Below are 60,948 nucleotides of genomic sequence, written 5' to 3' on the forward strand. Positions count from 1 at the left end.
CAGGCTGACACTTCTGGCTTCCGAATCACTGAAACTTTTCAGGCAGAGGGCTAAGAAGATTAGGCCTGGCAGGGCCCCCCCAGCCGGCTGGCTTTTCCCCTGGCAGGGACCCCCTGGCCTGCCGGGAGGCTTCTGGCCTGGCAGGGCCCCACAGGCCGGCCTGTAGGGTTCTGGCATGGCAGGGCCACCCTGACTGGCAGTGCAGCTTCTGGCCGGGGAGGGACCTTCTGACCGGCCAACCAGATTGTGGCTTGGCAGGGCCCCCCCAGCCGGACTGCAGGGTTCTGGCAGAGCTGGGCTACCCGGGTCAGTTGGCTGGACGGCTTTTGGGCAGGCAGGGTTCCCCACTTTGGCTGGCCAGCCAGCTATTGTCCTGGCAGGCACCCCCGTCCAGCTGGGAGGCTTCTGGCCAGGCAGGATCACCCAGGCCAGTCGGCAACTTTTAACCCTGCAGGGCCCCATGCCCGGCCAGCAGGCTTTTAAGCTGGCAGGGACCCCCAGGCCGGCTGGGATGCTTCTGGCCTGGCAGGGCTACCCGGGTCAGTCGGCTTGCCAGCTGTCTTTTGCCTTGGCAGGCCCCCCCACCAGCCAGGAGTCTTCTGGCATGGCAAAGCTACCCGGGTCAGCTGGCTGGACGGCTTTGGGCCTGGAAGAGCCATGTGGCTTTTAACTTAGCAGGGACCTCCTGTCAGGCATTTGCCCAGCTTTTGCCCTGGCAGTGCCCGCTGGTCTAGCAGGGCTAGACTGGTCAGTCTGCTTGACATCTTTTGGCCTGGCAGGAAGGGAGAGCCCCTGAAATACTGCAAGGCGGCCACAGCTGCCTCTCTGAGCTGGGAGACACTCAGGACCGGCATCCAAAGCACCGTGGCCCTGCTCTCCGGCTGCCTGCAGAATGGGGAGAACGTTGCCGTGCTCCTAAAGGACATCGGCATCCTCCTCATTGACGGACTGGCCTTCCGAGTGAAATTCTTTGACTTACTGGAGCGGCTGTCGGGGAAAGAGAAATTCAGAAGAGCTGCTTTCAAGGTGAGCAGCAGTTTCTCTGTGGCCCAGGCAGAGCCGTGAGCCTTGAGGCCAACAACAGCTTTCATAAACGATACAAGTAGATCTTCCTCAAGGGCTGAGTCCTGTCTATTCAGCCGCAAGGCAGACCATCCAGGCTCCCACTGGCATATGACTCAGTGAAACTGCATCAGCACTTGGTGTGAGACAGCCTGCCTGAGGAGTCTTCCACCAACACATCTGGATTGCTGCCACCCATAAGGAAAGAAATGGGGTCTCCCAAGTGTCGGCCTCTGAAGACCAAAGCCCCAGCCCACAGGAAGGCACATCCTACCCACGCCTTGGTCCAGCTGGCCAGCCAACTTTTGACCTGCCAGGGTCCCCACATTCATGCCGGCCAGCTTTTGTCCTGGCACAGGCCCCCAGCTGGCCAGGGGGCTTTTGGTTTGGCAGCTCTCCTTGGTTGGCCGGGAGGCTTCTGGCCAGGCAAAGCAACCCGGCTCAGTCAGCTGGATGGCTTTTGTCCTGTCAGGCCTTTCCCCCAGCTATCGGCCTGGCAGGGCACCCGCAGGCAGCTGGGATGCTCCTAACCAGGCAGGATTACCTAGAGCAGCCGGCCAACCGGCTTTTAACCCTGCAGGGCCCCCGGGCCGGCCAGCTGGCTTTTAACCTGGCAGGACCTCCCAGGCCGGCCGGGAGTCTTCTGGCCTGGCAGGGCTTCCTCGGCCAGCTGGCCAGCCTGCCAGCCAGCTATGGGCCCGGCAGGGTCTCTGGACGGCTTTTTTCCTGGTAGGTCCCCCTGGTTGGCTGCCTATTGGCCTGGCCGGGCCTCCCAGGCCGGCTGGGACGCTTCTGGCCTGGCTGGACTACCCAGCCAGGTCCCTGGCAGGTCCCCCCCAACCGGCACGGAGGCGTTGGGCCTGGCAGAGCTACCCGGGCCGGCCTGAGTCCAGGTCTGAGCCCAGCCTGCGCACGGAGCCTCAAGGCAGACCAACCAGGCTGCCACTTCTGGCACGGTAGCCACGAGGGATCTGCTCTGGCAGGGCTACCGGGGCCGGCCAGCCAGCCGGCCTTCGGCCTTTCAGTGCCTTCCTGAGCGGCCGGCCGGCTCCTAGCCTGGCAGGGCCCCCGGCCGGCCTGGAGGGCTCTGGAGATGCAGAGCTACGTGGGCCAGCCGGCCGGCCGCCTTTCGCCTGGCAGGGCTCCCCTGAACGGCCAGCCGGCTTTCGGCCTGGCCCAACTGGCCGGCCAGGAGGCTTCGGGCCTTGTAAGGGTTCCCCAGCCAGTCGGCCAGCTTTTCCAAAGACTCAGGATCTCCCTCAAGGGCTGAGTGCAGCCGCTCCACGCAGCCCCAAGGCAGAGCATCCCGGCTGCCACATCTGGCTTTGGATCGCTCCAACTTCTCAGGCAGAGGGCTCAGAAGATCAGGCCTGGCAGGGCTCACCCAACCAGCCAGTTTAGGCCCGGCAGGCCTTTAGGCCCGGCAGGCCTTATCTCATGAGACCTGGTTCTGCTGTGGAGAACAGGTGGAAGCAGTTCACTTGTCTGGCTGAGGCCTGGAGCCTGCTTCCACCCCTCCCTCACCTCACTTCAGGCCTGGCTGCCCCCTGTCAGGGCTCTCTGCATGGAGGTGTGTTCTTTTTTGGTGCTCTGTGTGCCATCCTGATCTTCAGGATGGGCTGAGCACTTTTGTCTCTGCTTTCTGGATTGAGTTCTTTTTTTCTGATTTGAGTTCTGCTGGGAAGCGGCAGATGCAGAGTGTGACCTGCTTTTCCTTTGCCCTCCAGAGCGAGTTGCCGTCTGGGATGCGGTGGCCGCCTACGTACAGGAGCAGCTCCTGGGGCAGAAGGTGTGTTGGCTGTCGGGTTCCTCCTCTCCCTGTCCAGCTCAGCCTGGACTTCCTCCCAGTCTTCCCCTCCACACAAAGCAGGAAACTCCCCCCACATTTCTCAGCTGGGCATCCCACGGCCTTCCTGCAAATGCACGATCACTTGTGCTGGGCACTGCCGTGTCTCACGGCTGATCCCGCTCTCTGGAAGCCTCTGGATCCCATGAGGCTGCTTCTGCCCCGCCTGCTGTGCTGCATCTGGGAGGCGAGGGGAAGGAGAGGACCGTGCAGCCCCCTCCCAAAGTCATTCGCGATGCCATGGCTCGTGCCTCTGAACAGGGGGAGAGGGCTCCTGAGCTCTGTCCCTACCTTGGAGCCCCTGCGGCTCTTCCTCCAGCCGTCCCATAACCCTTCCGCCCTTCCTTTCTCTTCCACTTGCAGGGGGTTTGGATTCCCACCTTCGGCTCCTTTGACACCGTCTCCAAAGACATCCGGACCGAGGATGGGACCGTGACTCTGCGGTGGCCCGTGTTTCACCTGGCCTCAAACCTCATAGCCACGCACCACCTCAAGCCCCGCAGGGAGTCCCTGCCAGGTAGGAGGGGGGATTCAACTTCTGCTGGCTTCGTGGACAGGGCAAACGGCCACCGCCTCCATTGCCAAAAGCAAACCTCCCCCGCTGAGGAGCCCGTCCAAACGTGGCGCCGTTCTGGCTGATGTCCACCAGAAGCACCTGACCTGGCAGGGCCCCCCAGCTGGCCAGCTTTTTGCTTGGCTGGGTCTCCCGGACCGGCCGGGAGGATTCTGGCCTGGCAATTCTAACCAGGTCAGACGACTGGATGGCTTTGGGCCTGTCAGGCCTTCCCCGTTTGTCTGGCCAGCCAGCTATTGGCCTGGCAGGGCCCCCCGGCTGTCTGGGATGCTTCTAACAGGCAGGATCACCCAGACCAGCCAGCAACTCAGCTTTTAACCGTGCAGGTCTTGCCTGGCTGACAAGCTGGCTTTTAACCTGGCAGAGCCCCCAGGCCGGCTGGGAGTTTTCTGGCTTGGCAGGGCTGTCCGAGTCAGTCAGCTTGCCAGCTTTTGGCCTGGCAGGGCTTCCAAGGCCGGCTGGCCAGCCAGCTATTGCCTGGCAGGGTCTCTAGCCGACCAGCTGGCTTTTTTCCTGCTAGGGTCCCCCTGGTTGGTTGGGTATTGGCATGGCCAGGGCTCCCAGGCCAGCTGGGATGCTTCTGGCTCGGCAGGGCTACCCAGGTCAGTCGGCCGGCTGGCTTTTGGCCTGTCAGGGCCCCCCCACCTAGCAGAGAATCTTCTGGCCTGGCGGGGCTTCCTTGGCAGGGTCAGTTGACTGGAAAGCTTTTGTCCTGGCAGGGCATCCTCGGCCGGCTGGCCCGCCCCCTGGCAGGGTCTTTGGCGGGCCAGCCGGCTTTTTTCCTGATAGTGTACCCACGGTTGGCCAGCTATTGGACTGGCCGGGGCTCCCAGGCCGGCTGCAAAACATGTGAGCTTCCCTGGCGAAGAACAGGGAGCAGAAAAAGCCCATCGTGAGGGGGCCATGCCCAAACTGCTGAAAGCCAAGGCCTCACCACCAACAGCTCTCAGAAGAGATTCAAGAAGATCTTCCTCAAGGCCTGAGTCTACGGAGCCTCAAGGCAGACCATCCAGGCTCCCACTGGCATGCGACTCAGTGAAACATCTCCGCAAGAGGGCAAGGAAGATTAGGCCACTGCAGGAAGCACCGGAGCAGATGGCAGCGTCACCACTTGGTGCTGAGTGCAGCCTGCCTGAGGAGTCTTCCATCAACCGCTCTGGATCGCTGCCACTCATAAAGGAAGAAACGCGGTCTCCAAGTGTCAGCCTCCAAACTCCAAAGCCCCTCCCCGCAGCAAGGGCACATCCTGCCCACGCCTTGGTCCAGCTGCCCAGAAGGCTTTTGACCTGGCAGGGTCCCCACGTGCTGGTCGGCCAACTTTTGGCCTGGTACAGCCCCCTCAGCAGCCAGGAGACTTTTGGCCTGGCAGGGCCTGAAGGGCCACCGGTTTTAAACATCACAGGGTCCCCCCGGGCTCCCAGTTGGCCAGCTTTTGGCCCGGTAGCGTCCGCTGGGCCGGCTGGCCAGCCTTTGGCCCATCACGGCCCTGCCAAGCTTATGGCCTGGCTGGGACCCTGGCTTTTGGCCTAGTATGTCCTCCCGGCCAGCCGGGAGACTTCTGGCCTGGCATGGCTACTTGGGGACGCCAGCCATAAGGCTTGTCACCCGGCAGGGGCTCCCCAACTGGCCAGCCAGCTTTTAACCTGGCAGGGCCATCTGGGCCAGCCAGCTGGCTTTTGGTCTGGCAGGGGCCCACCGACCACCTATCCAGCATTCATCAAGGCTCGGAGATCTTTCCCAGGGCTGAGTCCACGGAGTCCCAAGGCAGAACACGCAGGCTGACACTTCTGGCTTCCGAATCACTGAAACTTTTCAGGCAGAGGGCTAAGAAGATTAGGCCTGGCAGGGCCCCCCAGCCGGCTGGCTTTTCCCCTGGCAGGGACCCCCTGGCCTGCCGGGAGGCTTCTGGAATGGCAGGGCTACAAGAGCTGGCCGGCCGGCCGGCTTCTGGCCTGGCAGGGCCCCACAGCCCGGCCTGTAGGGTTCTGGCATGGCAGGGCCACCCTGACTGGCAGTGCAGCTTCTGGCCGGGGAGGGACCTTCTGACCGGCCAACCAGATTGTGGCTTGGCAGGGCCCCCCCGGCCGGACTGCAGGGTTCTGGCATAGCTGGGCTACCCTGGTCAGTTGGCTGGACGGCTTTTGGGCAGGCAGGGCTCCCCACTTTGGCTGGCCAGCCAGCTATTGTCCTGGCAGGCACCCCCGTCCAGCTGGGAGGCTTCTGGCCAGGCAGGATCACCCAGGCCAGTCGGCAACTTTTAACCCTGCAGGGCCCCATGCCCGGCCAGCAGGCTTTTAAGCTGGCAGGGACCCCCAGGCCGGCTGGGATGCTTCTGGCCTGGCAGGGCTACCCGGGTCAGTCGGCTTGCCAGCTTTTGGCCTGGCACAGCTTCCTCGGCCGGCTGCCCAGCCAGCTATTGGCCTGGCAGGGTATATCTGGCTGGCCAGCCGGCGTTTTTCCTGGTAGGGTCCCCCTGCTTGGTTGGCTGTTGGCCTGGCTGGGCCTCCCAGGCCAGCTGGGGTGCTTCTGGCCTGGCTGGACTACCCAGGCTAGCTGGCTTGCCGGCTTTTGGCCTGGCACAGTTCCCCGGGCTGGCCAGGAGACTTTTGCCCTGGTAGGGCCTCAAGGGCCAGCCGGCTTTAAATGTCATAGGGACCCCCATTCGGCCAGTTGGACAACTTCTGGCCCAGCAGCATTCCCTGGGCCGGCTGGCCAGCCTTTGGCCCGGCAGGGCCCTCCCAAGCTCCTGGCCTGCTTTTGGCCAGGCTGGGACCCTGGCTTTTGCCTAGTATGTCCTCCCGGCCAGCCGGGAGACTTCTGGCATGGCAGGGCTACCCGGGTCAGTCAACTTGCCAGCTTTTGGCCTGGCATGGCTTCGTTGGCCGGCTGGCCAGCCAGCTATTGCCTGGCAGGGTCTCTGGCTGGCCAGCTGGCTTTTTTCCTGGTAGTGTCCCCACAGTTGGCTGGCTATTGGCCTGGCCGGGCCTCCCACGCCAGCTGGGAGTCTTCTGGCTTGGCAGGGCTAGACTGGTCAGTCTGCCTGACATCTTTTGGCCTGGCAGGAAGGGAGAGCCCCTGAAATACTGCAAGGCGGCCGCAGCTGCCTCTCTGAGCTGGGAGACACTCAGGACCGGCATCCAAAGCACCGTGGCCCCGCTCTCCGGCTGCCTGCAGAATGGGGAGAACGTTGTTGTGCTCCTAAAGGACATCGGCGTCCTCCTCATTGACGGACTGACCTTCCAAGTGAAATTCTTTGACTTCCTGGAGCAGCTGTCGGGGAAAGAGAAATTCAGAAGAGCTGCTTTCAAGGTGAGCAGCAGTTTCTCCTTGGCCCAGGCAGAGCCGTGAACCTTGCTGTGCCCGCACACGGCCCACCAGGACCTGGCAGCTCCTCGGGCCGTGCAGGTTGGGTGCTGCTGTCAGCTCTCCCTGCCTTGGGCTCCTCGTGTCCCCAGTGCCTCAGCCGTGACGAGGACGTCCCACATCCTCCCCGTTTCTCCCCTGCAGGCCCCCTGGCTGCTGGACATGGTGGTGTCCCGGGTGGCACCTGTGGCCTTCCTGACACTCTCTGTATTGCTGCCACCCATAAAGGAAGAAACGGGGTCACCCAAGAGTCAGTCTCTGAAGACCAAAGCCCCATCCCACAGGAAGGGCACACCCTACCCACACTGATGTGGGCATGGGGTGCCCAGGACAGGCAGAACTCAACTGGAGGTTGCAAAACAGATGCATGAATCCCATCTGCATCATATCCAATACAAAACCAGGCTGCCCAGGGCCCCATCCAGCCTCGCTTTAAACACCTCCAGGGATGGACGGGGCATCCACAACCTCTCTGGGCAGCCGATTCCAGCATCTCACCACTCTCTCTGGAAAGAACAATCCCATCTGACATCGCATCTTCAACTCAAAACCACTTCCCTTGGCCTGACGTGAGCTACACTATCAAAGAGTTGACTCCCCTCCTGTTTGCAGGCTCCTTTTATGTACTGGAAGGCTGCAGTGAGGTCACCCCGCTGCCTTCCCTTCTCCAGGCCAAACAAGGAGATCTAGAGTGAAATGTAGAGGGGCAAAAGTGTCAATAAAGCCTTATCATGGGCCTAGCCTTTAAACATGTCCAGAATGCCTGGGACAGTGTCATTGCGTCTTGTTACGCCAGCTCTTCTGCTGGTGGAGGGAGAAAGAATTGTGAGAGGGCATCAGAGCGTCTCACGATGCTTTACTTGATGCCAAAGGAAATCCAGCGTCTCTTTTGTCTTAGCTGGATCACAAGCCCGTTGGCCTTTGACCTGGCAGGGCCCCCCAGCTGGCCGCCTTTTTGCTTGGCTGGGTCCCCCCGGCCAGCCAGCTATTGGCCTGGCAGGGTTTCTGGATGGCCATCCGGCTTTTTTCCTGCTAGTGTCCCCATGGTTGGCCAGCCGTTGGCCTGGCCGGGGCTCCCAGGCTGGCTGCAAAACGTGTGACCTTCCCTGGTGAAGCACAGGGAGCAGAAGAAGCCCATCGTGAGGGTGCCGTGCCCAAATTGCAGAAAGCCAAGGCCTCATGCTCTCAGGTCACCTTGAGGCCAACAACAGCTTTCATAAACGATACAAGTAGATCTTCCTCAAGGGCTGAGTCCTGTCTACTCAGCCGCAAGGCAGACCATCCAGGCTCCCACTGGCATATGACTCAGTGAAACTTCTCAGGCAGAGGCCAAGGAAGATGGGGCCAGTGCAGGAAGCACCGGAGCAGATGGCAGCATCAGCACTTGGTGTGAGACAGCCTGCCTGAGGAGTCTTCCGCCAACACATCTGGATTGCTGCCACCCATAAGGAAAGAAATGGGGTCTCCCAAGTGTCGGCCTCTGAAGACCAAAGCCCCAGCCCACAGGAAGGCACATCCTACCCACGCCTTGGTCCAGCTGGCCAGCCAACTTTTGACCTGCCAGGGTCCCCACATTCATGCCGGCCAGCTTTTGTCCTGGCCCAGGCCCCCAGCTAGCCAGGGGGCTTTTGGTTTGGCAGCTCTCCTTGGTTGGCCGGGAGGCTTCTGGCCAGGCAAAGCAACCCGGCTCAGTCAGCTGGATGGCTTTTGTCCTGTCAGGCCTTTCCCCCAGCTATCGGCCTGGCAGGGCACCCGCAGGCAGCTGGGATGCTCCTAACCAGGCAGGATTACCTAGACCAGCCGGCCAACCGGCTTTTAACCCTGCAGGGCCCCGGGCCGGCCAGCTGGCTTTTAACCTGGCAGGACCTCCCAGGCCGGCCAGGAGTCTTCTAGCCTGGCAGGGCTTGCTCGGCCAGCTGGCCAGCCTGCCAGCCAGCTATGGGCCCGGCAGGGTCTCTGGACGGCTTTTTTCTTGGTAGGTCCCCCTGGTTGGCTGCCTATTGGCCTGGCCGGGCCTCCCAGGCCGGCTGGGACGCTTCTGGCCTGGCTGGACTACCCAGCCAGGTCCCTGGCAGGTCCCCCCCAACCGGCACGGAGGCGTTGGGCCTGGCAGAGCTACCCGGGCCGGCCTGAGTCCAGGTCTGAGCCCAGCCTGCGCACGGAGCCTCAAGGCAGACCAACCAGGCTGCCACTTCTGGCACGGTAGCCACGAGGGATCTGCTCTGGCAGGGCTACCGGGGCCGGCCAGCCAGCCGGCCTTCGGCCTTTCAGTGCCTTCCCGACCGGCCGGCCGGCTCCTAGCCTGGCAGGGCCCCCGGCCAGCCTGGAGGGCTCTGGAGATGCAGAGCCATGTGGGCCAGCCGGCCGGCCGCCTTTCGCCTGGCAGGGCTCCCCTGAACGGCCAGCCGGCTTTCGGCCTGGCCCAACTGGCCGGCCAGGAGGCTTCGGGCCTTGTAAGGGTTCCCCAGCCAGTCGGCCAGCTTTTCCAAAGACTCAGGATCTCCCTCAAGAGCTGAGTGCAGCCGCTCCACGCAGCCCCAAGGCAGAGCATCCCGGCTGCCACATCTGGCTTTGGATCGCTCCAACTTCTCAGGCAGAGGGCTCAGAAGATCAGGCCTGGCAGGGCTCACCCAACCAGCCAGTTTAGGCCCGGCAGGCCTAAACTCATGAGACCTGGTTCTGCTGTGGAGAACAGGTGGAAGCAGTTCACTTGTCTGGCTGAGGCCTGGAGCCTGCTTCCACCCCTCCCTCACCTCACTTCAGGCCTGGCTGCCCCCTGTCAGGGCTCTCTGCATGGAGGTGTGTTCTTTTTTGGTGCTCTGTGTGCCATCCTGATCTTCAGGATGGGTTGAGCACTTTTGTCTCTGCTTTCTGGATTGAGTTCTTTTTTTCTGATTTGAGTTCTGCCGGGAAGCGGCAGATGCAGAGTGTGACCTGCTTTTCCTTTGCCCTCCAGAGCGAGTTGCCGTCTGGGATGCGGTGGCCGCCTACGTACGGGAGCAGCTCCTGGGGCAGAAGGTGTGTTGGCTGTCGGGTTCCTCCTCTCCCTGTCCAGCTCAGCCTGGACTTCCTCCCAGTCTTCCCCTCCACACAAAGCAGGAAACTCCCCCCACGTTTCTCAGCTGGGCATCCCACGGCCTTCCTGCAAATGCACGATCACTTGTGCTGGGCACTGCCGTGTCTCACGGCTGATCCCGCTCTCTGGAAGCCTCTGGATCCCATGAGGCTGCTTCTGCCCCGCCTGCTGTGCTGCATCTGGGAGGCGAGGGGAAGGAGAGGACCGTGCAGCCCCTTCCCAAAGTCATTCGCGATGCCATGGCTCGTGCCTCTGAACAGGGGGAGAGGGCTCCTGAGCTCTGTCCCTACCTTGGAGCCCCTGCGGCTCTTCCTCCAGCCGTCCCATAACCCTTCCGCCCTTCCTTTCTCTTCCACTTGCAGGGGGTTTGGATTCCCACCTTCGGCTCCTTTGACACCGTCTCCAAAGACATCCGGACTGAGGATGGGACCGTGACTCTGCGGTGGCCGTGTTTCACCTGGCCTCAAACCTCATAGCCACGCACCACCTCAAGCCCCGCAGGGAGTCCCTGCCAGGTAGGAGGGGGGATTCAACTTCTGCTGGCTTCGTGGACAGGGCAAACGGCCACCGCCTCCATTGCCAAAAGCAAACCTCCCCCGCTGAGGAGCCCGTCCAAACGTGGCGCCGTTCTGGCTGATGTCCACCAGAAGCACCTGACCTGGCAGGGCCCCCCAGCTGGCCAGCTTTTTGCTTGGCTGGGTCTCCCGGACCGGCCGGGAGGATTCTGGCCTGGCAATTCTAACCAGGTCAGACGACTGGATGGCTTTGGGCCTGTCAGGCCTTCCCCGTTTGTCTGGCCAGCCAGCTATTGGCCTGGCAGGGCCCCCCGGCTGTCTGGGATGCTTCTAACAGGCAGGATCACCCAGACCAGCCAGCAACTCAGCTTTTAACCGTGCAGGTCTTGCCTGGCTGACAAGCTGGCTTTTAACCTGGCAGAGCCCCCAGGCCGGCTGGGAGTTTTCTGGCTTGGCAGGGCTGTCCGAGTCAGTCAGCTTGCCAGCTTTTGGCCTGGCAGGGCTTCCAAGGCCGGCTGGCCAGCCAGCTATTGCCTGGCAGGGTCTCTAGCCGACCAGCTGGCTTTTTTCCTGCTAGGGTCCCCCTGGTTGGTTGGGTATTGGCATGGCCAGGGCTCCCAGGCCAGCTGGGATGCTTCTGGCTCGGCAGGGCTACCCAGGTCAGTCGGCCGGCTGGCTTTTGGCCTGTCAGGGCCCCCCCACCTAGCAGAGAATCTTCTGGCCTGGCGGGGCTTCCTTGGCAGGGTCAGTTGACTGGAAAGCTTTTGTCCTGGCAGGGCATCCTCGGCCGGCTGGCCCGCCCCCTGGCAGGGTCTTTGGCGGGCCAGCCGGCTTTTTTCCTGATAGTGTACCCACGGTTGGCCAGCTATTGGACTGGCCGGGGCTCCCAGGCCGGCTGCAAAACATGTGAGCTTCCCTGGCGAAGAACAGGGAGCAGAAAAAGCCCATCGTGAGGGGGCCATGCCCAAACTGCTGAAAGCCAAGGCCTCACCACCAACAGCTCTCAGAAGAGATTCAAGAAGATCTTCCTCAAGGGCTGAGTCTACGGAGCCTCAAGGCAGACCATCCAGGCTCCCACTGGCATGCGACTCAGTGAAACATCTCCGCAAGAGGGCAAGGAAGATTAGGCCACTGCAGGAAGCACCGGAGCAGATGGCAGCGTCACCACTTGGTGCTGAGTGCAGCCTGCCTGAGGAGTCTTCCATCAACCGCTCTGGATCGCTGCCACTCATAAAGGAAGAAACGCGGTCTCCAAGTGTCAGCCTCCAAACTCCAAAGCCCCTCCCCGCAGCAAGGGCACATCCTGCCCACGCCTTGGTCCAGCTGCCCAGAAGGCTTTTGACCTGGCAGGGTCCCCACGTGCTGGTCGGCCAACTTTTGGCCTGGTACAGCCCCCTCAGCAGCCAGGAGACTTTTGGCCTGGCAGGGCCTGAAGGGCCACCGGTTTTAAACATCACAGGGTCCCCCCGGGCTCCCAGTTGGCCAGCTTTTGGCCCGGTAGCGTCCGCTGGGCCGGCTGGCCAGCCTTTGGCCCATCACGGCCCTGCCAAGCTTATGGCCTGGCTGGGACCCTGGCTTTTGGCCTAGTATGTCCTCCCGGCCAGCCGGGAGACTTCTGGCCTGGCATGGCTACTTGGGGACGCCAGCCATAAGGCTTGTCACCCGGCAGGGGCTCCCCAACTGGCCAGCCAGCTTTTAACCTGGCAGGGCCATCTGGGCCAGCCAGCTGGCTTTTGGTCTGGCAGGGCCCACCGACCACCTATCCAGCATTCATCAAGGCTCGGAGATCTTTCCCAGGGCTGAGTCCACGGAGTCCCAAGGCAGAACACGCAGGCTGACACTTCTGGCTTCCGAATCACTGAAACTTTTCAGGCAGAGGGCTAAGAAGATTAGGCCTGGCAGGGCCCCCCCAGCCGGCTGGCTTTTCCCCTGGCAGGGACCCCCTGGCCTGCCGGGAGGCTTCTGGCCTGGCAGGGCCCCACAGCCCGGCCTGTAGGGTTCTGGCATGGCAGGGCCACCCTGACTGGCAGTGCAGCTTCTGGCCGGGGAGGGACCTTCTGACCGGCCAACCAGATTGTGGCTTGGCAGGGCCCCCCCGGCCGGACTGCAGGGTTCTGGCATAGCTGGGCTACCCTGGTCAGTTGGCTGGACGGCTTTTGGGCAGGCAGGGCTCCCCACTTTGGCTGGCCAGCCAGCTATTGTCCTGGCAGGCACCCCCGTCCAGCTGGGAGGCTTCTGGCCAGGCAGGATCACCCAGGCCAGTCGGCAACTTTTAACCCTGCAGGGCCCCATGCCCGGCCAGCAGGTTTTTTAGCTGGCAGGGACCCCCAGGCTGGCTGGGATGCTTCTGGCCTGGCAGGGCTACCCGGGTCAGTCGGCTTGCCAGCTTTTGGCCTGGCACAGCTTCCTCGGCCGGCTGCCCAGCCAGCTATTGGCCTGGCAGGGTATATCTGGCTGGCCAGCCGGCGTTTTTCCTGGTAGGGTCCCCCTGCTTGGTTGGCTGTTGGCCTGGCTGGGCCTCCCAGGCCAGCTGGGGTGCTTCTGGCCTGGCTGGACTACCCAGGCTAGCTGGCTTGCCGGCTTTTGGCCTGGCAGAGTTCCCCGGGCTGGCCAGGAGACTTTTGCCCTGGTAGGGCCTCAAGGGCCAGCCGGCTTTAAATGTCATAGGGACCCCCCATTCGGCCAGTTGGACAACTTCTGGCCCAGCAGCATTCCCTGGGCCAGCTGGCCAGCCTTTGGCCCGGCAGGGCCCTCCCAAGCTCCTGGCCTGCTTTTGGCCAGGCTGGGACCCTGGCTTTTGCCTAGTATGTCCTCCCGGCCAGCCGGGAGACTTCTGGCATGGCAGGGCTACCCGGGTCAGTCAGCTTGCCAGCTTTTGGCCTGGCATGGCTTCGTTGGCCGGCTGGCCAGCCAGCTATTGCCTAGCAGGGTCTCTGGCTGGCCAGCTGGCTTTTTTCCTGGTAGTGTCCCCACAGTTGGCTGGCTATTGGCCTGGCCGGGCCTCCCACGCCAGCTGGGAGTCTTCTGGCTTGGCAGGGCTAGACTGGTCAGTCAGCCTGACATCTTTTGGCCTGGCAGGGCCCCCCTGGCCCGCCAGCCGGCTTTTTGGATGCAGGGCCCCAAAGGCCAAACGTCCAGCTGTCTTTTGCCTTGGCAGGCCCGCCCACCAGCCGGGAGTCTTCTGGCATGGCAAAGCTACCCGGGTCAGCTGGCTGGACGGCTTTGGGCCTGGAAGAGCCATGTGGCTTTTAACTTAGCAGGGACCTCCTGTCAGGCATTTGCCCAGCTTTTGCCCTGGCAGTGCCCGCTGGTCTAGCAGGGCTAGACTGGTCAGTCTGCTTGACATCTTTTGGCCTGGCAGGAAGGGAGAGCCCCTGAAATACTGCAAGGCGGCCGCAGCTGCCTCTCTGAGCTGGGAGACACTCAGGACCGGCATCCAAAGCACCGTGGCCCCGCTCTCCGGCTGCCTGCAGAATGGGGAGAACGTTGCCGTGCTCCTAAAGGACATCGGCGTGCTCCTCATTGACGGACTGGCCTTCCAAGTGAAATTCTTTGACTTCCTGGAGCAGCTGTCGGGGAAAGAGAAATTCAGAAGAGCTGCTTTCAAGGTGAGCAGCAGTTTCTCTGTGGCCCAGGCAGAGCCGTGAGCCTTGAGGCCAACAACACCTTTCATAAACAATACAAGTAGATCTTCCTCAAGGGCTGAGTCCTGTCTACTCAGCCGCAAGGCAGACCATCCAGGCTCCCACTGGCATGTGACTCAATGAAACTTCTCAGGCAGAGGCCAAGGAAGATGGGGCCAGTGCAGGAAGCACCGGAGCAGATGGCAGCATCAGCACTTGGTGTGAGACAGCCTGCCTGAGGAGTCTTCCGCCAACACATCTGGATTGCTGCCACCCATAAGGAAAGAAATGGGGTCTCCCAAGTGTCGGCCTCTGAAGACCAAAACCCCAGCCCACAGGAAGGCACATCCTACCCACGCCTTGGTCCAGCTGGCCAGCCAACTTTTGACCTGCCAGGGTCCCCACATTCATGCCGGCCAGCTTTTGTCCTGGCACAGGCCCCCGGCTGGCCAGGAGGCTTTTGGTTTGGCAGCTCTCCTTGGTTGGCCGGGAGGCTTCTGGCCAGGCAAAGCTACCCGGCTCAGTCAGCTGGATGGCTTTTGTCCTGTCAGGCCTTTCCCCCAGCTATCGGCCTGGCAGGGCACTCGCAGGCAGCTGGGATGCTCCTAACCAGGCAGGATTACCTAGAGCAGCCGGCCAACCGGCTTTTAACCCTGCAGGGCCCCCGGGCCGGCCAGCTGGCTTTTCACCTGGCAGGACCTCCCAGGCCGGCCGGGAGTCTTCTGGCCTGGCAGGGCTTGCTCGGCCAGCTGGCCAGCTGGCCAGCCAGCTATGGGCCCGGCAGGGTCTCTGGACGGCTTTTTTCCTGGTAGGTCCCCCTGGTTGGCTGCCTATTGGCCTGGCCGGGCCTCCCAGGCCGGCTGGGACGCTTCTGGCCTGGCTGGACTACCCAGCCAGGTCCCTGGCAGGTCCCCCCCAACCGGCACGGAGGCGTTGGGCCTGGCAGGGCTACCCGGGCCGGCCTGAGTCCAGGTCTGAGCCCAGCCTGCGCACGGAGCCTCAAGGCAGACCAACCAGGCTGCCACTTCTGGCACGGTAGCCACGAGGGATCTGCTCTGGCAGGGCTACCGGGGCCGGCCAGCCAGCCGGCCTTCGGCCTTTCAGTGCCTTCCTGACCGGCCGGCCGGCTCCTAGCCTGGCAGGGCCCCCGGCCGGCCTGGAGGGCTCTGGAGATGCAGAGCCACGTGGGCCAGCCGGCCGGCCGCCTTTCGCCTGGCAGGGCTCCCCTGAACGGCCAGCCGGCTTTCGGCCTGGCCCAACTGGCCGGCCAGGAGGCTTCGGGCCTTGTAAGGGTTCCCCAGCCAGTCGGCCAGCTTTTCCAAAGACTCAGGATCTCCCTCAAGGGCTGAGTGCAGCCGCTCCACGCAGCCCCAAGGCAGAGCATCCCGGCTGCCACATCTGGCTTTGGATCGCTCCAACTTCTCAGGCAGAGGGCTCAGAAGATCAGGCCTGGCAGGGCTCACCCAACCAGCCAGTTTAGGCCCGGCAGGCCTAAACTCATGAGACCTGGTTCTGCTGTGGAGAACAGGTGGAAGCAGTTCACTTGCCTGGCTGAGGCCTGGAGCCTGCTTCCACCCCTCCCTCACCTCACTTCAGGCCTGGCTGCCCCCTGTCAGGGCTCTCTGCATGGAGGCGTGTTCTTTTTTGGTGCTCTGTGTGCCATCCTGATCTTCAGGATGGGTTGAGCACTTTTGTCTCTGCTTTCTGGATTGAGTTCTTTGCCTTTTGGGGGGAACCAGCAGAGCGTGTCTGCTGTTGCCTTTGTATCCAATCGCCGTTTGGGGTGAAGGGTTCTGCTTTAGACTTTGTGGGCTGGGTCTGAGGAGGCCCCTGAGGGTCTGTGGCTTTGAGCATCACTCAGTGGCAGTTGTTAGTTGTAGGGTGAGCTGAGCGTGTGTGTGAATGGTGGCACTGAGAGCTGTGTGCATTCCTTGGCGAGGCCAAGCAGTGTGGAGGTGCTTCTGTCCTTAGCTGTGCAAGTCAGGAGTGAAGCATGTTTCTCAGTTTCTGCGGCTGAGAGCTTTTAGTTTGCTCGTGCAGCTTTGCTGCGAGCGATGCAGAGCTGTCAGGCTGACTTGGGTTCCTTTGCCACTCTCAGCAGCAATGAAGCCAGTAATAGCTTCTGTAAGTGCATTGCAGTTGAGAAATTAGCTAGGTTTGGCAGTAGAAATGCTGTGTTGGAGGGATTGTTGGTGACCGTGAGCTGACAGCATAAGCCTTGTATTGGCAACTGGCTTCTGTGACATGGATTAATTGCAGCTCATTTTAGGGGAGGAGCCTGGGCTTTGATTGAATCGTATTGTGGAAGAGGGGAAGGGAAAGCTTCTGTGGCTAAGAACCTGTTGTGAGTTGTAGTGCTGTAGCACTGTCTTTGTAGCTAGGCTTTCTGTTTGTTCTTTCGTGGGACTTTTGTCTCTTTCCTTCTCCTACTCTTACCTGACCATCTTTGTGCTGATGATTGCCTGTGTGGAAAATGAAGGTATTGTTTCTGCACTGAAACATTGAAAAGGGCAATCGATCTAAGGAATTAAGCTGTAACACGTCCTTGGAAACAGTTGATGTGGAAAGTAAGAATACCATATACGTCTTAGTAACGTATTTGAGAAACATAGTTCCCAACTTACCTAACAAATTCTTTCTCATAAAGCTGCAATAGATGTTAAATGTTCTAAACAAGGTGGGTATAGTGTTCTGAACTAGGAGACCCATGGTAAGGTTGTTCATTAGACCGGCAGAAGCGAAATACATGTAAGAAACTTTCAAGGAGTCAGGGCTTTACACGAGGCAGAGCTGTCCCACTCTGTGGGAATGTGAGGATGCCGTGTGCAGGCTCCAAGATACTCCCCTCCATCCTCCTTCCGAGCTTATCTCCATGCTAGGACAGACGGATGACCAGAACAATGACCAGTGTAGAAGGGGCACAAGTGTTAGGGGGGTAATTAAACAATTAAGAGGCCATGTTTATGTTTCTGTTGTCAAACAGACACCCGAAAGTTACGACCAAATGTTTGTTAAGAAAGCGATGGTTAGAAGGCAATTAACCAATCAAGATATTTGGGTGTGGGCGGCAAAGATTTGTGTTTACTTGGTATTTGTATGATGAGTGAAGCGTCGTGAAAGAGTGTGAACCTGCAGTACTCAGCCAGTGAGGAACCAGGGCAGAAAGAGATCAGCGTCGGGCAATAGGGGATAAAAGATGGAGCACTGTTTTCTGAGTGCTGTCCTGCTTGCGGGAGGCCCGCCATTGCAATTGCGAATAAAATCTGCTTTATCAGAGAAACCGTCCCGGAAAAATTATTTGGATATTTCCAACACTGCCCACAATGTCCGTGTGAAATGTCTCATCCCTCTTGGAAGGCTGCGAGGAAAGCGAATCTCTGGGATCCCACAAACAAAGCACTCCCTGCCCGGCAGGGTCACGGGAGCCATGGAGTCACAACAGTGACGCAGAGGATGGATGCCGGGTCATTTATTGGGTGTTCCAACAAGGAATCAACGACTTCCAGCCAAAACGAAGCAACTTTCTGACAACGGGCTTTCAACGTTACAGGTAGAGCCCTTTGGAACAGGACTTGTTTCCGCATCACCTGCTTGAAAATCGATTCAGGCGACGGCCACTAAAGGAAAACAAGTAATAGTACATTGAGAGCAAAGAAAAGAGAAAGCAGAGAGGGGTCAGCACTCCCAGACAGGCCGGGCAGCAGGCTGCCGGTGCCAGCGTCACAATGGGCAGCAGCCAGCACCGGCCACGCTGTCATCGCGTCGCCATGGTGACGTTTGTGACACGGGCACCCGGGAGGGGTATAAAGGCAGAGCGCGGCGGTGGGTCCCGCATCCTGAAGGAGCATCTGGCAGAGAGCAGACGCATCTGAAGGATGAGCTCCGGCATGGCTGTCGCCAACAAGGAGCGACCCGCCAGCGCGAGGCGGAACAGGAGGAGCGAGGTTAGCCCCGCAGCGGGGCGTGCCTCCAGTCCCACATGCACCGACACCAAAGGTACACGGGTCCACGGCCAGCACAGGAGCGGTGCTGCAGCCAACCTTGGCACGGAGACGGCACTTTCCATCTGCCGCCTGGCTCCCGCCTGGCAGCGGTAGTGGTGCCGGGAACTGGCAGATGCAGAGTGTGACCTGCTTTTCCTTTGCCCTCCAGAGCGAGTTGCCGTCTGGGATGCGGTGGCCGCCTACGTACAGGAGCAGCTCCTGGGGCAGAAGGTGTGTTGGCTGTCGGGTTCCTCCTCTCCCTGTCCAGCTCAGCCTGGACTTCCTCCCAGTCTTCCCCTCCACACAAAGCAGGAAACTCCCCCCACGTTTCTCAGCTGGGCATCCCACGGCCTTCCTGCAAATGCACGATCACTTGTGCTGGGCACTGCCGTGTCTCACGGCTGATCCCGCTCTCTGGAAGCCTCTGGATCCCATGAGGCTGCTTCTGCCCCGCCTGCTGTGCTGCATCTGGGAGGCGAGGGGAAGAAGAGGACCGTGCAGCCCCCTCCCAAAGTCATTCGCGATGCCATGGCTCGTGCCTCTGAACAGGGGGAGAGGGCTCCTGAGCTCTGTCCCTACCTTGGAGCCCCTGCGGCTCTTCCTCCAGCCGTCCCATAACCCTTCCGCCCTTCCTTTCTCTTCCACTTGCAGGGGGTTTGGATTCCCACCTTCGGCTCCTTTGACACCGTCTCCAAAGACATCCGGACCGAGGATGGGACCGTGACTCTGCGGTGGCCCGTGTTTCACCTGGCCTCAAACCTCATAGCCACGCACCACCTCAAGCCCCGCAGGGAGTCCCTGCCAGGTAGGAGGGGGGATTCAACTTCTGCTGGCTTCGTGGACAGGGCAAACGGCCACCGCCTCCATTGCCAAAAGCAAACCTCCCCCGCTGAGGAGCCCGTCCAAACGTGGCGCCGTTCTGGCTGATGTCTACCAGAAGCACTTCTAGGGAAGCACCTGCAGAAAATCAACCGTATCATCAACTCTGTCCCTCGCATTTTTTCAGTCCTTAGGAAGATGGAGCCCATGAAATACAGCAAGGCGGCCGCAGCTGCCTCTCTGAGCTGGGCGACACTCAGGACCGGCATCCAGAGCACCGTGGCCCTGATCTCCGGCTGTCTGCAGAATGGGGAGAACGTTGCTGTTGTCCTAAAAGACATCGGCGTGCTCCTCATAGACGGACTGACCTTCCAAATGAAATTCTTCTTTGACTTCCTGGAGCAGCTGTCAGGGAAAGAGAAATTCAGAAGAGCTACTTTCAAGGTGAGCTGCAGTTTCTCCATGGCCCAGGCAGATCCGTGAGCCTTGCTGTGCCCGCACACGGCCCACCAGGACCTGGCAGCTCCTCGGGCCGTGCAGGTGCTGTGCTGCTGTTAGCTCTCCGTGCCTTGGGCTCCTCGTGTCCCCAGTGCCTCAGCCGTGACGAGGACGTCCCACATCCTCCCCGTTTCTCCCCTGCAGGCCCCCTGGCTGCTGAACGTGGTGGTGTCTCGGGTGGCACCGGTGGCCTCCCTGGTGCACTCTGGCTGCCTTGTCGTCTTTCCCACGTGAGTACGGTGGTGGCTGTGGCTGCTGCTTGATGCAGCTGCTCAGCTCTCGTTCCGGAGCGCTTGTTCCTTGTGTCCATGACTGTCCTGCCCATCAGCATATGTCATAGAATCCTAGAATGATTTGAGCTGGAAGGAACCCCAGCTGGAAGGGGCACCCAGTCCCATTCCCCTGCAGGGAACAGGGACACCTACCCCCAGATGAGGCTGCTCTGAGCCTGGTCCAGCCCGACCTCGAATGCCCGTCTGGGCACCCACCACCTCTCTGGGCAAGATGTTCCGGTGCCTCGCCACCCTTCTGTCAAAAACTTCTTCCTTATACCCAATCTCAGTCTTCCCTCCTGCCCTTTGAAACTATTTCCCCCTCACCTATCCCGACTGACCCTGCTCAAGACTTGAGAACGTAGTGTGCTTAATGCAGCATGAAAATAGGCCTGGTAGCAGTCCAGCAGAGAGAGCAACAAGGATTGCTGGAGCGCAGCATCACACCGGTCGTTGTCTTCTCCTTGCGTGCAGGTTTCAAATGGAGTTTGCACCCAGACCACCACCCGCAATACGCCGCAAGTCTTCAGGAAGCATCTCTGGTCAGGAGACGCCAAAGAAAGAAGCCACTTTGCCACCTCTTGACCAGGGCAAGAAAGGTAAAACAGCTGCCAGTTCCTTTCCGCGGCACGGGCAACATACTTGAGATGGGAAATCCCCTGCTGACCATCAGCCTTGTGAGTGAGCTAAAGGGCTGATGGTGAATCTCCTCTGCCTTCCCCATTCCAGTGAGATTTGCTGGCCGTCCAACCTTCATCAAACGGTTGAGCACAGACAGCATTGATGGAGGACACTTCAGACGGATAAGGAGCTTACTGCTGAAGGAGAGCTCCACGTCCAGGTGAGGCTGGAGGCTCCGGGCTGGGATGTGACCCAACGAGAGCCCATTCCCCAACCCCAAAGGGTCACTGTTTGTGGCCGCCCAACAGTGCAGAACGCAGCACCTACCGTGCGGGGATGGGGGACGCCAGGAGCCCCCCAGCTCACACGGCTGGCCCCTCTGTGCATCTCAGGAGAGCCACGGGGCAGCCGCTGAGCAGTCAGTGGGGAGGGCTGCGCTGCACCGAGGCTCCTGGCTCAGGCTTGCAGCATGCGGCCCCCAAGCCATCAGCCACTCACGCGGACCCCTCCCGCTCTGTCCTTTCAGTCTGCTGCCAGCGATCCAGAGAGTGCCTGTAGACCAGGAGCAGCCGGTGAGCTGCCAGCTGCAGGGGGAGGCAGGAACATCAAGCCAACAAGACCTGCGCCGAGCACCGGGAACCAAACACGTGAGCTTCCTTGATGAAGAACTGGGGGCAGAAAAAGCTCATTGTGACGGTGCGGCGCGAATATTGCAGACAGCCAAGGCCTCACCCCATCAGATCTCCTTGAGGCCAACAACACCTGTCCGAAGAGATTCAATATCTTCCTCAAGGGCTGAGTCTGCGGAGCCTCAAGGCAGACCATCCAGGCTCCCACTGGCATGCGACTCAGTGAAACTTCTCCGCAAGAGGGCAAGGAAGACCAGGCCTGTGCAGGAAACACCAGAGCACATGGCAGCGCCACCACTTCGTGGTGCGTGCAGCCTGCCTGAGGAGTCTTCCAGCAACCGCTCTGGATCGCTGCCACCCATAAACGAAGAAAACGGGGTCTCCCAGATGTCAGTCTCCGAAGACCAAAGCCCCACCCCGCAGGAAGGGCACACCCTACCCACACTGATGTGGGCATGGGGTGCCCAGGACAGGCAGAACTCAACTGGAGGCTGCAAAACAGATGCATGAATCCCATCTGCATCATATCCAATACAAAACCAGGCTGCCCAGGGCCCCATCCAGCCTCGCCTTGAACACCTCCAGGGACGGACGGGGCATCCACAACCTCTCTGGACAGCTGCTTCCAGCATCTCACCACTCTCTCTGGAAAGAACAATCCCATCTTCAATCCATCTTCAATCCCATCTTCAACTCAAAACCATTTCCCCTTGGCCTGACGTTAGCTACACTATCGAAGAATTGGCTCCCCTCCTGTTTGTAGGCTCCCTTTATGTACTGGAAGGCTGCAGTCACCCCGCTGCCTTCCCTTCTCCAGGCCAAACAAGGAGATCTAGAGTGAAATGAAGAGGGGCAAAAGTGTCAATAAAGCCTTATCATGGGCCTAGCCTTTAAACATCTCCAGAATGCCTGGGACAGTGTCATTGCGTCTTGTTACGCCAGCTCTTCTGCTGGTGGAGGGAGAAAGAATTGTGAGAGGGCATCAGAGCGTCTCACGATGCTTTACTTGATGCCAAAGGAAATCCAGCGTCTCTTTTGTCTTAGCTGGATCACAAGCCAGTTGGCTTTTGACCTGGCAGGGCTCCCCAGCTGGCCGCCTTTTTGCTATTGGCCTGGCAGGGTTTCTGGATGGCCATCCGGCTTTTTTCCTGCTAGTGTCCCCACGGTTGGCCAGCCGTTGGCCTGGCCGGGGCTCCCAGGCCGGCTGCAAAACGTGTGACCTTCCCTGGTGAAGCACAGGGAGCAGAAAAAGCCCATTGTGAGGGTGCCGTGCCCAAATTGCAGAAAGCCAAGGCCTCATGCCCTCAGGTCACCTTGAGGCCAACAACAGCTTTCATAAACGATACAAGCAGATCTTCCTCAAGGGCTGAGTCCTGTCTACTCAGCCTCAAGGCAGACCATCCAGGCTCCCACTGGCATGTGACTCAGTGAAACTTCTCAGGCAGAGGCCAAGGAAGATGGGGCCAGTGCAGGAAGCACCGGAGCAGATGGCAGCATCAGCACTTGGTGTGAGACAGCCTGCCTGAAGAGTCTTCCGCCAACACGTCTGGATTGCTGTCACCCATAAGGAAAGAAATGGGGTCTCCCAAGTGTCGGCCTCTGAAGACCAAAGCCCCAGCCCACAGGAAGGCACATCCTACCCACGCCTTGGTCCAGCTGGCCAGCCAACTTTTGACCTGCCAGGGTCCCCACATTCATGCCGGCCAGCTTTTGTCCTGGCACAGGCCCCCGGCTGGCCAGGAGGCTTTTGGTTTGGCAGCTCTCCTTGGTTGGCCGGGAGGCTTCTGGCCAGGCAAAGCTACCCGGCTCAGTCAGCTGGATGGCTTTTGTCCTGTCAGGCCTTTCCCCCAGCTATCGGCCTGGCAGGGCACCCGCAGGCAGCTGGGATGCTCCTAACCAGGCAGGATTACCTAGAGCAGCCGGCCAACCGGCTTTTAACCCTGCAGGGCCCCCGGGCCGGCCAGCTGGCTTTTAACCTGGCAGGACCTCCCAGGCCGGCCGGGAGTCTTCTGGCCTGGCAGGGCTTGCCTCGGCCAGCTGGCCAGCCTGCCAGCCAGCTATGGGCCCGGCAGGGTCTCTGGACGGCTTTTTTCCTGGTAGGTCCCCCTGGTTGGCTGCCTATTGGCCTGGCCGGGCCTCCCAGGCCGGCTGGGATGCTTCTGGCCTGGCTGGACTACCCAGCCAGGTCCCTGGCAGGTCCCCCCCAACCGGCACGGAGGCGCTTGGCCTGGCAGAGCTACCCGGGCCGGCCTGAGTCCAGGTCTGAGCCCAGCCTGCGCATGGAGCCTCAAGGCAGACCAACCAGGCTGCCACTTCTGGCACGGTAGCCACGAGGGATCTGCTCTGGCAGGGCTACCGGGGCCGGCCAGCCAGCCGGCCTTCGGCCTTTCAGTGCCTTCCCGACCGGCCGGCCGGCTCCTAGCCTGGCAGGGCCCCCGGCCGGCCTGGAGGACTCTGGAGATGCAGAGCCACGTGGGCCAGCCGGCCGGCCGCCTTTCGCCTGGCAGGGCTCCCCTGAACGGCCAGCCGGCTTTCGGCCTGGCCCAACTGGCCGGCCAGGAGGCTTCAGGCCTTGTAAGGGTTCCCCAGCCAGTCGGCCAGCTTTTCCAAAGACTCAGGATCTCCCTCAAGGGCTGAGTGCAGCCGCTCCACGCAGCCCCAAGGCAGAGCATCCCGGCTGCCACATCTGGCTTTGGATCGCTCCAACTTCTCAGGCAGAGGGCTCAGAAGATCAGGCCTGGCAGGGCTCACCCAACCAGCCAGTTTAGGCCCGGCAGGCCTAAACTCATGAGACCTGGTTCTGCTGTGGAGAACAGGTGGAAGCAGTTCACTTGTCTGGCTGAGGCCTGGAGCCTACTTCCACCCCTCCCGCACCTCACTTCAGGCCTGGCTGCCCCCTGTCAGGGCTCTCTGCATGGAGGTGTGTTCTTTTTTGGTGCTCTGTGTGCCATCCTGATCTTCAGGATGGGCTGAGCACTTTTGTCTCTGCTTTCTGGATTGAGTTCTTTTTTTCTGATTTGAGTTCTGCCGGGAAGCGGCAGATGCAGAGTGTGACCTGCTTTTCCTTTGCCCTCCAGAGCGAGTTGCCGTCTGGGATGCGGTGGCCGCCTACGTACGGGAGCAGCTCCTGGGGCAGAAGGTGTGTTGGCTGTCGGGTTCCTCCTCTCCCTGTCCAGCTCAGCCTGGACTTCCTCCCAGTCTTCCCCTCCACACAAAGCAGGAAACTCCCCCCACGTTTCTCAGCTGGGCATCCCACGGCCTTCCTGCAAATGCACGATCACTTGTGCTGGGCACTGCCGTGTCTCACGGCTGATCCCGCTCTCTGGAAGCCTCTGGATCCCATGAGGCTGCTTCTGCCCCGCCTGCTGTGCTGCATCTGGGAGGCGAGGGGAAGGAGAGGACCGTGCAGCCCCCTCCCAAAGTCATTCGCGATGCCATGGCTCGTGCCTCTGAACAGGGGGAGAGGGCTCCTGAGCTCTGTCCCTACCTTGGAGCCCCTGCGGCTCTTCCTCCAGCCGTCCCATAACCCTTCCGCCCTTCCTTTCTCTTCCACTTGCAGGGGGTTTGGATTCCCACCTTCGGCTCCTTTGACACCGTCTCCAAAGACATCCGGACCGAGGATGGGACCGTGACTCTGCGGTGGCCCGTGTTTCACCTGGCCTCAAACCTCATAGCCTCATAGCACCACCTCAAGCCCCGCAGGGAGTCCCTGCCAGGTAGGAGGGGGGATTCAGCTTTTGCTGGCTTCGTGGACAGGGCAAACGGCCACCGCCTCCATTGCCAAAAGCAAACCTCCCCCGCTGAGGAGCCCGTCCAAACGTGGCGCCGTTCTGGCTGATGTCCACCAGAAGCACCTGACCTGGCAGGGCCCCCCAGCTGGCCAGCTTTTTGCTTGGCTGGATCTCCCGGACCGGCCGGGAGGATTCTGGCCTGGCAATTCTAACCAGGTCAGACGACTGGATGGCTTTGGGCCTGTCAGGCCTTCCCCGTTTGTCTGGCCAGCCAGCTATTGGCCTGGCAGGGCCCCCCGGCTGTCTGGGATGCTTCTAACAGGCAGGATCACCCAGACCAGCCAGCAACTCAGCTTTTAACCGTGCAGGTCTTCCCTGGCTGACAATCTGGCTTTTAACCTGGCAGAGCCCCCAGGCCGGCTGGGAGTTTTCTGGCTTGGCAGGGCTGTCCGAGTCAGTCAGCTTGCCAGCTTTTGGCCTGGCAGGGCTTCCAAGGCCAGCTGGCCAGCCAGCTATTGCCTGGCAGGGTCTCTAGCCGACCAGCTGGCTTTTTTCCTGCTAGGGTCCCCCTTGTTGGTTGGGTATTGGCATGGCCAGGGCTCCCAGGCCAGCTGGGATGCTTCTGGCTCGGCAGGGCTACCCAGGTCAGTCGGCCGGCTGGCTTTTGGCCTGTCAGGGCCCCCCCACCTAGCAGAGAATCTTCTGGCCTGGCGGGGCTTCCTTGGCAGGGTCAGTTGACTGGAAAGCTTTTGTCCTGGCAGGGCATCCTCGGCCGGCTGGCCCGCCCCCTGGCAGGGTCTTTGGCGGGCCAGCCGGCTTTTTTCCTGATAGTGTACCCACGGTTGGCCAGCTATTGGACTGGCCGGGGCTCCCAGGCCGGCTGCAAAACATGTGAGCTTCCCTGGCGAAGAACAGGGAGCAGAAAAAGCCCATCGTGAGGGGGCCATGCCCAAACTGCTGAAAGCCAAGGCCTCACCAACAACAGCTCTCAGAAGAGATTCAAGAAGATCTTCCTCAAGGGCTGAGTCTACGGAGCCTCAAGGCAGACCATCCAGGCTCCCACTGGCATGCGACTCAGTGAAACATCTCCGCAAGAGGGCAAGGAAGATTAGGCCACTGCAGGAAGCACCGGAGCAGATGGCAGCGTCACCACTTGGTGCTGAGTGCAGCCTGCCTGAGGAGTCTTCCATCAACCGCTCTGGATCGCTGCCACTCATAAAGGAAGAAACGCGGTCTCCAAGTGTCAGCCTCCAAACTCCAAAGCCCCTCCCCGCAGCAAGGGCACATCCTGCCCACGCCTTGGTCCAGCTGCCCAGAAGGCTTTTGACCTGGCAGGGTCCCCACGTGCTGGTCGGCCAACTTTTGGCCTGGTACAGCCCCCTCAGCAGCCAGGAGACTTTTGGCCTGGCAGGGCCTGAAGGGCCACCGGTTTTAAACATCACAGGGTCCCCCCGGGCTCCCAGTTGGCCAGCTTTTGGCCCGGTAGCGTCCGCTGGGCCGGCTGGCCAGCCTTTGGCCCGTCACGGCCCTGCCAAGCTTATGGCCTGGCTGGGACCCTGGCTTTTGGCCTAGTATGTCCTCCCGGCCAGCCGGGAGACTTCTGGCCTGGCATGGCTACTTGGGGACGCCAGCCAGAAGGCTTGTCACCCGGCAGGGGCTCCCCAACTGGCCAGCCAGCTTTTAACCTGGCAGGGCCATCTGGGCCAGCCAGCTGGCTTTTGGTCTGGCAGGGGCCCACCGACCACCTATCCAGCATTCATCAAGGCTCAGAGATCTTTCCCAGGGCTGAGTCCACGGAGTCCCAAGGCAGAACACGCAGGCTGAAACTTCTGGCTTCCGAATCACTGAAACTTTTCAGGCAGAGGGCTAAGAAGATTAGGCCTGGCAGGGCCCCCCCAGCCGGCTGGCTTTTCCCCTGGCAGGGACTCCCTGGCCTGCCGGGAGGCTTCTGGAATGGCAGGGCTACAAGAGCTGGCCGGCCGGCCGGCTTCTGGCCTGGCAGGGCCCCACAGGCCGGCCTGTAGGGTTCTGGCATGGCAGGGCCACCCTGACTGGCAGTGCAGCTTCTGGCCGGGGAGGGACCTTCTGACCGGCCAACCAGATTGTGGCTTGGCAGGGCCACCCGGCCGGACTGCAGGGTTCTGGCATAGCTGGGCTACCCTGGTCAGTTGGCTGGACGGCTTTTGGGCAGGCAGGGCTCCCCACTTTGGCTGGCCAGCCAGCTATTGTCCTGGCAGGCACCCCCGTCCAGCTGGGAGGCTTCTGGCCAGGCAGGATCACCCAGGCCAGTCGGCAACTTTTAACCCTGCAGGGCCCCATGCCCGGCCAGCAGGCTTTTAAGCTGGCAGGGACCCCCAGGCCGGCTGGGATGCTTCTGGCCTGGCAGGGCTACCCGGGTCAGTCGGCTTGCCAGCTTTTGGCCTGGCACAGCTTCCTCGGCCGGCTGCCCAGCCAGCTATTGGCCTGGCAGGGTATACCTGGCTGGCCAGCCGGCGTTTTTCCTGGTAGGGTCCCCCTGCTTGGTTGGCTGTTGGCCTGGCCGGGCCTCCCACGCCAGCTGGGAGTCTTCTGGCTTGGCAGGGCTAGACTGGTCAGTCAGCCTGACATCTTTTGGCCTGGCAGGGTCCCCCTGGCCCGCCAGCCGGCTTTTTGGAAGCAGGGCCCCAAAGGCCAAACGTCCAGCTGTCTTTTGCCTTGGCAGGCCCGCCCACCAGCCGGGAGTCTTCTGGCATGGCAAAGCTACCCGGGTCAGCTGGCTGGACGGCTTTGGGCCTGGAAGAGCCATGTGGCTTTTAACTTAGCAGGGACCTCCTGTCAGGCATTTGCCCAGCTTTTGCCCTGGCAGTGCCCGCTGGTCTAGCAGGGCTAGACTGGTCAGTCTGCCTGACATCTTTTGGCCTGGCAGGAAGGGAGAGCCCCTGAAATACTGCAAGGCGGCCGCAGCTGCCTCTCTGAGCTGGGAGACACTCAGGACCGGCATCCAAAGCACCATGGCCCCGCTCTCCGGCTGCCTGCAGAATGGGGAGAACGTTGTTGTGCTCCTAAAGGTGTCGGGGAAAGAGAAATTCAGAAGAGCTGCTTTCAAGGTGAGCAGCAGTTTCTCCTTGGCCCAGGCAGAGCCGTGAACCTTGCTGTGCCCGCACACGGCCCACCAGGACCTGGCAGCTCCTCGGGCCGTGCAGGTGCTGTGCTGCTGTCAGCTCTCCCTGCCTTGGGCTCCTCGTGTCCCCAGTGCCTCAGCCGTGACGAGGATGTCCCACATCCTCCCCGTTTCTCCCCTGCAGGCCCCCTGGCTGCTGGACATGGTGGTGTCCCGGGTGGCACCTGTGGCCTTCCTGACACTCTCTGTATTGCTGCCACCCATAAAGGAAGAAACGGGGTCACCCAAGAGTCAGTCTCTGAAGACCAAAGCCCCATCCCACAGGAAGGGCACACCCTACCCACACTGATGTGGGCATGGGGTGCCCAGGACAGGCAGAACTCAACTGGAGGTTGCAAAACAGATGCATGAATCCCATCTGCATCATATCCAATACAAAACCAGGCTGCCCAGGGCCCCATCCAGCCTCGCTTTAAACACCTCCAGGGATGGACGGGGCATCCACAACCTCTCTGGGCAGCCGATTCCAGCATCTCACCACTCTCTCTGGAAAGAACAATCCCATCTGACATCGCATCTTCAACTCAAAACCACTTCCCTTGGCCTGACGTGAGCTACACTATCAAAGAGTTGACTCCCCTCCTGTTTGCAGGCTCCTTTTATGTACTGGAAGGCTGCAGTGAGGTCACCCCGCTGCCTTCCCTTCTCCAGGCCAAACAAGGAGATCTAGAGTGAAATGTAGAGGGGCAAAAGTGTCAATAAAGCCTTATCATGGGCCTAGCCTTTAAACATGTCCAGAATGCCTGGGACAGTGTCATTGCGTCTTGTTACGCCAGCTCTTTTGCTGGTGGAGGGAGAAAGAATTGTGAGAGGGCATCAGAGCGTCTCACGATGCTTTACTTGATGCCAAAGGAAATCCAGCGTCTCTTTTGTCTTAGCTGGATCACAAGCCCGTTGGCCTTTGACCTGGCAGGGCCCCCCAGCTGGCCGCCTTTTTGCTTGGCTGGGTCCCCCCGGCCAGCCAGCTATTGGCCTGGCAGGGTTTCTGGATGGCCATCCGGCTTTTTTCCTGCTAGTGTCCCCATGGTTGGCCAGCCGTTGGCCTGGCCGGGGCTCCCAGGCTGGCTGCAAAACGTGTGACCTTCCCTGGTGAAGCACAGGGAGCAGAAGAAGCCCATCGTGAGGGTGCCGTGCCCAAATTGCAGAAAGCCAAGGCCTCATGCTCTCAGGTCACCTTGAGGCCAACAACAGCTTTCATAAACGATACAAGTAGATCTTCCTCAAGGGCTGAGTCCTGTCTACTCAGCCGCAAGGCAGACCATCCAGGCTCCCACTGGCATATGACTCAGTGAAACTTCTCAGGCAGAGGCCAAGGAAGATGGGGCCAGTGCAGGAAGCACCGGAGCAGATGGCAGCATCAGCACTTGGTGTGAGACAGCCTGCCTGAGGAGTCTTCCGCCAACACATCTGGATTGCTGCCACCCATAAGGAAAGAAATGGGGTCTCCCAAGTGTCGGCCTCTGAAGACCAAAGCCCCAGCCCACAGGAAGGCACATCCTACCCACGCCTTGGTCCAGCTGGCCAGCCAACTTTTGACCTGCCAGGGTCCCCACATTCATGCCGGCCAGCTTTTGTCCTGGCACAGGCCCCCAGCTGGCCAGGGGCTTTTGGTTTGGCAGCTCTCCTTGGTTGGCCGGGAGGCTTCTGGCCAGGCAAAGCAACCCGGCTCAGTCAGCTGGATGGCTTTTGTCCTGTCAGGCCTTTCCCCCAGCTATCGGCCTGGCAGGGCACCCGCAGGCAGCTGGGATGCTCCTAACCAGGCAGGATTACCTAGAGCAGCCGGCCAACCGGCTTTTAACCCTGCAGGGCCCCCGGGCCGGCCAGCTGGCTTTTAACCTGGCAGGACCTCCCAAGCCGGCCGGGAGTCTTCTGGCCTGGCAGGGCATGCTCGGCCAGCTGGCCAGCCTGCCAGCCAGCTATGGGCCCGGCAGGGTCTCTGGACGGCTTTTTTCCTGGTAGGTCCCCCTGGTTGGCTGCCTATTGGCCTGGCCGGGCCTCCCAGGCCGGCTGGGATGCTTCTGGCCTGGCTGGACTACCCAGCCAGGTCCCTGGCAGGTCCCCCCCAACCGGCACGGAGGCGTTGGGCCTGGCAGGGCTACCCGGGCCGGCCTGAGTCCAGGTCTGAGCCCAGCCTGCGCACGGAGCCTCAAGGCAGACCAACCAGGCTGCCACTTCTGGCACGGTAGCCACGAGGGATCTGCTCTGGCAGGGCTACCGGGGCCGGCCAGCCAGCCGGCCTTCGGCCTTTCAGTGCCTTCCCGACCGGCCGGCCGGCTCCTAGCCTGGCAGGGCCTCCCGGCCGGCCTGGAGGGCTCTGAAGATGCAGAGCTACGTGGGCCAGCCGGCCGGCCGCCTTTCGCCTGGCAGGGCTCCCCTGAACGGCCAGCCGGCTTTCGGCCTGGCCCAACTGGCCGGCCAGGAGGCTTCGGGCCTTGTAAGGGTTCCCCAGCCAGTCGGCCAGCTTTTCCAAAGACTCAGGATCTCCCTCAAGAGCTGAGTGCAGCCGCTCCACGCAGCCCCAAGGCAGAGCATCCCGGCTGCCACATCTGGCTTTGGATCGCTCCAACTTCTCAGGCAGAGGGCTCAGAAGATCAGGCCTGGCAGGGCTCACCCAACCAGCCAGTTTAGGCCCGGCAGGCCTAAACTCATGAGACCTGATTCTGCTGTGGAGAACAGGTGGAAGCAGTTCACTTGTCTGGCTGAGGCCTGGAGCCTGCTTCCACCCCTCCCGCACCTCACTTCAGGCCTGGCTGCCCCCTGTCAGGGCTCTCTGCATGGAGGCGTGTTCTTTTTTGGTGCTCTGTGTGCCATCCTGATCTTCAGGATGGGTTGAGCACTTTTGTCTCTGCTTTCTGGATTGAGTTCTTTTTTTCTGATTTGAGTTCTGCTGGGAAGCGGCAGATGCAGAGTGTGACCTGCTTTTCCTTTGCCCTCCAGAGCGAGTTGCCGTCTGGGATGCGGTGGCCGCCTACGTACGGGAGCAGCTCCTGGGGCAGAAGGTGTGTTGGCTGTCGGGTTCCTCCTCTCCCTGTCCAGCTCAGCCTGGACTTCCTCCCAGTCTTCCCCTCCACACAAAGCAGGAAACTCCCCCCACGTTTCTCAGCTGGGCATCCCACGGCCTTCCTGCAAATGCACGATCACTTGTGCTGGGCACTGCCGTGTCTCACGGCTGATCCCGCTCTCTGGAAGCCTCTGGATCCCATGAGGCTGCTTCTGCCCCGCCTGCTGTGCTGCATCTGGGAGGCGAGGGGAAGGAGAGGACCGTGCAGCCCCCTCCCAAAGTCATTCGCGATGCCACGGCTCGTACCTCTGAACAGGGGGAGAGGGCTCCTGAGCTCTGTCCCTACCTTGGAGCCCCTGCGGCTCTTCCTCCAGCCGTCCCATAACCCTTCCGCCCTTCCTTTCTCTTCCACTTGCAGGGGGTTTGGATTCCCACCTTCGGCTCCTTTGACACCGTCTCCAAAGACATCCGGACCGAGGATGGGACCGTGACTCTGCGGTGGCCCGTGTTTCACCTGGCCTCAAACCTCATAGCCTCGCACCACCTCAAGCCCCGCAGGGAGTCCCTGCCAGGTAGGAGGGGGGATTCAGCTTTTGCTGGCTTCGTGGACAGGGCAAACGGCCACCGCCTCCATTGCCAAAAGCAAACCTCCCCCGCTGAGGAGCCCGTCCAAATGTGGCGCCGTTCTGGCTGATGTCCACCAGAAGCACCTGACCTGGCAGGGCCCCCCAGCTGGACAGCTTTTTGCTTGGCTGGGTCTCCCGGACCGGCCGGGAGGATTCTGGCCTGGCAATTCTAACCAGGTCAGACGACTGGATGGCTTTGGGCCTGTCAGGCCTTCCCCGTTTGTCTGGCCAGCCAGCTATTGCCTGGCAGGGTCTCTAGCCGACCAGCTGGCTTTTTTCCTGCTAGGGTCCCCCTGGTTGGTTGGGTATTGGCATGGCCAGGGCTCCCAGGCCAGCTGGGATGCTTCTGGCTCGGCAGGGCTACCCAGGTCAGTCGGCCGGCTGGCTTTTGGCCTGTCAGGGCCCCCCCACCTAGCAGAGAATCTTCTGGCCTGGCGGGGCTTCCTTGGCAGGGTCAGTTGACTGGAAAGCTTTTGTCCTGGCAGGGCATCCTCGGCCGGCTGGCCCGCCCCCTGGCAGGGTCTTTGGCGGGCCAGCCGGCTTTTTTCCTGATAGTGTACCCACGGTTGGCCAGCTATTGGACTGGCCGGGGCTCCCAGGCCGGCTGCAAAACATGTGAGCTTCCCTGGCGAAGAACAGGGAGCAGAAAAAGCCCATCGTGAGGGGGCCATGCCCAAACTGCTGAAAGCCAAGGCCTCACCACCAACAGCTCTCAGAAGAGATTCAAGAAGATCTTCCTCAAGGCCTGAGTCTACGGAGCCTCAAGGCAGACCATCCAGGCTCCCACTGGCATGCGACTCAGTGAAACATCTCCGCAAGAGGGCAAGGAAGATTAGGCCACTGCAGGAAGCACCGGAGCAGATGGCAGCGTCACCACTTGGTGCTGAGTGCAGCCTGCCTGAGGAGTCTTCCATCAACCGCTCTGGATCGCTGCCACTCATAAAGGAAGAAACGCGGTCTCCAAGTGTCAGCCTCCAAACTCCAAAGCCCCTCCCCGCAGCAAGGGCACATCCTGCCCACGCCTTGGTCCAGCTGCCCAGAAGGCTTTTGACCTGGCAGGGTCCCCACGTGCTGGTCGGCCAACTTTTGGCCTGGTACAGCCCCCTCAGCAGCCAGGAGAATTTTGGCCTGGCAGGGCCTGAAGGGCCACCGGTTTTAAACATCACAGGGTCCCCCCGGGCTCCCAGTTGGCCAGCTTTTGGCCCGGTAGTGTCCGCTGGGCCGGCTGGCCAGCCTTTGGCCCGTCACGGCCCTGCCAAGCTTATGGCCTGGCTGGGACCCTGGCTTTTGGCCTAGTATGTCCTCCCGGCCAGCCGGGAGACTTCTGGCCTGGCATGGCTACTTGGGGACGCCAGCCATAAGGCTTGTCACCCGGCAGGGGCTCCCCAACTGGCCAGCCAGCTTTTAACCTGGCAGGGCCATCTGGGCCAGCCAGCTGGCTTTTGGTCTGGCAGGGCCCCACCGACCACCTATCCAGCATTCATCAAGGCTCGGAGATCTTTCCCAGGGCTGAGTCCACGGAGTCCCAAGGCAGAACACGCAGGCTGACACTTCTGGCTTCCGAATCACTGAAACTTTTCAGGCAGAGGGCTAAGAAGATTAGGCCTGGCAGGGCCCCCCCAGCCGGCTGGCTTTTCCCCTGGCAGGGACCCCCTGGCCTGCCGGGAGGCTTCTGGAATGGCAGGGCTACAAGAGCTGGCCGGCCGGCCGGCTTCTGGCCTGGCAGGGCCCCACAGGCCGGCCTGTAGGGTTCTGGCATGGCAGGGCCACCCTGACTGGCAGTGCAGCTTCTGGCCGGGGAGGGACCTTCTGACCGGCCAACCAGATTGTGGCTTGGCAGGGCCCCCCCGGCCGGACTGCAGGGTTCTGGCATAGCTGGGCTACCCTGGTCAGTTGGCTGGACGGCTTTTGGGCAGGCAGGGCTCCCCACTTTGGCTGGCCAGCCAGCTATTGTCCTGGCAGGCACCCCCGTCCAGCTGGGAGGCTTCTGGCCAGGCAGGATCACCCAGGCCAGTCGGCAACTTTTAACCCTGCAGGGCCCCATGCCCGGCCAGCAGGCTTTTAAGCTGGCAGGGACCCCCAGGCCGGCTGGGATGCTTCTGGCCTGGCAGGGCTACCCGGGTCAGTCGGCTTGCCAGCTGTCTTTTGCCTTGGCAGGCCCCCCACCAGCCGGGAGTCTTCTGGCATGGCAAAGCTACCCGGGTCAGCTGGCTGGACGGCTTTGGGCCTGGAAGAGCCATGTGGCTTTTAACTTAGCAGGGACCTCCTGTCAGGCATTTGCCCAGCTTTTGCCCTGGCAGTGCCCGCTGGTCTAGCAGGGCTAGACTGGTCAGTCTGCTTGACATCTTTTGGCCTGGCAGGAAGGGAGAGCCCCTGAAATACTGCAAGGCGGCCACAGCTGCCTCTCTGAGCTGGGAGACACTCAGGACCGGCATCCAAAGCACCGTGGCCCCGCTCTCCGGCTGCCTGCAGAATGGGGAGAACGTTGCCGTGCTCCTAAAGGACATCGGCGTGCTCCTCATTGACGGACTGGCCTTCCGAGTGAAATTCTTTGACTTCCTGGAGGGGCTGTCGGGGAAAGAGAAATTCAGAAGAGCTGCTTTCAAGGTGAGCAGCAGTTTCTCTGTGGCCCAGGCAGAGCCGTGAGCCTTGAGGCCAACAACAGCTTTCATAAACAATACAAGTAGATCTTCCTCAAGGGCTGAGTCCTGTCTACTCAGCCGCAAGGCAGACCATCCAGGCTCCCACTGGCATGTGACTCAATGAAACTTCTCAGGCAGAGGCCAAGGAAGATGGGGCCAGTGCAGGAAGCACCGGAGCAGATGGCAGCATCAGCACTTGGTGTGAGACAGCCTGCCTGAGGAGTCTTCCGCCAACACATCTGGATTGCTGCCACCCATAAGGAAAGAAATGGGGTCTCCCAAGTGTCGGCCTCTGAAGACCAAAACCCCAGCCCACAGGAAGGCACATCCTACCCACGCCTTGGTCCAGCTGGCCAGCCAACTTTTGACCTGCCAGGGTCCCCACATTCATGCCGGCCAGCTTTTGTCCTGGCACAGGCCCCCAGCTGGCCAGGGGGCTTTTGGTTTGGCAGCTCTCCTTGGTTGGCCGGGAGGCTTCTGGCCAGGCAAAGCAACCCGGCTCAGTCAGCTGGATGGCTTTTGTCCTGTCAGGCCTTTCCCCCAGCTATCGGCCTGGCAGGGCACTCGCAGGCAGCTGGGATGCTCCTAACCAGGCAGGATTACCTAGAGCAGCCGGCCAACCGGCTTTTAACCCTGCAGGGCCCCCGGGCCGGCCAGCTGGCTTTTAACCTGGCAGGACCTCCCAGGCCGGCCGGGAGTCTTCTGGCCTGGCAGGGCTTGCTCGGCCAGCTGGCCAGCCTGCCAGCCAGCTATGGGCCCGGCAGGGTCTCTGGACGGCTTTTTTCCTGGTAGGTCCCCCTGGTTGGCTGCCTATTGGCCTGGCCGGGCCTCCCAGGCCGGCTGGGAGCTTCTGGCCTGGCTGGACTACCCAGCCAGGTCCCTGGCAGGTCCCCCCCAACCGGCACGGAGGCGTTGGCCTGGCAGGGCTACCGGGCCGGCCTGAGTCCAGGTCTGAGCCCAGCCTGCGCACGGAGCCTCAAGGCAGACCAACCAGGCTGCCACTTCTGGCACGGTAGCCACGAGGGATCTGCTCTGGCAGGGCTACCGGGGCCGGCCAGCCAGCCGGCCTTCGGCCTTTCAGTGCCTCCTGACCGGCCGGCCGGCTCCTAGCCTGGCAGGGCCCCCGGCCGGCCTGGAGGGCTCTGGAGATGCAGAGCCACGTGGGCCAGCCGGCCGGCCGCCTTTCGCCTGGCAGGGCTCCCCTGAACGGCCAGCCGGCTTTCGGCCTGGCCCAACTGGCCGGCCAGGAGGCTTCGGGCCTTGTAAGGGTTCCCCAGCCAGTCGGCCAGCTTTTCCAAAGACTCAGGATCTCCCTCAAGGGCTGAGTGCAGCCGCTCCACGCAGCCCCAAGGCAGAGCATCCCGGCTGCCACATCTGGCTTTGGATCGCTCCAACTTCTCAGGCAGAGGGCTCAGAAGATCAGGCCTGGCAGGGCTCACCCAACCAGCCAGTTTAGGCCCGGCAGGCCTAAACTCATGAGACCTGGTTCTGCTGTGGAGAACAGGTGGAAGCAGTTCACTTGCCTGGCTGAGGCCTGGAGCCTGCTTCCACCCCTCCCTCACCTCACTTCAGGCCTGGCTGCCCCCTGTCAGGGCTCTCTGCATGGAGGCGTGTTCTTTTTTGTGCTCTGTGTGCCATCCTGATCTTCAGGATGGGTTGAGCACTTTTGTCTCTGCTTTCTGGATTGAGTTCTTTGCCTTTTGGGGGGAACCAGCAGAGCGTGTCTGCTGTTGCCTTTGTATCCAATCGCCGTTTGGGGTGAAGGGTTCTGCTTTAGACTTTGTGGGCTGGGTCTGAGGAGGCCCCTGAGGGTCTGTGGCTTTGAGCATCACTCAGTGGCAGTTGTTAGTTGTAGGGTGAGCTGAGCGTGTGTGTGAATGGTGGCACTGAGAGCTGTGTGCATTCCTTGGCGAGGCCAAGCAGTGTGGAGGTGCTTCTGTCCTTAGCTGTGCAAGTCAGGAGTGAAGCATGTTTCTCAGTTTCTGCGGCTGAGAGCTTTTAGTTTGCTCGTGCAGCTTTGCTGCGAGCGATGCAGAGCTGTCAGGCTGACTTGGGTTCCTTTGCCACTCTCAGCAGCAATGAAGCCAGTAATAGCTTCTGTAAGTGCATTGCAGTTGAGAAATTAGCTAGGTTTGGCAGTAGAAATGCTGTGTTGGAGGGATTGTTGGTGACCGTGAGCTGACAGCATAAGCCTTGTATTGGCAACTGGCTTCTGTGACATGGATTAATTGCAGCTCATTTTAGGGGAGGAGCCTGGGCTTTGATTGAATCGTATTGTGGAAGAGGGGAAGGGAAAGCTTCTGTGGCTAAGAACCTGTTGTGAGTTGTAGTGCTGTAGCACTGTCTTTGTAGCTAGGCTTTCTGTTTGTTCTTTCGTGGGACTTTTGTCTCTTTCCTTCTCCTACTCTTACCTGACCATCTTTGTGCTGATGATTGCCTGTGTGGAAAATGAAGGTATTGTTTCTGCACTGAACATTGAAAAGGGCAATCGATCTAAGGAATTAAGCTGTAACACGTCCTTGGAAACAGTTGATGTGGAAAGTAAGAATACCATATACGTCTTAGTAACGTATTTGAGAAACATAGTTCCCAACTTACCTAACAAATTCTTTCTCACAAAGCTGCAATAGATGTTAAATGTTCTAAACAAGGTGGGTATAGTGTTCTGAACTAGGAGACCCATGGTAAGGTTGTTCATTAGACCGGCAGAAGCGAAATACATGTAAGAAACTTTCAAGGAGTCAGGGCTTTACACAAGGCAGAGCTGTCCCACTCTGTGGGAATGTGAGGATGCCGTGTGCAGGCTCCAAGATACTCCCCTCCATCCTCCTTCCGAGCTTATCTCCATGCTAGGACAGACGGATGACCAGAACAATGACCAGTGTAGAAGGGGCACAAGTGTTAGGGGGGTAATTAAACAATTAAGAGGCCATGTTTATGTTTCTGTTGTCAAACAGACACCCGAAAGTTACGACCAAATGTTTGTTAAGAAAGCGATGGTTAGAAGGCAATTAACCAATCAAGATATTTGGGTGTGGGCGGCAAAGATTTGTGTTTACTTGGTATTTGTATGATGAGCGAAGCGTCGTGAAAGAGTGTGAACCTGCAGTACTCAGCCAGTGAGGAACCAGGGCAGAAAGAGATCAGCGTCGGGCAATAGGGGATAAAAGATGGAGCACTGTTTTCTGAGTGCTGTCCTGCTTGCGGGAGGCCCGCCATTGCAATTGCGAATAAAATCTGCTTTATCAGAGAAACCATCCCGGAAAATTATTTGGATATTTCCAACACTGCCCACAATGTCCGTGTGAAATGTCTCATCCCTCTTGGAAGGCTGCGAGGAAAGCGAATCTCTGGGATCCCACAAACAAAGCACTCCCTGCCCGGCAGGGTCGCGGGAGCCATGGAGTCACAACAGTGACGCAGAGGATGGATGCCGGGTCATTTATTGGGCGTTCCAACAAGGAATCAACGACTTCCAGCCAAAACGAAGCAACTTTCTGACAACGGGCCTTCAACGTTACAGGTAGAGCCCTTTGGAACAGGACTTGTTTCCGCATCACCTGCTTGAAGATCGATTCAGGCGACGGCCACTAAAGGAAAACGAGTAATAGTACATTGAGAGCAAAGAAAAGAGAAAGCAGAGAGGGGTCAGCACTCCCAGACAGGCCGGGCAGCAGGCTGCCGGTGCCAGCGTCACAATGGGCAGCGGCCAGCACCGGCCACGCTGTCATCGCGTCGCCGTGGCGACGTTTGTGACACGGGCACCCGGGAGGGGTATAAAGGCAGAGCGCGGCGGTGGGTCCCACATCCTGAAGGAGCATCTGGCAGAGAGCAGACGCATCTGAAGGATGAGCTCCGGCATGGCTGGCGCCAACAAGGAGCGACCCGCCGGCGCGAGGCGGAACAGGAGGAGCGAGGTCAGCCCCGCAGCGGGGTGTGCCTCCAGTCCCACATGCACCGACACCAAAGGTACACGGGTCCACGGCCAGCACAGGAGCGGTGCTGCAGCCAACCTCGGCACGGAGACGGCACTTTCCATCTGCCGCCTGGCTCCCGCCTGGCCGCGGTAGCGGTGCCGGGAAGCGGCAGATGCAGAGTGTGACCTGCTTTTCCTTTGCCCTCCAGAGCGAGTTGCCGTCTGGGATGCGGTGGCTGCTTACGTACGGGAGCAGCTCCTGGGGCAGAAGGTGTGTTGGCTGTCGGGTTCCTCCTCTCCCTGTCCAGCTCAGCCTGGACTTCCTCCCAGTCTTCCCCTCCACACAAAGCAGGAAACTCCCCCCACGTTTCTCAGCTGGGCATCCCACGGCCTTCCTGCAAATGCACGATCACTTGTGCTGGGCACTGCCGTGTCTCACGGCTGATCCCGCTCTCTGGAAGCCTCTGGATCCCATGAGGCTGCTTCTGCCCCGCCTGCTGTGCTGCATCTGGGAGGGCGAGGGGAAGGAGAGGACCGTGCAGCCCCTTCCCAAAGCCATTCCCGATGCCAAGGCTCGTGCCTCTGAACGGCGGGAGAGGGCTCCTGAGCTCTGTCCCTACCTTGGAGCCCCTGCGGCTCTTCCTCCAGCCGTCCCATAACCCTTCCGCCCTTCCTTTCTCTTCCACTTGCAGGGGGTTTGGATTCCCACCTTCGGCTCCTTTGACACCGTCTCCAAAGACATCCGGACCGAGGATGGGACCGTGACTCTGCGGTGGCCTGTGTTTCACCTGGCCTCAAACCTCATAGCCATGCACCACCTCAAGCCCCGCAGGGAGTCCCTGCCAGGTAGGAGGGGGGATTCAACTTTTGCTGGCTTCGTGGACAGGGCAAACGGCCACCGCCTCCATTGCCAAAAGCAAACCTCCCCCGCTGAGGAGCCTGTCCAAACGTGGCGCCGTTCTGGCTGATGTCCACCAGAAGCACTTCTAGAGAAGCACCTGCAGAAAACCAACCGTATCATCAACTCCGTCCCTTGCATTTTTCAGTCCTTAGGAAGGTGGAGCCCATGAAATACAGCAAGGCGGCCGCAGCTGCCTCTCTGAACTGGGAGACACTCAGGACCGGCATCCAGAGCACTGTGGCCCTGCTCTCTGGCTGCCTGCAGAATGGGGAGAACGTTGCCGTTGTCCTAAAGGACATCGGCGTGCTCCTCATAGACGGACTGACCTTCCAAATGAAATTCTTCTTTGACTTCCTGGAGCAGCTGTCAGGGAAAGAGAAATTCAGAAGAGCTACTTTCAAGGTGAGCTGCAATTTCTCTGTGGCCCAGGCACTGCCGTGAGCCTTGCAGTGCCCGCACACGGCCCACCAGGACCTGGCAGCTCCTCGGGCCGTGCAGGTGCTGTGCTGCTGTCAGCTCTCCCTGCCTTGGGCTCCTGGTGTCCCCAGTGCCTCAGCCGTGACAAGGACGTCCCACATCCTCCCCATTTCTCCCCTGCAGGCCCCCTGGCTGCTGAATGTGGTGGTGTCTCGGGTGGCACCGGTGGCCTCCCTGGTGCACTCTGGCTGCCTTGTCGTCTTTCCCACGTGAGTACGGTGGTGGCTGTGGCTGCTGCTTGATGCAGCTGCTCAGCTCTCGTTCCGGAGCGCTTGTTCCTTGTGTCCATGACTGTCCTGCCCATCAGCATATGTCATAGAATCCTAGAATGATTTGAGCTGGAAGGAACCCCGAAGGGGCACCCAGTCCCACTTCCCTGCAGGGAACAGGGACACCTACCCCCAGATGAGGCTGCTCTGAGCCTGGTCCAGCCCGACCTCGAATGCCCGTCCGGGCACCCACCACTTCTCTGGGCAAGATGTCCCGGTGCCTCGCCACCCTTCTGTCAAAAACTTCTTCCTTATATCCAATCTCAGTCTTCCCTCCTGCCCTTTGAAACTATTTCCCCCTCACCTATCCCGACTGACCCTGCTCAAGACTTGAGAACGTAGTGTGCTTAATGCAGCATGAAAATAGGCCTGGTAGCAGTCCAGCAGAGAAAGCAACAAGGATTGCTGGAGCGCAGCGTCACACCGGTCGTTGTCTTCTCCTTGCGTGCAGGTTTCAAATGGAGTTTGTACCCAGACCACCACCCGCAATACGCCGCAAGTCTTCAGGAAGCATCTCTGGTCAGGAGACGCCAAAGAAAGAAGCCACTTTGCCACCTCTTGACCAGGGCAAGAAAGGTAAAACAGCTGCCAGTTCCTTTCCGCGGCACGGGCAACATACTTGAGATGGGAAATCCCCTGCTGACCATCAGCCTTGTGAGTGAGCTAAAGGGCTGATGGTGAATCTCCGCTGCCTTCCCCATTCCAGTGAGATTTGCTGGCCGTCCAACCTTCATCAAGCGGTTGAGCGCAGACAGCATTGATGGAGGACACTTCAGACGGATAAGGAGCTTACTGCTGAAGGAGAGCTCCACGTCCAGGTGAGGCTGGAGGCTCCGGGCCGGGATGTGACCCAACGAGAGCCCATTCCCCAGCCCCAAAGGGTCGCTGATTGTGGCCACCCAACAGTGCTGAACGCAGCACCTACCGTGCAGGGATGGGGACGCCAGGAGCCCCCAGCTCACACGGCTGGCCCCTCTGCGCATCTCAGGAGAGCAACGGGGCAGCCGCTGAGCAGTCAGTGGGGAGCGCTGCGCTGCACCGAGGCTCCTGGCTCAGGCTTGCAGCATGCGGCCCCCAAGCCATCAGCCACTCACGCGGACCCCTCCCGCTCTGTCCTTTCAGTCTGCTGCCAGCGATCCAGAGAGTGCCTGTAGACCAGGAGCAGCCGGTGAGCTGCCAGCTGCAGGGGGAGGCAGGAACATCAAGCCAACAAGACCTGCGCCGAGCACCGGGAACCAAACACGTGAGCTTCCTTGATGAAGAACTGGGGGCAGAAAAAGCTCATTGTGACGGTGCGGCGCGAATATTGCAGACAGCCAAGGCCTCACCCCATCAGATCTCCTTGAGGCCAACAACACCTGTCCGAAGAGATTCAATATCTTCCTCAAGGGCTGAGTCTACGGAGCCTCAAGGCAGACCATCCAGGCTCCCACTGGCATGCGACTCAGTGAAACTTCTCCGCAAGAGGGCAAGGAAGACCAGGCCCGTGCAGGAAACACCAGAGCACATGGCAGCGCCACCACTTCGTGGTGCGTGCAGCCTGCCTGAGGAGTCTTCCAGCAACCGCTCTGGATCGCTGCCACCCATAAACGAAGAAACGGGGTCTCCCAGGTGTCAGTCTCCGAAGACCAAAGCCCCACCTCGCAGGAAGGGCTCACCCTAGCCATGCTGATGCGGGCAAGGGGTGCCCGGGACAGGCAGAACTCAACTGGAGGCTGCAAAACAGATGCATGAATCCCATCTGCATCGAATCCAATACAAAACCAGGCTGCCCAGGGCCCCATCCAGCCTCGCCTTGAACACCTCCAGGGGCGGACGGGGCATCCACAACCTCTCTGGGCAGCTGCTTCCAGCATCTCACCACTCTCCAATCTGACATCCCATCTTCAACTCAAAACCATTTCCCCTTGGCCTGACGTTAGCTACACTATCGAAGAATTGGCTCCCCTCCTGTTTGTAGGCTCCCTTTATGTACTGGAAGGCTGCAGTGAGGTCACCCCGCTGCCTTCCCTTCTCCAGGCCAAACAAGGAGATCTAGAGTGAAATGTAGAGGGGCAAAAGTGTCAATAAAGCTTTAAACATCTCCAGAATGCCTGGGACAGTGTCATTGCGTCTTGTTACTCCAGCTCTTGCGCTGGTGGAGGGAGAAAGAATTGTGAGAGGGCATCAGAGCGTCTCACGATGCTTTACTTGATGCCAAAGGAAATCCAGCGTCTCTTTTGTCTTAGCTGGATCACAAGCCCGTTGGCCTTTGACCTGGCAGGGCCCCCCAGCTGGCCGCCTATTTGCTTGGCTGGGTCCCCCCGGCCAGCCAGCTATTGGCCTGGCAGGGTTTCTGGATGGCCAGCCGGCTTTTTTCCTGCTAGTGTCCCCACGGTTGGCCAGCCGTTGGCCTGGCCGGGGCTCCCAGGCCGGCTGCAAAACGTGTGACCTTCCCTGGTGAAGCACAGGGAGCAGAAAAAGCCGACATCGTGAGGGTGCCGTGCCCAAATTGCAGAAAGCCAAGGCCTCATGCTCTCAGGTCACCTTGAGGCCAACAACAGCTTTCATAAACGATACAAGTAGATCTTCCTCAAGGGCTGAGTCCTGTCTACTCAGCCGCAAGGCAGACCATCCAGGCTCCCACTGGCATGCACCGGAGCAGATGGCAGCATCAGCACTTGGTGTGAGACAGCCTGCCTGAGGAGTCTTCCGCCAACACATCTGGATTGCTGCCACCCATAAGGAAAGAAATGGGGTCTCCCAAGTGTCGGCCTCTGAAGACCAAAGCCCCAGCCCACAGGAAGGCACATCCTACCCACGCCTCGGTCCAGCTGGCCAGCCAACTTTTGACCTGCCAGGGTCCCCAGCCAGTCAGTCAGCTTTTCCAAAGACTCAGGATCTCCCTCAAGGGCTGAGTGCAGCCGCTCCACGCAGCCCCAAGGCAGAGCATCCCGGCTGCCACATCTGGCTTTGGATCGCTCCAACTTCTCAGGCAGAGGGCTCAGAAGATCAGGCCTGGCAGGGCTCACCCAACCAGCCAGTTTAGGCCCGGCAGGCCGCCCCCAGGCCGACTGGTCTTTAAACTTCATGAGACCTGGTTCTGCTGTGGAGAACAGGTGGAAGCAGTTCACTTGTCTGGCTGAGGCCTGGAGCCTGCTTCCACCCCTCCCTCACCTCACTTCAGGCCTGGCTGCCCCCTGTCAGGGCTCTCTGCATGGAGGCGTGTTCTTTTTTGGTGCTCTGTGTGCCCTGATCTTCAGGATGGGTTGAGCACTTTTGTCTCTGCTTTCTGGATTGAGTTCTTTGCCTTTTGGGGGGAACCAGAGAGCGTGTCTGCTGTTGCCTTTGTATCCAATCGCCGTTTGGGGTGAAGGGTTCTGCTTTAGACTTTGTGGGCTGGGTCTGAGGAGGCCCCTGAGGGTCTGTGGCTTTGATCATCACTCAGTGGCAGTTGTTAGTTGTAGGGTGAGCTGAGCGTGTGTGTGAATGGTGGCACTGAGAGCTGTGTGCATTCCTTGGCGAGGCCAAGCAGTGTGGAGGTGCTTCTGTCCTTAGCTGTGCAAGTCAGGAGTGAAGCATGTTTCTCAGTTTCTGCGGCTGAGAGCTTTTAGTTTGCTCGTGCAGCTTTGCTGCGAGCGATGCAGAGCTGTCAGGCTGACTTGGGTTCCTTTGCCACTCTCTCAGCAGCAATGAAGCCAGTAATAGCTTCTGTAAGTGCATTGCAGTTGAGAAATTAGCTAGGTTTGGCAGTAGAAATGCTGTGTTGGAGGGATTGTTGGTGACCGTGAGCTGACAGCACAAGCCTTGTATTGGCAACTGGCTTCTGTGACATGGATTAATTGCAGCTCATTTTAGGGGAGGAGCCTGGGCTTTGATTGAATCGTATTGTGGAAGAGGGGAAGGGAAAGCTTCTGTGGCTAAGAACCTGTTGTGAGTTGTAGTGCTGTAGCACTGTCTTTGTAGCTAGGCTTTCTGTTTGTTCTTTCGTGGGACTTTTGTCTCTTTCCTTCTCCTACTCTTACCTGACCATCTTTGTGCTGATGATTGCCTGTGTGGAAAATGAAGGTATTGTTTCTGCACTGAACATTGAAAAGGGCAATCGATCTAAGGAATTAAGCTGTAACACGTCCTTGGAAACAGTTGATGTGGAAAGTAAGAATACCATATACGTCTTAGTAACGTATTTGAGAAACATAGTTCCCAACTTACCTAACAAATTCTTTCTCACAAAGCTGCAATAGATGTTAAATGTTCTAAACAAGGTGGGTATAGTGTTCTGAACTAGGAGACCCATGGTAAGGTTGTTCATTAGACCGGCAGAAGCGAAATACATGTAAGAAACTTTCAAGGAGTCAGGGCCTTTACACAAGGCAGAGCTGTCCCACTCTGTGGGAATGTGAGGATGCCGTGTGCAGGCTCCAAGATACTCCCCTCCATCCTCCTTCCGAGCTTATCTCCATGCTAGGACAGACGGATGACCAGAACAATGACCAGTGTAAAGGGGCACAAGTGTTAGGGGGGTAATTAAACAATTAAGAGGCCATGTTTATGTTTCTGTTGTCAAACAGACACCCGAAAGTTACGACCAAATGTTTGTTAAGAAAGCGATGGTTAGAAGGCAATTAACCAATCAAGATATTTGGGTGTGGGCGGCAAAGATTTGTGTTTACTTGGTATTTGTATGATGAGCGAAGCGAGAGTGTGAACCTGCAGTACTCAGCCAGTGAGGAACCAGGGCAGAAAGAGATCAGCGTCGGGCAATAGGGGATAAAGATGGAGCACTGTTTTCTGAGTGCTGTCCTGCTTGCGGGAGGCCCGCCATTGCAATTGCGAATAAAATCTGCTTTATCAGAGAAACCATCCTCGAAAATTATTTGGATATTTCCAACCACTGCCCACAATGTCCGTGTGAAATGTCTCATCCCTCTTGGAAGGCTGCGAGGAAAGCGAATCTCTGGGATCCCCCAAACAAACAAAGCACTCCCTCCCCGGCAGGGTCGCGGGAGCCATGGAGTCACAACAGTGACGCAGAGGATGGATGCCGGGTCATTTATTGGGCGTTCCAACAAGGAATCAACGACTTCCAGCCAAAACGAAGCAACTTTCTGACAACGGGCCTTCAACGTTACAGGTAGAGCCCTTTGGAACAGGACTTGTTTCCGCATCACCTGCTTGAAGATCGATTCAGGCGACGGCCACTAAAGGAAAACGAGTAATAGTACATTGAGAGCAAAGAAAAGAGAAAGCAGAGAGGGGTCAGCACTCCCAGACAGGCCGGGCAGCAGGCTGCCGGTGCCAGCGTCACAATGGGCAGCGGCCAGCACCGGCCACGCTGTCATCGCGTCGCCGTGGTGACGTTTGTGACACGGGCACCCGGGAGGGGTATAAAGGCAGAGCGCGGCGGTGGGTCCCGCATCCTGAAGGAGCATCTGGCAGAGAGCAGACGCATCTGAAGGATGAGCTCCGGCATGGCTGGCGCCAACAAGGAGCGACCCGCCGGCGCTAGGCGGAACAGGAGGAGCGAGGTCAGCCCCGCAGCGGGGAGTGCCTCCAGTCCCACATGCACCGACACCAAAGGTACACGGGTCCACAGCCAGCACAGGAGCGGTGCTGCAGCCAACCTCGGCACGGAGACGGCACTTTCCATCTGCCGCCTGGCTCCCGCCTGGCCGCGGTAGCGGTGCCGGGAAGCGGCAGATGCAGAGTGTGACCTGCTTTTCCTTTGCCCTCCAGAGCGAGTTGCCGTCTGGGATGCGGTGGCCGCCTACGTACGGGAGCAGCTCCTGGGGCAGAAGGTGTGTTGGCTGTCGGGTTCCTCCTCTCCCTGTCCAGCTCAGCCTGGACTTCCTCCCAGTCTTCCCCTCCACACAAAGCAGGAAACTCCCCCCACGTTTCTCAGCTGGGCATCCCACGGCCTTCCTGCAAATGCACGATCACTTGTGCTGGGCACTGCCGTGTCTCACGGCTGATCCCGCTCTCTGGAAGCCTCTGGATCCCATAGGCTGCTTCTGCCCCGCCTGCTGTGCTGCATCTGGGAGGGCGAGGGGAAGGAGAGGATCGTGCAGCCCCTTCCCAAAGCCATTCCCGATGCCAAGGCTCGTGCCTCTGAACGGCGGGAGAGGGCTCCTGAGCTCTGTCCCTACCTTGGAGCCCCTGCGGCTCTTCCTCCAGCCATCCCATAACCCTTCCGCCCTTCCTTTCTCTTCCACTTGCAGGGGGTTTGGATTCCCACCTTCGGCTCCTTTGACACCGTCTCCAAAGACATCCGGACCGAGGATGGGACCGTGACTCTGCGGTGGCCTGTGTTTCACCTGGCCTCAAACCTCATAGCCATGCACCACCTCAAGCCCCGCAGGGAGTCCCTGCCAGGTAGGAGGGGGGATTCAACTTTTGCTGGCTTCGTGGACAGGGCAAACGGCCACCGCCTCCATTGCCAAAAGCAAACCTCCCCCGCTGAGGAGCCCGTCCAAACGTGGCGCCGTTCTGGCTGATGTCCACCAGAAGCACTTCTAGAGAAGCACCTGCAGAAAACCAACCGTATCATCAACTCCGTCCCTTGCATTTTTCAGTCCTTAGGAAGGTGGAGCCCATGAAATACAGCAAGGCGGCCGCAGCTGCCTCTCTGAACTGGGAGACACTCAGGACCGGCATCCAGAGCACTGTGGCCCTGCTCTCTGGCTGCCTGCAGAATGGGGAGAACGTTGCTGTTGTCCTAAAGGACATCGGCGTGCTCCTCATAGACGGACTGACCTTCCAAATGAAATTCTTCTTTGACTTCCTGGAGCAGCTGTCAGGGAAAGAGAAATTCAGAAGAGCTACTTTCAAGGTGAGCTGCAATTTCTCTGTGGCCCAGGCACTGCTGTGAGCCTTGCAGTGCCCGCACACGGCCCACCAGGACCTGGCAGCTCCTCGGGCCGTGCAGGTGCTGTGCTGCTGTCAGCTCTCCCTGCCTTGGGCTCCTGGTGTCCCCAGTGCCTCAGCCGTGACAAGGACGTCCCACATCCTTCCCATTTCTCCCCTGCAGGCCCCCTGGCTGCTGAATGTGGTGGTGTCTCGGGTGGCACCGATGGCCTCCCTGGTGCACTCTGGCTGCCTTGTCGTCTTTCCCACGTGAGTACGGTGGTGGCTGTGGCTGCTGCTTGATGCAGCTGCTCAGCTCTCGTTCCGGAGCGCTTGTTCCTTGTGTCCATGACTGTCCTGCCCATCAGCATATGTCATAGAATCCTAGGATGATTTGAGCTGGAAGGAACCCCGAAGGGGCACCCAGTCCCACTCCCCTGCAGGGAACTGGGACACCTACCCCCAGATGAGGCTGCTCTGAGCCTGGTCCAGCCCGACCTCGAATGTCTGTCCGGGCACCCACCACTTCTCTGGGCAAGATGTCCCGGTGCCTCGCCACCCTTCTGTCAAAAACTTCTTCCTTATATCCAATCTCAGTCTTCCCTCCTGCCCTTTGAAACTATTTCCCCCTCACCTATCCCGACTGACCCTGCTCAAGACTTGAGAACGTAGTGTGCTTAATGCAGCATGAAAATAGGCCTGGTAGCAGTCCAGCAGAGAAAGCAACAAGGATTGCTGGAGCGCAGCGTCACACCGGTCGTTGTCTTCTCCTTGCGTGCAGGTTTCAAATGGAGTTTGTACCCAGACCACCACCCGCAATACGCCGCAAGTCTTCAGGAAGCATCTCTGGTCAGGAGACGCCAAAGAAAGAAGCCACTTTGCCACCTCTTGACCAGGGCAAGAAAGGTAAAACAGCTGCCAGTTCCTTTCCGCGGCACGGGCAACATACTTGAGATGGGAAATCCCCTGCTGACCATCAGCCTTGTGAGTGAGCTAAAGGGCTGATGGTGAATCTCCGCTGCCTTCCCCATTCCAGTGAGATTTGCTGGCCGTCCAACCTTCATCAAGCGGTTGAGCGCAGACAGCATTGATGGAGGACACTTCAGACGGATAAGGAGCTTACTGCTGAAGGAGAGCTCCACGTCCAGGTGAGGCTGGAGGCTCCGGGCCGGGATGTGACCCAACGAGAGCCCATTCCCCAGCCCCAAAGGGTCGCTGTTTGTGGCCACCCAACAGTGCTGAACGCAGCACCTACCGTGCAGGGATGGGGACGCCAGGAGCCCCCCAGCTCACACGGCTGGCCCCTCTGCGCATCTCAGGAGAGCCACAGGGCAGCTGCTGAGCAGTCAGTGGGGAGGGCTGCGCTGCACCGAGGCTCCTGGCTCAGGCTTGCAGCATGCGGCCCCCAAGCCATCAGCCACTCACGCGGACCTCTCCCGCTCTGTCCTTTCAGTCTGCTGCCAGCGATCCAGAGAGTGCCTGTAGACCAGGAGCAGCCGGTGAGCTGCCAGCTGCAGGGGGAGGCAGGAACATCAAGCCAACAAGACCTGCGCCGAGCACCGGGAACCAAACACGTGAGCTTCCTTGATGAAGAACTGGGGGCAGAAAAAGCTCATTGTGACGGTGCGGCGCGAATATTGCAGACAGCCAAGGCCTCACCCCATCAGATCTCCTTGAGGCCAACAACACCTGTCCGAAGAGATTCAATATCTTCCTCAAGGGCTGAGTCTGCGGAGCCTCAAGGCAGACCATCCAGGCTCCCACTGGCATGTGACTCAGTGAAACTTCTCCGCAAGAGGGCAAGGAAGACCAGGCCCGTGCAGGAAACACCAGAGCACATGGCAGCGCCACCACTTCGTGGTGCGTGCAGCCTGCCTGAGGAGTCTTCCAGCAACCGCTCTGAATCGCTGCCACCCATAAACGAAGAAACGGGGTCTCCCAGGTGTCAGTCTCCGAAGACCAAAGCCCCACCCCGCAGGAAGGGCTCACCCTAGCCATGCTGATGCGGGCAAGGGGTGCCCGGGACAGGCAGAACTCAACTGGAGGCTGCAAAACAGATGCATGAATCCCATCTGCATCATATCCAATACAAAACCAGGCTGCCCAGGGCCCCATCCAGCTTCGCCTTGAACACCTCCAGGGGCGGACGGGGCATCCACAACCTCTCTGGGCAGCTGCTTCCAGCATCTCACCACTCTCCAATCTGACATCCCATCTTCAACTCAAAACCATTTCCCCTTGGCCTGATGTTAGCTACACTATCGAAGAATTGGCTCCCCTCCTGTTTGTAGGCTCCCTTTATGTACTGGAAGGCTGCAGTGAGGTCACCCCGCTGCCTTCCCTTCTCCAGGCCAAACAAGGAGATCTAGAGTGAAATGTAGAGGGGCAAAAGTGTCAATAAAGCTTTAAACATCTCCAGAATGCCTGGGACAGTGTCATTGCGTCTTGTTACTCCAGCTCTTGCGCTGGGAGGGAGAAAGAATTGTGAGAGGGCATCAGAGCGTCTCACGATGCTTTACTTGATGCCAAAGGAAATCCAGCGTCTCTTTTGTCTTAGCTGGATCACAAGCCCGTTGGCTTTTGACCTGGCAGGGCCCCCCAGCTGGCCGCCTTTTTGCTTGGCCGGGTCCCCCCGGCCAGCCAGCTATTGGCCTGGCAGGGTTTCTGGATGGCCAGCCGGCTTTTTTCCTGCTAGTGTCCCCACGGTTGGCCAGCCGTTGGCCTGGCCGGGGCTCCCAGGCCGGCTGCAAAACGTGTGACCTTCCCTGGTGAAGCACAGGGAGCAGAAAAAGCCGACATCGTGAGGGTGCCGTGCCCAAATTGCAGAAAGCCAAGGCCTCATGCCCTCAGGTTACCTTGAGGCCAACAACAGCTTTCATAAACGATACAAGTAGATCTTCCTCAAGGGCTGAGTCCTGTCTACTCAGCCGCAAGGCAGACCATCCAGGCTCCCACTTCTGGCATGTGACTCAGTGAAACTTCTCAGGCAGAGGCCAAGGAAGATGGGGCCAGTGCAGGAAGCACCGGAGCAGATGGCAGCATCAGCACTTGGTGTGAGACAGCCTGCCTGAGGAGTCTTCCGCCAACACATCTGGATTGCTGCCACCCATAAGGAAAGAAATGGGGTCTCCCAAGTGTCGGCCTCTGAAGACCAAAGCCCCAGCCCACAGGAAGGCACATCCTACCCACGCCTTGGTCCAGCTGGCCAGCCAACTTGTGACCTGCCAGGGTCCCCACATTCATGCCGGCCAGCTTTTGTCCTGGCACAGGCCCCCAGCTGGCCAGGAGGCTTTTGGTTTGGCAGCTCTCCTTGGTTGGCCGGGAGGCTTCTGGCCAGGCAAAGCAACCCGGCTCAGTCGGCTGGCTGGCTTTGTCCTGTCAGGCCTTTCCCCCAGCTATCGGCCTGGCAGGGCACTCGCAGGCAGCTGGGATGCTCCTAACCAGGCAGGATTACCTAGAGCAGCCGGCCAACCGGCTTTTAACCCTGCAGGGCCCCCGGGCCGGCCAGCTGGCTTTTAACCTGGCAGGACCTCCCAGGCCGGCCGGGAGTCTTCTGGCCTGGCAGGGCTTCCTCAACCAGCTGGCCAGCCAGCTACTGGCCGGCAGGGTCTCTGGACGGCTTTTTTCCTGGTAGGTCCCCCTGGTTGGCTGCCTATTGGCCTGGCCGGGCCTCCCAGGCCGGCCGCCCTTCACCTGGCAGGGCTCCCCTGAACGGCCAGCCGGCTTTCGGCCTGGCCCAACTGGCCGGCCAGGAGGCTTCGGGCCTTGTAAGGGTTCCCCAGCCAGTCGGCCAGCTTTTCCAAAGACTCAGGATCTCCCTCAAGGGCTGAGTGCAGCCGCTCCATGCAGCCCCAAGGCAGAGCATCCCGGCTGCCACATCTGGCTTTGGATCGCTCCAACTTCTCAGGCAGAGGGCTCAGAAGATCAGGCCTGGCAGGGCTCACCCAACCAGCCAGTTTAGGCCCGGCAGGGTCCGCCCCCAGGCCGACTGGTCTTTAAACTTCATGAGACCTGGTTCTGCTGTGGAGAACAGGTGGAAGCAGTTCACTTGCCTGGCTGAGGCCTGGAGCCTGCTTCCACCCCTCCCTCACCTCACTTCAGGCCTGGCTGCCCCCTGTCAGGGCTCTGCATGGAGGCGTGTTCGTTTTTGGTGCTCTGTGTGCCCTGATCTTCAGGATGGGTTGAGCACTTTTGTCTCTGCTTTCTGGATTGAGTTCTTTGCCTTTTGGGGGGAACCAGAGAGCGTGTCTGCTGTTGCCTTTGTATCCAATCGCCGTTTGGGGTGAAGGGTTCTGCTTTAGACTTTGTGGGCTGGGTCTGAGGAGGCCCCTGAGGGTCTGTGGCTTTGAGCATCACTCAGTGGCAGTTGTTAGTTGTAGGGTGAGCTGAGCGTGTGTGTGAATGGTGGCACTGAGAGCTGTGTGCATTCCTTGGCGAGGCCAAGCAGTGTGGAGGTGCTTCTGTCCTTAGCTGTGCAAGTCAGGAGTGAAGCATGTTTCTCAGTTTCTGCGGCTGAGAGCTTTTAGTTTGCTCGTGCAGCTTTGCTGCGAGCGATGCAGAGCTGTCAGGCTGACTTGGGTTCCTTTGCCACTCTCTCAGCAGCAATGAAGCCAGTAATAGCTTCTGTAAGTGCATTGCAGTTGAGAAATTAGCTAGGTTTGGCAGTAGAAATGCTGTGCTGGAGGGATTGTTGGTGACCGTGAGCTGACAGCACAAGCCTTGTATTGGCAACTGGCTTCTGTGACATGGATTAATTGCAGCTCATTTTAGGGGAGGAGCCTGGGCTTTGATTGAATCGTATTGTGGAAGAGGGGAAGGGAAAGCTTCTGTGGCTAAGAACCTGTTGTGAGTTGTAGTGCTGTAGCACTGTCTTTGTAGCTAGGCTTTCTGTTTGTTCTTTCGTGGGACTTTTGTCTCTTTCCTTCTCCTACTCTTACCTGACCATCTTTGTGCTGATGATTGCCTGTGTGGAAAATGAAGGTATTGTTTCTGCACTGAACATTCAAAAGGGCAATCGATCTAAGGAATTAAGCTGTAACACGTCCTTGGAAACAGTTGATGTGGAAAGTAAGAATACCATATACGTCTTAGTAACGTATTTGAGAAACATAGTTCCCAACTTACCTAACAAATTCTTTCTCACAAAGCTGCAATAGATGTTAAATGTTCTAAACAAGGTGGGTATAGTGTTCTGAACTAGGAGACCCATGGTAAGGTTGTTCATTAGACCGGCAGAAGCGAAATACATGTAAGAAACTTTCAAGGAGTCAGGGCCTTTACACAAGGCAGAGCTGTCCCACTCTGTGGGAATGTGAGGATGCCGTGTGCAGGCTCCAAGATACTCCCCTCCATCCTCCTTCCGAGCTTATCTCCATGCTAGGACAGACGGATGACCAGAACAATGACCAGTGTAAAGGGGCACAAGTGTTAGGGGGGTAATTAAACAATTAAGAGGCCATGTTTATGTTTCTGTTGTCAAACAGACACCCGAAAGTTACGACCAAATGTTTGTTAAGAAAGCGATGGTTAGAAGGCAATTAACCAATCAAGATATTTGGGTGTGGGCGGCAAAGATTTGTGTTTACTTGGTATTTGTATGATGAGCGAAGCGAGAGTGTGAACCTGCAGTACTCAGCCAGTGAGGAACCAGGGCAGAAAGAGATCAGCGTCGGGCAATAGGGGATAAAGATGGAGCACTGTTTTCTGAGTGCTGTCCTGCTTGCGGGAGGCCCGCCATTGCAATTGCGAATAAAATCTGCTTTATCAGAGAAACCATCCTCGAAAATTATTTGGATATTTCCAACACTGCCCACAATGTCCGTGTGAAATGTCTCATCCCTCTTGGAAGGCTGCGAGGAAAGCGAATCTCTGGGATCCCCCAAACAAACAAAGCACTCCCTGCCCGGCAGGGTCGCGGGAGCCATGGAGTCACAACAGTGACGCAGAGGATGGATGCCGGGTCATTTATTGGGCGTTCCAACAAGGAATCAACGACTTCCAGCCAAAACGAAGCAACTTTCTGACAACGGGCCTTCAACGTTACAGGTAGAGCCCTTTGGAACAGGACTTGTTTCCGCATCACCTGCTTGAAGATCGATTCAGGCGACGGCCACTAAAGGAAAACGAGTAATAGTACATTGAGAGCAAAGAAAAGAGAAAGCAGAGAGGGGTCAGCACTCCCAGACAGGCCGGGCAGCAGGCTGCCGGTGCCAGCGTCACAATGGGCAGCGGCCAGCACCGGCCACGCTGTCATCGCGTCGCCGTGGTGACGTTTGTGACACGGGCACCCGGGAGGGGTATAAAGGCAGAGCGCGGCGGTGGGCCCCGCATCCTGAAGGAGCATCTGGCAGAGAGCAGACGCATCTGAAGGATGAGCTCCGGCATGGCTGGCGCCAACAAGGAGCGACCCGCCGGCGCGAGGCGGAACAGGAGGAACGAGGTCAGCCCCGCAGCGGGGAGTGCCTCCAGTCCCACATGCACCGACACCAAAGGTACACGGGTCCACAGCCAGCACAGGAGCGGTGCTGCAGCCAACCTCGGCACGGAGACGGCACTTTCCATCTGCCGCCTGGCTCCCGCCTGGCCGCGGTAGCGGTGCCGGGAAGCGGCAGATGCAGAGTGTGACCTGCTTTTCCTTTGCCCTCCAGAGCGAGTTGCCGTCTGGGATGCGGTGGCCGCCTACGTACGGGAGCAGCTCCTGGGGCAGAAGGTGTGTTGGCTGTCGGGTTCCTCCTCTCCCTGTCCAGCTCAGCCTGGACTTCCTCCCAGTCTTCCCCTCCACACAAAGCAGGAAACTCCCCCCACGTTTCTCAGCTGGGCATCCCACGGCCTTCCTGCAAATGCACGATCACTTGTGCTGGGCACTGCCGTGTCTCACGGCTGATCCCGCTCTCTGGAAGCCTCTGGATCCCATGAGGCTGCTTCTGCCCCGCCTGCTGTGCTGCATCTGGGAGGCGAGGGGAAGGAGAGGATCGTGCAGCCCCTTCCCAAAGCCATTCCCGATGCCAAGGCTCGTGCCTCTGAACGGCGGGAGAGGGCTCCTGAGCTCTGTCCCTACCTTGGAGCCCCTGCGGCTCTTCCTCCAGCCATCCCATAACCCTTCCGCCCTTCCTTTCTCTTCCACTTGCAGGGGGTTTGGATTCCCACCTTCGGCTCCTTTGACACCGTCTCCAAAGACATCCGGACCGAGGATGGGACCGTGACTCTGCGGTGGCCTGTGTTTCACCTGGCCTCAAACCTCATAGCCATGCACCACCTCAAGCCCCGCAGGGAGTCCCTGCCAGGTAGGAGGGGGGATTCAACTTTTGCTGGCTTCGTGGACAGGGCAAACGGCCACCGCCTCCATTGCCAAAAGCAAACCTCCCCCGCTGAGGAGCCCGTCCAAACGTGGCGCCGTTCTGGCTGATGTCCACCAGAAGCACTTCTAGAGAAGCACCTGCAGAAAACCAACCGTATCATCAACTCCGTCCCTTGCATTTTTCAGTCCTTAGGAAGGTGGAGCCCATGAAATACAGCAAGGCGGCCGCAGCTGCCTCTCTGAACTGGGAGACACTCAGGACCGGCATCCAGAGCACTGTGGCCCTGCTCTCTGGCTGCCTGCAGAATGGGGAGAACGTTGCTGTTGTCCTAAAGGACATCGGCGTGCTCCTCATAGACGGACTGACCTTCCAAATGAAATTCTTCTTTGACTTCCTGGAGCAGCTGTCAGGGAAAGAGAAATTCAGAAGAGCTACTTTCAAGGTGAGCTGCAATTTCTCTGTGGCCCAGGCACTGCTGTGAGCCTTGCACACGGCCCACCAGGACCTGGCAGCTCCTCGGGCCGTGCAGGTGCTGTGCTGCTGTCAGCTCTCCCTGCCTTGGGCTCCTGGTGTCCCCAGTGCCTCAGCCGTGACAAGGACGTCCCACATCCTCCCCATTTCTCCCCTGCAGGCCCCCTGGCTGCTGAATGTGGTGGTGTCTCGGGTGGCACCGGTGGCCTCCCTGGTGCACTCTGGCTGCCTTGTCGTCTTTCCCACGTGAGTACGGTGGTGGCTGCGGCTGCTGCTTGATGCAGCTGCTCAGCTCTCGTTCCGGAGCGCTTGTTCCTTGTGTCCATGACTGTCCTGCCCATCAGCATATGTCATAGAATCCTAGAATGATTTGAGCTGGAAGGAACCCCAGCTGGAAGGGGCACCCAGTCCCACTCCCCTGCAGGGAACTGGGACACCTACCTCCAGATGAGGCTGCTCTGAGCCTGGTCCAGCCCGACCTCGAATGTCTGTCCGGGCACCCACCACTTCTCTGGGCAAGATTTCAGAAATTCTTCTGTCAAAAACTACTTCCTTATATCCAATCTCAGTCTTCCCTCCTGCCCTTTGAAACTATTTCCCCCTCACCTATCCCGACTGACCCTGCTCAAGACTTGAGAACGTAGTGTGCTTAATGCAGCATGAAAATAGGCCTGGTAGCAGTCCAGCAGAGAAAGCAACAAGGATTGCTGGAGCGCAGCGTCACACCGGTCGTTGTCTTCTCCTTGCGTGCAGGTTTCAAATGGAGTTTGTACCCAGACCACCACCCGCAATACGCCGCAAGTCTTCAGGAAGCATCTCTGGTCAGGAGACGCCAAAGAAAGAAGCCACTTTGCCACCTCTTGACCAGGGCAAGAAAGGTAAAACAGCTGCCAGTTCCTTTCCGCGGCATGGGCAACATACTTGAGGTGGGAAATCCCCTGCTGACCATCAGCCTTGTGAGTGAGCTAAAGGGCTGATGGTGAATCTCCTCTGCCTTCCCCATTCCAGTGAGATTTGCTGACCGTCCAACCTTCATCAAGCGGTTGAGCGCAGACAGCATTGATGGAGGACACTTCAGACGGATAAGGAGCTTACTGCTGAAGGAGAGCTCCACGTCCAGGTGAGGCTGGAGGCTCCGGGCTGGGATGTGACCCAACGAGAGCCCATTCCCCAACCCCAAAGGGTCACTGTTTGTGGCCGCCCAACAGTGCTGAACGCAGCACCTACCGTGCAGGGATGGGGGACGCCAGGAGCCCCCCAGCTCACACGGCTGGCCCCTCTGCGCATCTCAGGAGAGCCACGGGGCAGCCGCTGAGCAGTCTGTGGGGAGCGCTGCGCTGCACCGAGGCTCCTGGCTCAGGCTTGCAGCATGCGGCCCCCAAGCCATCAGCCACTCACGCGGACCCCTCCCGCTCTGTCCTTTCAGTCTGCTGCCAGCGATCCAGAGAGTGCCTGTAGACCAGGAGCAGCCGGTGAGCTGCCAGCTGCAGGGGGAGGCAGGAACATCAAGCCAACAAGACCTGCGCCGAGCACCGGGAACCAAACACGTGAGCTTCCTTGATGAAGAACTGGGGGCAGAAAAAGCTCATTGTGACGGTGCGGCGCGAATATTGCAGACAGCCAAGGCCTCACCCCATCAGATCTCCTTGAGGCCAACAACACCTGTCCGAAGAGATTCAATATCTTCCTCAAGGGCTGAGTCTGCGGAGCCTCAAGGCAGACCATCCAGGCTCCCACTGGCATGCGACTCAGTGAAACTTCTCCGCAAGAGGGCAAGGAAGACCAGGCCCGTGCAGGAAACACCAGAGCACATGGCAGCGCCACCACTTCGTGGTGCGTGCAGCCTGCCTGAGGAGTCTTCCAGCAACCGCTCTGAATCGCTGCCACCCATAAACGAAGAAACGGGGTCTCCCAGGTGTCAGTCTCCGAAGACCAAAGCCCCACCCCGCAGGAAGGGCTCACCCTAGCCATGCTGATGCGGGCAAGGGGTGCCCGGGACAGGCAGAACTCAACTGGAGGCTGCAAAACAGATGCATGAATCCCATCTGCATCGTATCCAATACAAAACCAGGCTGCCCAGGGCCCCATCCAGCTTCGCCTTGAACACCTCCAGGGGCGGACGGGGCATCCACAACCTCTCTGGGCAGCTGCTTCCAGCATCTCACCACTCTCTCTGGAAAGAACAATCCCATCTGACATCACATCTTCAATCCCATCTTCAACTCAAAACCATTTCCCCTTGGCCTGATGTGAGCTACACTATCGAAGAATTGGCTCCCCTCCTGTTTGTAGGCTCCCTTTATGTACTGGAAGGCTGCAGTGAGGTCACCCCGCTGCCTTCCCTTCTCCAGGCCAAACAAGGAGATCTAGAGTGAAATGTAGAGGGGAAAAAGTGTCAATAAAGCTTTAAACATCTCCAGAATGCCTGGGACAGTGTCATTGCGTCTTGTTACTCCAGCTCTTGCGCTGGTGGAGGGAGAAAGAATTGTGAGAGGGCATCAGAGCGTCTCACGATGCTTTACTTGATGCCAAAGGAAATCCAGCGTCTCTTTTGTCTTAGCTGGATCACAAGCCCGTTGGCTTTTGACCTGGCAGGGCCCCCCAGCTGGCCGCCTTTTTGCTTGGCCGGGTCCCCCCGGCCAGCCAGCTATTGGCCTGGCAGGGTTTCTGGATGGCCAGCCGGCTTTTTTCCTGCTAGTGTCCCCACGGTTGGCCAGCCGTTGGCCTGGCCGGGGCTCCCAGGCCGGCTGCAAAACGTGTGACATTCCCTGGTGAAGCACAGGGAGCAGAAAAAGCCCATCGTGAGGGTGCCGTGCCCAAATTGCAGAAAGCCAAGGCCTCATGCCCTCAGGTTACCTTGAGGCCAACAACAGCTTTCATAAACGATACAAGTAGATCTTCCTCAAGGGCTGAGTCCTGTCTACTCAGCCGCAAGGCAGACATCCAGGCTCCCACTGGCATGTGACTCAGTGAAACTTCTCAGGCAGAGGCCAAGGAAGATCGGGCCAGTGCAGGAAGCACCGGAGCAGATGGCAGCATCAGCACTTGGTGTGAGACAGCCTGCCTGAGGAGTCTTCCGCCAACACATCTGGATTGCTGCCACCCATAAGGAAAGAAATGGGGTCTCCCAAGTGTCGGCCTCTGAAGACCAAAGCCCCAGCCCACAGGAAGGCACATCCTACCCACGCCTTGGTCCAGCTGGCCAGCCAACTTGTGACCTGCCAGGGTCCCCACATTCATGCCGGCCAGCTTTTGTCCTGGCACAGGCCCCCGGCTGGCCAGGAGGCTTTTGGTTTGGCAGCTCTCCTTGGTTGGCCGGGAGGCTTCTGGCCAGGCAAAGCTACCCGGCTCAGTCAGCAGGATGGCTTTTGTCCTGTCAGGCCTTTCCCCCAGCTATCGGCCTGGCAGGGCACCCGCAGGCAGCTGGGATGCTCCTAACCAGGCAGGATTACCTAGAGCAGCCGGCCAACCGGCTTTTAACCCTGCAGGGCCCCCGGGCCGGCCAGCTGGCTTTTAACCTGGCAGGACCTCCCAGGCCGGCCGGGAGTCTTCTGGCCTGGCAGGGCTTCCTCGGCCAGCTGGCCAGCCAGCTATGGGCCCGGCAGGGTCTCTGGATGGCTTTTTTCCTGGTAGGTCCCCCTGGTTGGCTGCCTATTGGCCTGGCCGGGCCTCCCAGGCCGGCTGGGATGCTTCTGGCCTGGCTGGACTACCCAGCCAGGTCCCTGGCAGGTCCCCCCCAACCGGCACGGAGGCGTTTGGCCTGGCAGAGCTACCCGGGCCGGCCTGAGTCCAGGTCTGAGCCCAGCCTGCGCACGGAGCCTCAAGGCAGACCAACCAGGCTGCCACTTCTGGCACGGTAGCCACGAGGGATCTGCTCTGGCAGGGCTACCGGGGCCGGCCAGCCAGCCGGCCTTCGGCCTTTCAGTGCCTTCCTGACCGGCCGGCCGGCTCCTAGCCTGGCAGGGCCCCCGGCCGGCCTGGAGGGCTCTGGAGATGCAGAACTACGTGGGCCAGCCGGCCGGCCGCCTTTCACCTGGCAGGGCTCCCCTGAACGGCCAGCCGGCTTTCGGCCTGGCCCAACTGGCCGGCCAGGAGGCTTCGGGCCTTGTAAGGGTTCCCCAGCCAGTCGGCCAGCTTTTCCAAAGACTCAGGATCTCCCTCAAGAGCTGAGTGCAGCCGCTCCACGCAGCCCCAAGGCAGAGCATCCCGGCTGTCACATCTGGCTTTGGATCGCTCCAACTTCTCAGGCAGAGGGCTCAGAAGATCAGGCCTGGCAGGGCTCACCCAACCAGCCAGTTTAGGCCCGGCAGGCCTAAACTCATGAGACCTGGTTCTCCTGTGGAGAACAGGTGGAAGCAGTTCACTTGTCTGGCTGAGGCCTGGAGCCTGCTTCCACCCCTCCCGCACCTCACTTCAGGCCTGGCTGCCCCCTGTCAGGGCTCTCTGCATGGAGGTGTGTTCTTTTTTGGTGCTCTGTGTGCCATCCTGATCTTCAGGATGGGCTGAGCACTTTTGTCTCTGCTTTCTGGATTGAGTTCTTTTTTTCTGATTTGAGTTCTGCCGGGAAGCGGCAGATGCAGAGTGTGACCTGCTTTTCCTTTGCCCTCCAGAGCGAGTTGCCGTCTGGGATGCGGTGGCCGCCTACGTACGGGAGCAGCTCCTGGGGCAGAAGGTGTGTTGGCTGTCGGGTTCCTCCTCTCCCTGTCCAGCTCAGCCTGGACTTCCTCCCAGTCTTCCCCTCCACACAAAGCAGGAAACTCCCCCCACGTTTCTCAGCTGGGCATCCCACGGCCTTCCTGCAAATGCACGATCACTTGTGCTGGGCACTGTCGTGTCTCACGGCTGATCCCGCTCTCTGGAAGCCTCTGGATCCCATGAGGCTGCTTCTGCCCCGCCTGCTGTGCTGCATCTGGGAGGGCGAGGGGAAGGAGAGGACCGTGCAGCCCCTTCCCAAAGCCATTCCCGATGCCAAGGCTCGTGCCTCTGAACGGCGGGAGAGGGCTCCTGAGCTCTGTCCCTACCTTGGAGCCCCTGCGGCTCTTCCTCCAGCCGTCCCATAACCCTTCCGCCCTTCCTTTCTCTTCCACTTGCAGGGGGTTTGGATTCCCACCTTCGGCTCCTTTGACACCGTCTCTAAGACATCCGGACCGAGGATGGGACCGTGACTCTGCGGTGGCCCGTGTTTCACCTGGCCTCAAACCTCATAGCCACGCACCACCTCAAGCCCCGCAGGGAGTCCCTGCCAGGTAGGAGGGGGGATTCAACTTCTGCTGGCTTCGTGGACAGGGCAAACGGCCACCGCCTCCATTGCCAAAAGCAAACCTCCCCCGCTGAGGAGCCCGTCCAAACGTGGCGCCGTTCTGGCTGATGTCCACCAGAAGCACCTGACCTGGCAGGGCCCCCCAGCTGGCCAGCTTTTTGCTTGGCTGGGTCTCCCGGACCGGCCGGGAGGATTCTGGCCTGGCAATTCTAACCAGGTCAGACGACTGGATGGCTTTGGGCCTGTCAGGCCTTCCCCGTTTGTCTGGCCAGCCAGCTATTGGCCTGGCAGGGCCCCCCGGCTGTCTGGGATGCTTCTAACAGGCAGGATCACCCAGACCAGCCAGCAACTCAGCTTTTAACCGTGCAGGTCTTCCCTGGCTGACAAGCTGGCTTTTAACCTGGCAGAGCCCCCAGGCCGGCTGGGAGTTTTCTGGCTTGGCAGGGCTAGACTGGTCAGTCAGCCTGACATCTTTTGGCCTTGCAGAGATTCCCCCGTTTGTCTGGCCAGCCAGCTATTGGCCTGGTAGGGCATCCCAGCCAGCCGGGATGCTTCTGAGCGCCCCTTGTGAGTGAGCCAAAAGGTTTCCTGTCAATCTCCTCTGCCTTCCCCGTTCCAGTGGGATTTGCAGCTCGAGCACAGGCAGCAATGATGGAGGACAGTGTGCAGCGTGGAATAGAGAACCCCAGAGCCCCAGGCAGCTGCTGCCATGGTGGCACAAGCTCTGCTGCCCAGCAGAGTCCCATAGTGCAGGGGCTTGCAGATGGGAGCACAGCGGCCATAGGACATGACAGTGAGAAGGGAAATTTCGGCTGAAAACAAAAACAAAATGAGCAAGCACTGTGCAGCACATGCAGCGCAGGAGATGTCCCTGGTGTCCCAGAGGGCACTGGCCACGGCTTTGGGCAGAGTGGTGGAGATGCAGCCCAGGGCGAGGAGGGCGAGGTTGAGGAGGAAGAAGTCCATGGGGTGTGCAGGCGGTGGTCGCAGGCTACGGCTGTGCTGATGAGGCCGTTGCCCAGAAGGGCGGCCAGGCAGATGCCCAGCAAGAGCCAGAAGGGCAGGAGCTGCAGCTGCCGCATGTCTGCCAGCGCCAGGAGGAGGAACTCGCTGATGGAGCTGCTGTTGGGCATCTGCTGAGTATGGGGACCCGTCCAAGCAGTGCAAATATTAATGAGAAATCTTTCAATCTGAAAAACGTTCATTCAGCTACATGATACGAGCTGCCTTTCATGAGACTGAGTTTTCCATGAGGGGCTCTGCTCTCCTTCTCTCGAGGAAGCAATCTTGTCCCCAAGAGTCCCTCCCCCCCGTTCCCTTCCCACCATCTCCTCCTCCTCTGGCTTTAACACAAACTGAGAAAAACAATGTTGTACTCCCAGAAGTTACAGAAATCTTAAATCCTCAATTACTTAGGAGTGTGGCTCTCAGGGATGCCTGGCAGAGCCAAAAATGCAGCCCCAACAGAAGTGATGTTAAAAGCAGGAGCCAGC

General features: G+C 59.4%; 5 protein-coding genes and 4 pseudogenes across 7 annotated transcripts; 6 read left to right on the top strand and 3 right to left on the bottom strand.

Annotated features, from left to right (window-relative positions):
• Nucleotides 1–9,229: 9,229 nt before the first annotated feature.
• LOC146542000 (uncharacterized) lies at nt 9,230–10,248 on the bottom strand (annotated as a pseudogene).
• Nucleotides 10,249–17,934: 7,686 nt separating this feature from the next.
• LOC109364148 (uncharacterized) lies at nt 17,935–21,391 on the top strand. The gene is made up of 8 exons (XM_085215077.1): nt 17,935–18,055; nt 18,212–18,273; nt 18,694–18,847; nt 19,049–19,305; nt 19,504–19,589; nt 20,106–20,230; nt 20,361–20,472; nt 20,779–21,391. The coding sequence occupies exons 1-8, from the start codon at nt 17,935–17,937 to the stop codon at nt 21,389–21,391; spliced, it is 1,530 nt and encodes a 509-aa protein (XP_085071203.1).
• Nucleotides 21,392–23,341: 1,950 nt separating this feature from the next.
• LOC146542001 (uncharacterized) lies at nt 23,342–29,958 on the top strand (annotated as a pseudogene).
• A 134-nt stretch (nt 29,959–30,092) lies between these two features.
• Nucleotides 30,093–34,045, top strand: LOC146542002 (coiled-coil domain-containing protein 81-like). Its single transcript, XM_085215078.1, has 4 exons — nt 30,093–30,206; nt 30,655–30,771; nt 31,192–31,345; nt 33,753–34,045. Exons 1-4 carry the CDS (start codon nt 30,093–30,095, stop codon nt 34,043–34,045), a joined length of 678 nt encoding a protein of 225 aa, XP_085071204.1.
• A 3,289-nt stretch (nt 34,046–37,334) lies between these two features.
• LOC109364504 (uncharacterized) lies at nt 37,335–41,344 on the top strand. Its single transcript, XM_085215128.1, has 8 exons — nt 37,335–38,010; nt 38,167–38,228; nt 38,650–38,803; nt 39,004–39,260; nt 39,459–39,544; nt 40,056–40,180; nt 40,311–40,422; nt 40,727–41,344. The coding sequence occupies exons 1-8, from the start codon at nt 37,890–37,892 to the stop codon at nt 41,265–41,267; spliced, it is 1,458 nt and encodes a 485-aa protein (XP_085071254.1). The 5' UTR covers nt 37,335–37,889; the 3' UTR covers nt 41,268–41,344.
• A 3,276-nt stretch (nt 41,345–44,620) lies between these two features.
• LOC146542003 (uncharacterized) lies at nt 44,621–47,895 on the bottom strand (annotated as a pseudogene). The gene is made up of 2 exons (XR_014880784.1): nt 46,032–47,895; nt 44,621–45,948 (listed from the first exon to the last, which is right to left on the bottom strand). The product of XR_014880784.1 is annotated as an uncharacterized LOC146542003 (transcript).
• On the top strand, nt 45,919–48,795 carry LOC146542004 (uncharacterized). The gene is made up of 6 exons (XM_085215079.1): nt 45,919–45,955; nt 46,156–46,412; nt 46,611–46,696; nt 47,208–47,332; nt 47,463–47,574; nt 47,880–48,795. Exons 1-6 carry the CDS (start codon nt 45,919–45,921, stop codon nt 48,418–48,420), a joined length of 1,158 nt encoding a protein of 385 aa, XP_085071205.1. The 3' UTR covers nt 48,421–48,795.
• Nucleotides 48,796–52,374: 3,579 nt separating this feature from the next.
• Nucleotides 52,375–55,632, bottom strand: LOC146542005 (uncharacterized; annotated as a pseudogene). Its single transcript, XR_014880775.1, has 2 exons — nt 55,117–55,632; nt 52,375–55,013 (listed from the first exon to the last, which is right to left on the bottom strand). The product of XR_014880775.1 is annotated as an uncharacterized LOC146542005 (transcript).
• On the top strand, nt 53,673–56,162 carry LOC146542006 (uncharacterized). The gene is made up of 6 exons (XM_085215080.1): nt 53,673–53,709; nt 53,910–54,166; nt 54,356–54,441; nt 54,949–55,073; nt 55,204–55,315; nt 55,622–56,162. The coding sequence occupies exons 1-6, from the start codon at nt 53,673–53,675 to the stop codon at nt 56,160–56,162; spliced, it is 1,158 nt and encodes a 385-aa protein (XP_085071206.1).
• Nucleotides 56,163–60,948: the final 4,786 nt, after the last annotated feature.

Source organism: Meleagris gallopavo, unplaced genomic scaffold (assembly GCF_905368555.1).
Source record: "Meleagris gallopavo unplaced genomic scaffold, MGAL_WU_HG_1.1 scaffold_4, whole genome shotgun sequence".
Lineage (NCBI taxonomy): Eukaryota > Metazoa > Chordata > Aves > Galliformes > Phasianidae > Meleagris > Meleagris gallopavo.

Excerpts from the sequence above, each read along its gene's own strand:
- LOC109364148 (XM_085215077.1), top strand. The coding sequence starts at position 17,935 with ATGAGCTCCGGCATGGCTGTCGCCAACAAGGAGCGACCCGCCAGCGCG. Across the intron at positions 18,848-19,048 it reads CCGCAGGGAGTCCCTGCCAG|TCCTTAGGAAGATGGAGCCC; the intron begins GTAGGAGGGGGG and ends GCATTTTTTCAG. Across the intron at positions 19,306-19,503 it reads TCAGAAGAGCTACTTTCAAG|GCCCCCTGGCTGCTGAACGT; the intron begins GTGAGCTGCAGT and ends TCTCCCCTGCAG.
- LOC146542002 (XM_085215078.1), top strand. The coding sequence starts at position 30,093 with ATGCAGAGCTACGTGGGCCAGCCGGCCGGCCGCCTTTCGCCTGGCAGG. Across the intron at positions 30,207-30,654 it reads GCCAGGAGGCTTCGGGCCTT|TTCTGCTGGGAAGCGGCAGA; the intron begins GTAAGGGTTCCC and ends TTCTGATTTGAG. Across the intron at positions 30,772-31,191 it reads AGCAGCTCCTGGGGCAGAAG|GGGGTTTGGATTCCCACCTT; the intron begins GTGTGTTGGCTG and ends TTCCACTTGCAG.
- LOC109364504 (XM_085215128.1), top strand. The coding sequence starts at position 37,890 with ATGAGCTCCGGCATGGCTGGCGCCAACAAGGAGCGACCCGCCGGCGCG. Across the intron at positions 39,261-39,458 it reads TCAGAAGAGCTACTTTCAAG|GCCCCCTGGCTGCTGAATGT; the intron begins GTGAGCTGCAAT and ends TCTCCCCTGCAG. Across the intron at positions 40,423-40,726 it reads AAGGAGAGCTCCACGTCCAG|TCTGCTGCCAGCGATCCAGA; the intron begins GTGAGGCTGGAG and ends CTGTCCTTTCAG.
- LOC146542004 (XM_085215079.1), top strand. The coding sequence starts at position 45,919 with ATGCACCACCTCAAGCCCCGCAGGGAGTCCCTGCCAG. Across the intron at positions 45,956-46,155 it reads CCGCAGGGAGTCCCTGCCAG|TCCTTAGGAAGGTGGAGCCC; the intron begins GTAGGAGGGGGG and ends TGCATTTTTCAG. Across the intron at positions 47,575-47,879 it reads AAGGAGAGCTCCACGTCCAG|TCTGCTGCCAGCGATCCAGA; the intron begins GTGAGGCTGGAG and ends CTGTCCTTTCAG.
- LOC146542006 (XM_085215080.1), top strand. The coding sequence starts at position 53,673 with ATGCACCACCTCAAGCCCCGCAGGGAGTCCCTGCCAG. Across the intron at positions 53,710-53,909 it reads CCGCAGGGAGTCCCTGCCAG|TCCTTAGGAAGGTGGAGCCC; the intron begins GTAGGAGGGGGG and ends TGCATTTTTCAG. Across the intron at positions 55,316-55,621 it reads AAGGAGAGCTCCACGTCCAG|TCTGCTGCCAGCGATCCAGA; the intron begins GTGAGGCTGGAG and ends CTGTCCTTTCAG.